General features: G+C 35.3%; 1 long non-coding RNA gene across 1 annotated transcript; it reads right to left on the bottom strand.

Annotated features, from left to right (window-relative positions):
- Nucleotides 1-22,162: 22,162 nt before the first annotated feature.
- Nucleotides 22,163-48,424, bottom strand: LOC132500891 (uncharacterized). Its single transcript, XR_009534090.1, has 3 exons — nt 48,335-48,424; nt 26,707-26,773; nt 22,163-22,892 (listed from the first exon to the last, which is right to left on the bottom strand). It is a non-coding gene; the product is annotated as an uncharacterized LOC132500891 (long non-coding RNA).
- Between the last annotated feature and the right edge of the window lie 23,665 nt (nt 48,425-72,089).

Raw genomic sequence — 72,089 nt, forward strand, 5'->3', positions numbered from 1 at the left:
CAGAAATGCTTTGTGGTAAAGAGTGTGTGTCACTTGAGTCGAAGCCCATTGATATCAAATTCTGCTTCCATTACTTACTAAATATCCAGACCACCATTTATTCATCTTTGAAAATGATGATAATAATACAATTAGCAGTGTTTTAATAGAAGGAGGGGAAATCAAATGATCTACTCTATACAAGTGCTCAGCTCAGTCCAGGGCTAACAGTAATAATCATGAGAGCTAACTCTGACAAAGTGTGTGTGTTCCAGAACTATTCAAAGTACTTTACATGTATTAGCTCATTTAAATGTTAATTTTACAAAAGTCATCCTCATTTTAATTTTCACAGCTGGATATCACAGCTCCTTCTAAATTTATACAACATTCATTTTCTGAAATGTAGATGCCTATATACATGGATCCTACTAAAGGTCTCATTTTATACAGATTACTTCAATAAGGATTTACAAGTTCATTTAAGGGTAGGTCTCAACTTATCATTTTTTATACTTCACTGGACTTCCTACAGCGATGTACATATAGTAGAGCTCAGTTTATATTGTTACTTTTTATCTTATTAACTGTCTTTAAGCAAAACACAATGAATAACAATCATGATCATATTAATAGCCTAGCCCTAGACTAACAGCCTAATTATGGCCAATGAGACAGTTTAGTTATCCCACAAAGAATGCTCCGTAGTTTAAGAGAAAATTTTTAGCAACTGCCACACTTCCAGGCTCTTGTATTGGAATCTTCTCTGCCCTTTGAAAGGATATCTATGACTTCTCTTTTATTGGATCTTAATTCTGGTTTCAGTTGATCTGTACAGGAATAAACATCTTTCTAGGAAATACAGTCTATACCATGGTAAATGTGCTTTGGGGTAGGTTGGCGCAAAAAAGAAGTAATAGACTTCTTCCTCTTTTACTAGCCATATCTAATTGTTCACAAAATACAGTTGATTTAATCTTTTTTCTTTTCCCCTGCTACAATAAAAACCTAAGATGCTCTTACTTTTCTTATTGAATAAGTAAATAATTATTTATGAGTACCTACTATGTGCAGAAATTATCTAGTCTGTGAGAGTAAATAAGATTCCTCTTGTAAACTGAAGAATTCATGCTCTACCTAAATTAGGTATTCAAACTCAGTGAGAAACAAAAACAATATTGGGCTGGTTGAAAGAGTCAAAAACTTCCCCCCTCAAAAAAAAAAGAAAAACAAAACCCAGAAACAAACATGTCCTCATGCCAAATTCAGCCCACAGGACACTAGCTTTTGCAACACCCTACATAAGCCATGTTGATTATTATAAGTAATTTGTATTTATTCTAAATTCCATAGCTTTTTTATTCCTAAGAATATGTGTGTATGTTGGGTGGGGGTGATACCAGCTCCAAATATATTTTCAAATAGCCCCTTACTTTCATAAGAGAATTGACATTTTCTCAATTAGATTCTGCAAAGAAAACTATAAACGTGATTCCAAGCCTGGCCTCCAACCAGACTTCTAACCATGCTAGTTAATGACTCCAGGGATAAACCTACTTGTTTACTACTTCACTAGCCTCCCGTCATAAGACTATCTTATTATTATTCATTTTTTCCCAAGAATTGTTCACTGAGTATTTTCTCTTTCCCAAATCCTAAAACAGAAACAGGATATCCCACAGTGAACAGGATGCAAATGTCCTTAACCCCCATGAAATTTGAAGTCTATAAAAGATAACATGTAATAACCAAATAATTACACACACACACACATATATAATTATTTCCAAATATGATAGAGCTTGAAATTCTGATAAATGTCACAAAAAAGTGACAAATGAACATTTCACTAACTTGATTAAATTTTGCAATTGCACTCCCAGTGCTCAGATCATACAGTCGGAAATCCTGTTGCTTTCTACTTTGCAGCCCTCATATTTTACTACTACCTCTCTTACTTTATGCGTTTTTTTTTTTTTTTTTCCTTTTGCGGTACGCGGGCCTCTCACTGTTGTGGCCTCCCCCGTCGCGGAGCACAGGCTCCGGACGCGCAGGCTCCGGACGCGCAGGCTCAGCGGCCATGGCTCACGGGCCCAGCCGCTCCGCGGCATATGGGATCCTCCCAGACCGGGGCACGAACCCGTATCCCCTGCATCGGCAGGCGGACTCTCAACCACTTGCGCCACCAGGGAGGCCCACTTTATGCGTTTTAATCACAGTAAAATTTTTCTTTTGGTAAACAAGTTGTCACTGCATCCCCACTCCCACAACCCTCAAACATGCACAAAGACACAAAGACACATAGACACACACAGAGATTTTTGTAGCTGAAATCTGTTAACCCTTCAGGCCTCTTCTTAAATGTTACTTTCCTTTTGTAGTCTTTTCTTGGCTTCCCAGAGTAGGTTAAACACTGCATTTTAAACTCATCTGCAACTCTGCACTTCTTCATAGCACTTACAAGAATAGTAAACAATTGAACAATTTGTGTAATTATGTTTTAAGGAATACTTGAAACCACACTGAATGCTTTGTGATTAAATGAACTGCAATTCCAGTATCTAGCATGGTGCCCCCCAATGGCTAGAGTCTTAAATGAATAAAATAATATATAATAACACTGCCTAAGAGGGATGCTGATGAATCACTGTGCCCCAAAAGTTCTCTCTACCAGAAACTCACTAATAATATATAGGCATGGTCAGGTAGTTAGTACCATAAATAGAATTCAAAAGGAGATTCTGAACTAGGCAGAGCCCATGAAGCAATAAATACCAAAAGTATTAAAGGGTAGGGGAACACAGAGAGTTTGAGTAAGCATAAATCAAAAATATATGCAAAGGAGAAATGATCTGCTTCTTGATCTGTTTCTTGGTGCTGATTTTGTGAGGTTTCATAGAGCTCCATTCTTGTAAAGTGTGAATTTTTCTACACATGCATATTTAACTAGAATGTATTTATGGATATGCAAAAAAACCCACATAGCTGATTTTTTGACAGGATCAGTAGAGGCAGTCAGATTCAGAGAATTTTGTTTCGTCACTATGCAGCAAGAACAATCAACTATTGATTGTTTGCTATTGATTCCTGGATCCTAAAACATCTACTGATCCTAAGCTATGCCTTATTCTGGGAATCTAGACTTATGGCCCATCTTGGACTTCTGTGAGATTCTTGCTTTAATTATGTTCATGCATCATGTTATGATCTCCCACTTGTATAAATTAATTTGTTCTGGAATACACACACATGAAAATAGATAATAACCTTATAATAAATTATCCTTTCCTTATAATTTGATGATGTGGATAACTTCTTCTCATAAGCAAGCTCTTCTATCAAATACTGGTAACATTTATTACCATACATATTCACTAACTTACAAAAATCGTGAGTAATACATGTGGAAAGCTGACCATATCAAATCTCTTATTTCTAATCCAAAGTATTATTTGCAGAAAAATTTTAATCACTTTGCTAAAAAAGGTTAGGTAGAGAAGTTTTCAGAGCTCCCTTTCATTGATTTTCATTACACTTTTATTTAGAATTTTGAACTTGGTGCTGAAAGTCTCTTTTTGCATTTTAATGAGAAATTGGTGACATTTAATGGTAAAGAAAAATATAATTCTTAAGTAAGGTTAATTTTAGGCAACTGTGTTAGTAATAGAGTTTTAAAATTCATTTTCTTAAAATAATAGCAAACATCTTTAGAACCTGCTAGTTGAACAACAATGAAGAGCTTTGTTTCACATTTTCCTTAGTCATGGAAATATTTAGATTGAACAGTCTGCTTTACACAATATTACATTTTTTTAGTTCATGTTTTATATGCTTCAGGAATAGTAAATATCTGAATTTTAAAAACAGACATTTCCTGAATGTCTTTAGCTCAATTTATTGATTTGAAAATACAAATTCTATAGGAATAATGAGATAAAGATTAAACTTAAATTGGATGTGCTAATCAGCCTCTGTCCTGAAGTTCAGTATTCATAAAATGACACAACCACACATTTATAGGACTTTAAAAATATATCTCATCTTATTGGTGAGCAGTTATTTGAGGGTATTTCCTTGGATCACTTCCTGATGAGGCAGGAAAAAGACAAAAGTTGATTTTCTATCATGTCAGGGAAATTTACGCTACAGATATCTAGATCAAAATATTTCTCTTTTCTCATTAACTTTTCAAAGGTGCCTTATATCTCATATATTCTTGGCTTAATATCTTTTGTTATAGATTTATTTGTCATGAAAGTTCTAAAGATTGATGATTGTACAAAAATATAAATTAACTGTTTTCTTCTTGTGTTTCATTTGATTTTAACAATGTTTTTCAAAGACAGGAATAAAAAAGATATCGTAAGCAAGTTAGGGTTGAAACAGAATGATAGTCTTGAAAAATAAAGCATAGAGGACTAAGTTTTCTTCATAAATAATACATAGGCAGGGGCTTATTGCACACTTTGTGGGATTTGCATGAACTTGTTCTATCCATAAGAGAAAGCTATTTCCTCAGTACAGTAAAAATAGTAAGGTTAGACTAAAGGACAAAAGGAGACATGCCAGAATAATTCCCTCACTTTCAGAAAGGACTTTATCCTATGGGAATTTCCCATTATAAGTAATAATCTTTCTCCAATTCACAATCTCCACTAGGTAAAGTTAAACCATTCAACAAGCAAAGCAGTGAAAGAATAAGTTTTTGTTGAAACAAAAGAGAAAATATTTCCAAAAGTAATTAAATGAATTACATTGTCTACCATTTAAACAAAATTCTGAGTTTACAGAGGCTAGAGCTGGGCCAAAGACTGAAAGACCCTAGAAGCAGGGCACAATTCTTGCTGCATTATCACACTGGATCTAGACACAGATAACTAGCTTCCACTCTAAGGGAGCTGTAATTCATTACATGATTTGGTAGTAAAAGTATGTAACTCTAGGATTATATTATAAATGTAGCTCCCATTTCCAACCAGAAAGTGACTCCATTTTCCCCCAAATTTTAAGCAAATAATTGTACAAAACTGTGTGGGTGAATATGAATATACTCTGTCCATAGACCCTTTCATGAATGACTGGCTCTCCAGCAATGAGGAGTAAGGTCATGTCCTTCCCTGGGAAGCCGACAACTCAACTCATGACTGAGCAAGGTGAGAGTACTAGGGCTTGACCATTCTAGAGTGACAACACAGAACACTTTTATGGACAATAGTGACTACAGAGCTTCACACTGGATCGATCAAGGCTTTGTTTGCCAAGTACTGCTGTCCAAATTAATTGATGCCCAATCCTGCTTCATCCCTCCTCTTTTCACAGGTGTTAATTCTAATGAAAATCTATTACCCCAAATATATCTCAGTGTCAGATTCCAAAAAAACAAAGAAACTGCCTAGGCTGACTGCCAAAAAAATAAAGCAAACACATATTCTGGTGTTCAGTACTGTCAAAATAGGGAGTTTGCCTTTAAGTATATGATATATTCATAAGTACTGTACAACTATTATAGCATTGTAATATATTAAAGCATAAAAACCATATGTCTACATATTAGCAATAAAATGTAAAAATTAAAGATAAAACAATTCCATTTACAATAATATAGAAAAGAATAACACTTTGGAATAAACTAAACAACAGAAGTACAAATACTGTAGAGTAAATATTACACAACATTGCTGAAAACAATTAAAGAAGATCTAATTAAATGAAATGATATTCCTATTCATTTCAAGATTCAATATTAAGTTGGAAGTTCTCCACAAACTGCTCTCTAGATTCAAGGCAATCTCTATCAAAATACCAGAGGACAAGAGCAAACAAACAATGATGAACACAATAAATGAAATTAAAAATTCTCTAGAAGGAATCAATAGCAGAATAACTGAGAAGAAGAATGGATAACTGACCTGGAAGATAAGATAGTGGAATTAACTACTGCAGAGCAGAATAATGAAAAAAGAATGAAAAGAATTGAGGACAGTCTCAGAGACCTCTGGGACATCATTAAATGCACCAACATTCGAATTATAGGGGTCCCAGAAGAAGAAGAGAAAAAGAAAGGGACTGAGAAAATATTAAAGAGATTATAGTTGAAAACTTCCCTAAGATGGGAAAGGAAATAGTCAATCGAGGCCAGGAAGTGCAGAGAGTCCCATACATGGTAAATCCAATGAGAAACACACCAAGACACATATTAATCAAACTATCAAAAATTAAATACAAAGAAAAAATATTAAAAGCAGCAAGGGAAAAGAAACAAATAGCATGCAAGTGAACCCCCATAAGGTTAACAGCTGATCTTTCAGCAGAAACTCTACAAGCCAGAGGCAGTGGCAGGACATATTTAAAGTGATGAAAGGGAAAAACCTACAACCAAGATTACTCTACCCAGCAATTACCTCATTCAGATTTGACAGAGAAATTAAAATCTTTACACAGAAGCAAAAGCTAAGAGAATCCAGCACCACCAAACCAGCCCTACAACAAACGCTAAAGGAACTTATCTAGGCAGGAAACACAAGAGAAGGAAAAGACCTACAATAGCAAACCTAAAACAGTTAAGAAAATGGTAATAGGAACATACATATCGATAACTACCTTAAATGTAAATGGATTAAATGCTCCAACCAAAAAACACAGACAGGCTGAATGGATGCAAAAACAAGACCAATATATATACTGTCTACAAAAGACCCACTTCAGACCAAGGGACACATACAGACTGAAATTGAGGGGATGGAAAAAGATATTCCATGCAAATGGAAACCAAAAGAAAGCTGGAGTAGCAATTCTCATATCAGACAAAATAGACTTTAAAATAAAGACTATTACAAGAGACAAAAAATGACACTACATAATGATCAAGAGATCAATCCAAGAAGAAGATATAACAATTGCAAATATTTATGCACCCAACATAGAAGCACCTCAATACATAAGGCAAATGCTAAGAGCCATAAAAGGGGAAATCAACAGTAACACAATAATAGTAGAGGACTTTAACACGCCACTTTCACCAATGGACAGATCATCCAAAATGAAAATAAATAAGGAAACACAAGCTTTAAATGATACAATAAACAGGATGGACTTAATTGATATTTATAGGACATTCCATCCAAAAGCAACAGAATACACTTTCTTCTAAAGTGCTCAAGGAACCATCTGCAGGACAGATCATATCTTGGGTCACAAAACAAGTCTTGGTAAATTTAAGAAAATTGAAATCGTATCAAGTATCTTTTCCAACCACAACATTATGAGACTAGATATCAATTACAGGAAAAAATCTGTAAAAAGAAAAAAAAAACATGGAGGTTAAACAATATGCTACCAAATAACCAAGAGATCACTGAAGATATCAAAGAGGAAATCTAAAGACACCTAGAAACAAATGACAATGAAAACACAATGACCCAAACCCAATGGGATGCAACAAAAACAGTTGTAAGAGGGAAGTTTATAGCAATACAATCCTACCTTAGGAAACAAGAAACATCTCAAATAAAAAAACCTAAACTTACACCTAAAGCAACTAGAGAAAGAAGAACAAAACCCCCCAAAGTTAGCGGAGGGAAAGTAATCATAAAGTTCAGACCAGAAATAAAAGAAAAAGAAATGAAGGAAATGATAGCAAAGATTAATAAAACTAAAATCTGGTTCTTTCAGAACATAAACAAAATGCATAAACCAAAAAAATTTGATAAACCACTAGAAAAACCCATCAAGAAAAAAAGGGAGAAGACTCAAATCAACAGAATTAGAAATGAAAAATGAGAAGTAACAACTGACACTGCAGAAATACAAAGGATCATGAGAGATTACTAGAAGCAACCATATGCCAATAAAATGGATAACCTGGACGAAATGGAAAATTCTTAGAAAAACACAACATCCTGAGACTGAACCAGGAAGAAATAGAAAATATGAACAGACCAATCACAAGTGCTGAAATTGAAACTATGATAAAAAATCTTCCGGGCTTCCCTGGTGGCGCAGTGGTTGAGAGTCCGCCTGCCGATGCAGGGGACACGGGTTCGTGCCCCGATCCCGGAAGATCCCACATGCCGCGGAGCGGCTGGGCCCGCGAGCCATGGCCGCGGAGCCTGTGTGTCCGGAGCCTGTGCTCCGCAACGGGAGAGGCCACAGCAGTGAGAGGCCCGCGTACAGCAAAAAAAAAAAAAAAAAAAAAAAAAAATCTTCCAAAAAACAAAAGCCAAGGACCAGTTGGCTTCACAGGCAAATTATATCAAACATTTGGAGAAGAGCTAACACATATCCTTCTCAAACCCTTCCAAAATATAGCAGAGGGAGGAACACTCCCAAACTCATTCTATGAGGCCACCATCACCTTGATACCAAAACCAGAAAAGGATCTCACAAAGAAAGAAAATTACAGGCCATTATCACTGATGAACATAGATGCAAAAATCCTCAACAAAATACTAGCAAACAGAATCCAACAGCACATTAAAAGGATCATACACCATGATCAAGTGGGGTTTATTCCAGGAATGCAAGGATTCTTCAATATACGCAAATCAATCAACGTGATACACCATATTAACAAATTGAAGGAGAAAAACCATATGATCATCTCAATAGATGCAGAGAAAGCATTTGACAAAATTCAACACCAATTTATGATAAAAACCCTGCAGAAAGTAGGCATAGAGGGAACTTTCCTCAACATAATAAAGGCCATATATGACAAACCCACAGCCAACATCGTCCTCAATGGTGAAAAACTGAAACCATTTCCACTAAGATCAGGAATAAGACAAGGTTGCCCACTCTCACCACTCTTATTCAACATAGTTTTGGAAGTTTTAGCCACAGCAATCAGAGAAGAAAAGGAAATAAAAGGAATCCAAATCCGAAAAGAAGAACTAAAGCTGTCACTGTTTGTAGATGACATGATACTATCCATAGAGAATCCTAAAGGTGCTATCAGAAAACTACTAGAGCTAATCAATGAATTTGGTAAAGTAGCAGGATACAAAATTAATGCACAGAAATCTCTGGCATTCCTATATACTAATGATGAAAAATCTGAAAGTGAAATCAAGAAAACACTCCCATTTACCATTGCAACAAAACAAATAAAATATCTAGGAATAAACCTGCCTAAGGCGACAAAAGACCTGTATGCAGAAAATTATAAGACAGTGATGAAAGAAATTAAAGATGATACAAATAGATGGAGAAATATACCATGTTCTTGGATTGGAAGAATTAACATTGTGAAAATTACTCTACTACCCAAAGCAATCTACAGATTCAATGCAATCCCTATCAAACTACCACTGGCATTTTTCACAGAACTAGAGCAAAAAATTTCACAATTTGTATGGAAACACAAAAGACCCTGAATAGCCAAAGCAATCTTGAGAATGAAAAATGGAGCTGGAGGAATCAGGCTCCCAGACTTCAGACTATACTACAAAGCTACAGTCATCAAGACAGTATGGTACTGGCACAAAAACAGAAAGATAGATCAATGGAACAGGATAGAAAGCCCAAAGATAAACCCACACACATATGGTCAACTTATCTTTGATAAAGGAGGCAGAAATGCACAGTTGAGAACGGACAGCCTCTTCAATAAGTGGTGCTGGGAAAACTGGACAGGGACATGTAAAAGTATGAGATTAGATCACTCCCTAACACCATACACAAAAATAAGCTAAAAATGGATTAAAGACCTAAATGTAAGGCCAGAAACTTTCAAACTCTTAGAGGAAAACATAGGCGGAACACTCTATGACATAAATCACAGCAAGATCCTTTTTGACCCACCTCCTAGGGAAATGGACATAAAGACAAAAATAAACACATGGAACCTAATGAAACTTAAAAGCTTTTGCACAGCAAAGGAAACCATAAACAAGATCAAAAGACAACCCTCAGAATGGGAGAAAATATTTGCAAATGAAGCAACTGACAAAGGATTAATTTCCAAAATTTATAAGCAGCTCATGCAGCTCAATAACAAAAAAAACAAACAACGCAATCCAAAAATGGGCAGAAGACATAAATAGACATTTCTCCACAGAAGATATACAGACTGCCAACAAACACATGAAAGAATGCTCAACATCTTTACTCATTAGAGAAATGCAAATCAAAACTACAATGAGATATCATCTCACATTAGTCAGAATGTCCATCATCAAAAAATCTAGAAACAATAAATGCTGGACAGGGTGTGGAAAAAAGGGAACACTCTTGCACTGCTGGTGGCAATGTGAATTGGTACAGCCACTATGGAGAACGGTATGGAGGTTCCTTAAAAAACTACAAATAGAACTACCATATGACCCAGCAATTCCACTACTGGGCATATACCCTGAGAAAACCATAATTCAAAAAGAGTCATGTACCAAAATGTTCATAGCACCCCTATTTACAATAGCCCAGAGGTGGAAACAACCTAAATGTCCATCATCAGATGAATGGATAAAGAAGATGTGGCTCATATATACAATGGAATATTACTCAGCCATAAAAAGAAATGAAATTGAGCTATTTGTAATGAGGTGGATAGACCTAGAGTCTGTCATACAGAGTGAAGTAAGTCAGAAAGAGAAAGACAAATACTGTATGCTAACACATACATATGGAATTTAAGAAGAAAAAAAAAGTGATGAAGAACCTAGGGGTAAGACAGGAATAAAGACACAGACCTACTAGAGAATGGACTTGAGGATATGGGGAGGGGGAAGGGTAAGCTGTGACAAAGCGAAAGAGAGGCATGGACATATATACACTACCAAACGTAAGGTAGATAGCTCGTGGGAAGCAGCCGCATAGCACAGGGAGATCAGCTCAGTGCTTCGTGACTGCCTGGAGGGGTGGGATAGGGAGGGTGGGAGGGAGACGCAAGAGGGAGGGGATATGGGAACATATGTATATGTATAACTGATTCATTTTGTTATAAAGCAGGAACTAACACACCATTGTTAAGCAATTATACTCCAATAAAAATGTAAAAGAAAAAAGAAATCACAACATGCATACATTACCAACGTGACTGTAAAATGGTGCAATTGTTTTGGAAAATTATTGATTCATCAAAACATTAGAGTCTACTCCTAGGTATATACTCAAGATAAAGGAAAACACGTCCACACAAAACTTTTACACAAATGTTCATAGCAATGTTATTCATTATAGGAAAAAGTGGAAGCACTTAAATATCCATTCAAGATAAATGGATAAACACAATGTTATATATTCACAAATCGGGTATTATTTGACAATAAAAAGAGTAGAATACCAATACATGTACAACATGGATGAACTTTGAAAACATTATGCTAAATGAAAGAAGTCAGTCATGAGAGGTGACATATTATATGATTCAATTTACATAAAATGTCCAGAATAGGAAAATCTACGTATAGAAAGTAGATTAATGGTCACCTAAAACTGTGAGTATTTTGGATGGCGGGGAGTTGGGTGGTGGTAATAAAGAATGACTGCTGATGAGTATGGGTTTCTTTTTGAGGTGATGAAAGTGTTCTAGAATTATAATGTGGTAATGGTTGCCCTTTCTGAATATATTTTTTAAAAACGTTGAAGTGTAAACTTTAAATGGGTAAATTGCATGGTATTATGAATATCAACAAAACTATTTTAAAACTCCTATTAGGAAGATATAATTTTAATTAACTCCTTTGTGCCCACATGCAAAGTATGTTACCTAGTTTTCTCTTTGAAAAGTTTTCAATAGAAAATTGTTTGCTTAATAATTTAGCATATTTCCACCTTTGTTTTATAGTTTTAGTTCAAAACCTTTAAATCTGTCATTTGGAGTATTTTGACTAAATATTGTTTTGCTCTTTTGTTTAATTTTCTATTTTAAATTTTAATCGCTGAAGGATAATTATTTTTATTATGAAGAGTATAATTTAAATGTTCCTGTTAAAAATACATGCTTCCTTCCCACGCTTATGAAAAAGAAGATACTTTATTATACTGCTGGGATTGTATTGCTCAACCACTTAAAATTTATCATTATCACAATCACTGTTTTGTATTTATAAAGTCCATTAGAGTCTATTAATGATTTTCAATTATTATTTAATAATTAAAACCAATGAATCATGAATGTAAGTGATAATCCTAAATCTTTATTATGTACATTCTGGGACACAGTACTCATGGACAAACTGTTCTGCAATTAATCTTGTTTAGGAGAAGTAATTCATACACACTTAAGCTATACATAGAAACTGGGTGTGATTGTGATCAGGGTTATTGATAACCCCTTCATAAACTAAAGTCATGCCAACATGAGAATCCTAATAAATTTTAGTGGAGCTTGGAAAAAGAATAAGAAAAAAACATGTTAATTTCTCCAATTATAGTTGTATGTTTATGTATTTCTCTTATCTCATTAAATTTTGTGTCATGTATTTTGCATCTCATGTTTGGTGAATACACAATTAGAATCTTTATGTCTTCATGGTGAATTGATCATTTTATCAGTGTATACTGTCCCTTTTTGTCTCTAGTAATTTTATTTGTTCTGAAATCTACTTCTTTGGATAATAATATACTCACTCTTGCATTTGTTTCCTTAATATTTGTATGGTATACTTTTTTTCCATCCTTTGGCTTTGAATCTACCTTTGTTATTGAATTTGAAGTGAGTCTCTTATACATGGCATACAATTTGGTCATATTTTTCCTCCATTCTGCCAATCTCTCTTTGATTGGGTATTCAGACAATTTATATTTAGGGCAATTGTTGATAATATTAGGTCTTAAATCCATCATTTTATTATTTGTCTTCTGTTGGTTTCCTCTGCTTCTTTTTCTTCTGTTCCTCTTGTCTTGCCTTCCCAAGTTACTTAACACTTTTTGTGTTTTTGAATATATCTTTATATATTTTGCTTACTGGTTGCTCTGGGTATTGTAATAGAAATAGTTGATTTATTACCAGTCTACTGGTATCAACATTTTGAGTAAAGTGTGAAAGCTCTGCTTCCATTTAGGTCCCTTTACTGTCTCCACCTTTAAATATCATGTCGTGAGTATCATCTTGTGTTATAATTTTGTTCCAATCATTAAATATGATTTATAAAACTCATGAGGAAAAAGCTACTAATTGTATGTACATTTATTTCTGCTCTTTCTGTGCTTTTCCCCTTCCTGATAATCCAAAATTCTTTTATTATTGCCTTTCTATTTCAATAACTTCCCTTATCCAACCTTTAAGGGAAGGTCTGCTAGTGACAAAGCCATTTAATTGTCCTTTGCCTGAGAATGTTTTTAGTTACTTTTTTATTCCTGAAGGGTAGTTTTGAAATTTCAACACCTGAAAATTTTGTACTTCTTTCTTCTGGCCTCTATGGCTTTACATAAGAAAAGTACTGTCATTAGAATTAGTATTCCCTTATAGGTAATACACCACTTCTCTCTCTACATTGATTTTTTTCTTTGTCCTTTATTTACTTATTTTTATTATTACTTTTTTTTTTTTTGTGGTAGGCAGGCCTCTCACTGTTGTGGCCTCTCCCGTTGTGGAGCAACGGACTCCGGACGCGCAGGCTCAGCGGCTATGGCTCACGGGCCCAGCCGCTCTGTGGCATGTGGGATCTTCCCAGACTGGGGCACAAACCCATATCCCCTGCATCGGCAGGCAGACTCTCAACCACTGTGCCACCAGGGAAGCCCTGTCCTTTCTTTTTAAAAAACCTATTTATTTATTTATTTTTATTTGGTTGTGCTGGGTCTTAGTTGAGGCAGGCAGGCTCCCTAGGCATGGCATGCAAACTCTTAGTTGCGGCATGCATGTGGATCTAGTTCCCTGACCTGGGATCAAATCCGGGCCCCCTTAATTGGGAGCATGGAGTCTTAACCACTTTACCACCAGGGAAGTCCCTGTCCTTTATTTTTTAAATATAATTAACATGTTTCTTGGCGCTCTTTGGGTGTTTACTGTTTGGGACATCTTTAGCTTTTTTAATCTGTACGTTTGTGTCTTTCGTCAAACTTGTGAATGTTCAATCATTATTTTTGTGACTACTCCTCCAGACCCATTCTTTCTCCAGTCCTGCTGGGTCTTCTTCAATGATATAAACGCTTGAACTTTTGTTATTTTCCCATAGGTCCCTGCGTCTCTGTTTTTTTTTTTTTCAGTCTACATTTCTTTGTTGTTCAGACTGAATGAATTCTATTGACTTGTCCACAAGTTCACTTGATTCTATCCCCTGTCATCTTTACTCCACCATTAAGCCCATCTAGTAATTTGTTTTTCATGTTATCTTAGTTCTATAATTTTTAGTTCTATAACTTTATTTAGTTATAACTTTTATATCTTTACCAATACTTTCCTATTTTTTATTGGTTTCAAGAAAATTGATTGTTGAAAAACTTATGAAAACTGCTTTAAAATTCTTGTCAGATAAATCAAAGAGCTGATTCCTTACAGTGTTCATGTCTGTCAACTGTCCCTTCTTAATCAAGTTGTGATTATCTTGGTTCTTGGTATAATGAAGGATTTTTTATCCTGTACTGGATATTTGTCTATTATATTAGGAGACTCTTGGCCCTACTTAAATCTTTTATTATAGTAGGCAGTCATCCTGTTTTGGTTTAACATGCACATACCTATTTGTTTGCTGTGTTTTCAAGGACAATTTAAAGTTAAGGACTTTTGCATGTTATTTTTGGTTGGCCTGGTTTATCTGGTGCTGCTGGGGCTCTAACTAGTATTTACTAATGCTACGTTAGAGGACATAAAGGTTTAATCAGCACCAGGCATCTGCTGTCCTTCAGTGGAGGAGGAGAATCTCAGAATTACATGGATAAAGAGAATTCAAGGGCTGAACAACTGTGTTGGCCAAATCTGTTCTGGCTCTGTTGGACAGAAACTGCCTGCTGGGATGGGCACATTTTGTGGCAGCCTCCCTCACCAGTGCCTACCTGGAGGCTATTTCAAAATTTTGTTTAATTGCCTAGAATTCCAGTTAATCATACAAAATTATTGTTTTTATAACATATTAATGTAATTATACATGAATACTCTCTTTTCTGTCTAGATTTTAATTTTTTAATTAATTAATTTATTTATTTATTTTTGGCTGAGTTGGGTCTTCATTGCTGTGCGCGAGCTTTTTCTAGTTGCAGTGAGCGGGGGCTACTCTTTGTTGCAGTGCATGGGCTTCTCATTGCAGTGGCTTCTCCTGTTGCAGAGCACAGGCTCTAGGTGCACGGGCATCAGTAGGTGTGGTATGCAGGCTCAGTAGTTGTGTCTCACTGGCTTAGTTGCTCCACGGCATGTGGGATCTTCCCAGACCAGAGATCAAACCCACATCCTCTGCATTGGCAGGCGGATTCTTAACCACTGCACCACCAGGGAAGTCCCTTTCCATCTAGATTGTTAATTAGAGTCTTAGATTTCAGAAGCTCCAATACTGCTATTCTACTATTTGTTTAAAATTTAAAATATTTAACTTGTTCTCAAGAAGAAAGTCTTTCAAGTCTTTTAAAATACCTAGAGCTCACTAATAGCCTAGTAGTTATATAGTTATTAAAGATGAAGTTCTTTTTTTTTTTCTATGAGCCTGACTTGTGATTGGGCATACTGGCTGGCAGCATATGCTTCATATGGAAAGACAAGGTAGAGATGATAGCATGGGAAGACCACATATTCTTTCATTCTTCAAGCATGATAGATAATGTAATCTGCAGGGTAAGAATCCCTTGGTTTGGAGTCAGGAAGACCTAGGCTTAAATGTTGTCCCCCCCGCCATCTTCTAATTGTATAAACTTTACTAATTTGCATAATTTCTCCAGACCTCCTTATTGCTGAACAGTGAACAATAATATATATCTCTAGGTAAGTATGTCTTAAATGATAAAATGCAGGATGTTTCCTTTCATCAATTCTCAGTACCATTAGGGATTGTTCAGGTTGTAACTTGCCCCATGGTCAAATCAAATGTGCCTATATCACTGTTTGAGAAGAATAATGAACTGAGAAGTTCTTTTTTTTAACTTCCTACAAATGGACAGACATCAAATTTCCAAGAGTCTTCAACTATTTCTGACTCAAGAAATATAGCAAGAAAATGACTAAAATTGTAGAAACAGCTGCTGAAGGAATCCCTAGTTCCTCTAAGAGCCCATTTCAACAGCACCAATTTCAGAGGATACTAACATTGCTCAGAGAAGTAGTAATAGTAACACAGATGAATAGGAAAAGAAAGCAAGTACTGAAGTAGTCCCATTAATGTAATCACTCATCTTAATAACTTACTTTATAAAATAAGATTTATAGCTTTACAAGTCTACTTCTGCCTAAATATTATTCACTTATAGGAAATTAATATTCTTGAATAATTATCCTCAAAATGACTATTATTTTTAGCAAGGTATCTTGCATTAAGTGGAAAGAAATTAAGTTGAATTAATGGTTGAAATGTTTTTTGTTGTTTGTTTTTTGGTTTTTACTACATATTTTATGCCCTTCTCTATGGTCCTGGGTTTTAGTCAAACCATGTGCTAACTCAGAACTCAAGAACTCTGGCCCCACTCCAGACCTACAAATTAATTTTCTCTAATTATTCAAAATAGTTAACCATATGTTGATGTTTCTCTATATGTTGTTTAATTATTACTGGAATTCCTGGACATCCAGCATCTTATTTTTATGTTTTTTGTTCCATATATATAGTCCAAGTTCTGTCTGATCAACATATACAGGATCAAGCCCTGTTAAATTCTGAAATAATATGCATCATGCCCACCTTTTTAACTGTTGTACTTATGCAACTGTTTTACTTATGCAACTGTTTTACTGTAAGGTAAAAGTCTCATATTGCATTTCCATTGTTCTAAGAATATTCAAGCAATCTCAATAGTAAGTTCTCAAAATATGTTTACTATTGTATCTATAACATGATTTATTATATTACTACTATATTTTCTTTTTTTAATCCATAGTTTAAAATACATTTATAAGGCATTAGTTATAACATGAGAAAATATTTTTGTTATCAAAGTTAGGAGGGAGTATTTAAAATAACATATGACAATGTCAATAGCTAACCTTTACTGAACATTTGCTACATATCAAGCACTGTTTCAAGTGGTGTATATGTAGAAGTGTCTCAACTATGGGGGAAAATGTAGTTAGAAAAATGGGACTAGAAATTCACCAACAATATTAAAAAGTTAATATCTCCAGGTGATACAGTTATAAATAATCTTAGTTTTTTCTTTCTTTTCAGAACTTTCAAATTCTAAGTTTTATTTATATATTTTATTTACATTTATGATCATGTACTATTATACTAATGAGGAAAATCTTTGTATTTTTTAAGTTGACTATCTTTTCAAGAAAATTCAGGTCACACTGAACAACAGCGGAACAGATTTTTATCTAATCTCCCCTTGATATAGGATACAGAAAAGTCAAAACAAACAAGTTTGCAGTTTCTTACATATATTTTGGTAATCCTGTAGCAGTTAATCCACAAGTACTACATTTTCATTGTGCAATTTTCTTTGGAATTAATTTCCAACTTCGCTTCTACACTCAATCACAATTTTTAGACTTGTTGAATATTCCTGCTTTTTTCTATTTTTTGAAATAGTTTTCATTCACTTCTTTATTTACTTGTTTGTTACCTTAAACAAAACTAAATTTTCTACTTTCATATCTGGACTAGACTTTAAGACTCCATATAGTACTACCCCTACCTTCAGACAGATAAAATCAAAGTTTTTCCATATATTGAAGACGTCTAGTTTTTGAGCCACCCCCCAAACTATGCAATTTCCTTGTTTTTAAGTACACAAATACTTAGAGACTATAAAGACTATGGAGAAATATAGAAACAAAGACTTTCAAACTAACAAAACGGAAGTGTTCACTGCCAGAACACCTGGATTAACACAAAGAAATAGAGTGTTTTGGAATGAATTAAGTGAAGGTGAAATAAAATTATTTTTATTTCTTCTTAAAGCTATATATATATATATATATAAAGCTATATATATATATATATATATATATATATATTTTTTTTTGCGGTACGCGGGCCTCTCACCGCTGTGGCCTCTCCCACTGCGGAGCACAGGCTCCAGACGCTCAGGCTCAGCGGCCATGATTCATGGGCCCAGCCACTCCGTGGCATGGCATGTGGGGTCCTCCCGGACCGGGGCACGAACCCGTGTCCCCTGCATCAGCAGGCGGACTCTCAACGGCTGTGCCACCAGGGAAGCCCCTTAAAGCTATATTTTTAATAGCTTTTAAAAGATAACTAAGGAAAAAAATAGCAATTCATTTTGTGCTCATAGTATATATAAAGGTAAAATGCATGACAAAAAATAGAACAAGGATATGTAAAAGGAATTGTACAGTATTGCAAGAACCTTAAATTACAAAGGAAGCAGTATGATATTCTTTCAGGTATACTGATGAATAAGTTACAGATTAATAGAAGCCCAGCAAGAGGAACAGAATAAAGATTTTTAATTCCATCTTCTCAGCTTAAAATGAATTGAGAGGAATCATTCTACAGATATGACTCAGAAAGGAGAGCATAGTGTTAAAGTACAGAACATTATAAGTTACTGTAAACATCAAATATAGGAAAGTCTTAAGTTGTATATCAAAAGAACATACAATTTCTCAAAGAACTCACCCTTCCATAATTATGAATTAAGTCAAAATAACAGTAATACTATGAATTTCAAGCTACTGAAATTATTTTCTCCATCTTCTAACGCCTTTCTATTCAAAGTTTAGTCTGTAATCCAGTAGCACCTGCCTCACCTAGTTTGCTAGAAATGTAAAATCTCAGGCCCCAGTCCAGACGTACAATTTAACCAACCTCTAGTTGGTTTGTATGCAATTACATTTTAGAATCATTGTTCTACTGCATTTCTAGATATATTTACATAGTATTTCTTATGCACTGATGAATGAGTCTGTTCTGTTGGCACCACAGTTGTTTCCCAATTAATCATACCACCTAACATAATACCTGCCTACTAAATGCAGGTGTGCTGAATGACTGTGTAAAGAAATGAATGAATGATCTACTTGGAAACTAACACCTACAATAGCAGTAAATTTTCTGCATCTCCAAACACAATGTCATGTTCAACACTGGAAACAAATGAAATTTTTCATTTTAATTCTGATAATTAAAACTTGTTTTTCCTTCCCTTAAAAAATACAATATTAAATTTAAAAATGAATAGCCTATGTACTTAAGTGTCTGAAAAGTATTTTTATACAAGGTTTTAAAAATTTTACTATGAAATTTTAGGCTTAAATACTGGATAGATTTTTCTGTCATCATTCATTTTACAACATTTAAAATATGTATTTGCTAATTAATAGTTAATGCTCCCACCTGGTTCCACAAGAGATTTGAATATCTGGCAATAAAAAAATCCCTTATACTTAGTATAAACAAGTGTTCCATAAATATATAAAGAGTTTTCATGTTATTGTGGCCATTACGTAGAGTTGTTTGATATTCTCTTTTTAAGATTTACATTAAGAATCCAGAATTTAGAGACACACAATAGTAATAACAATTAATAATAACAATTCATATAACTGTCTTTTACATCAATCATAAAATCAGTCAGGTTGGTTTGATCTTCCTAACTAATGGCTACACAGAAGAAAAATGGTAACATCTGTGTCCTCAAAGAACTGTCTAGACTGAGTCACATATTCAACAGATTTTGAAGTGTTTGTTGTAAGTGTAAAAGTTGTTTTGGGAGGAAAATTGGAGTGGTACCCAACATAACAAGGGGAGGTAAAACATACACATAGATGAGATTTTAAATGTATGCTTTAATATTTTTTAGAGTTAATTTCTCTTGGCTCTTTAGTTCTGAACATACAAAAACAACTCACTATCCTGAATCTAATAACACTCAACAAATAAGATAAGTTTATTTGAACTGTGGAAACCATGTTTATGAATTCTAGTTATGCTCCCTATTCACAATGTGAAAATTAATAACTTGCTTCAACTCTTTGAGACTCAATGTCTTGCTCTAAAAGGAATAATCACCATCAAGAATGTTATAAATATCAAATAAGGAAGTATATATAAAAAAATTGTCAGAAAATTCTCTTAAATAATTAGTAAATAATTTCTGATTATATCTGTAAATATTTTTATTTCAGTTATTTCATGTAGTAGCTTTGGAAAAGAAGAAAATGTACTATAGTACATGTCTGTACAGTACAGTACAAATATGACTGTAATAAAATGTTTCAAACATGGCATTTAAAAAAATTATTTAAAAAACCACAATAAATCAACATCAATTTAATTATAGAACCAAATTGTTAGCACATCAGAATATTAAAATTTAAAGCAAAATAACTATTCATGCAACTGCAAAGGAATAATATTAACAATTTAAAGAAACAGTTTTAATTTTCAATACTATTGAAGATGAGAAACTGATTTTTAAAATAATTTACAATAAAGTTATAACAAAAAACATAATACCCAGCAAAACACATTATATCAGTATAAAGGGATTTAATAAAAAAACAGAAGTTCTTTCTATTATTCTATTTTATTTATAAATTTTGTTATATATATATCAAAAAATATAAGGTATTAGCAATTACAGAGGTATAATTTCTTCATATAATTTTCTAGTTTACTCTTATTTTCTAAATATGTCTCCAATTCCTAATGTTTTCTTAAAAGCATTAAAAGCCAAATCAAAATATATAGACAAAATGTTTTAATACACAGAGAACAAAAAGTAAACATGTTGTAAAACGTGATTTGGGGGACTATACTATATATGCAATTATATTTATATATGGGTTTTAAAGTGTATATTAAATATAATAAGGAAAATAATCATGAAAGGCATAGTAATTTTTTTCCCTAGAAGCTTAGACAATGGAAGGAATCTACAATATTACCTAATGGCTTCAGAATAACAAAATATATTTCAGGTTATGAAAAGAAAATGGATTTTACAAGAAATAAAAGAAGTGCTACCCAACCTTACTCTAAAGTAATATACAGTTATATGTGTATTTTTTATTTGTATTGTAAATATAACCATTACTGTTCTTCTTTCCTTTTTTCAATGCTTATAATGTGCCATTCTCTAAACTGAGTGCTGGAAATACATCAGCTAGCAAGGTTAACATGACCCCTCCTTTCTAGAGGTGACAGAGCACACTAGCAAAAAGCAGATAGTTTGGATTCAGGTTTCTGAGTCCAAATCAGGCTTGGCCTCTCACTGGCCTTTTGACTTGGGAAGATGATTTAACTTCTCTTTGCCTCAATTTCTCCAGCACTAATACTGGAAGGCACATGATTCCCTCAGAAGGCTGTTGTGGGATTAAACTGCTCAAAATGGAAGCTCATGAAGAGCATCTGGCACACAGTGAGTTTTCTTTACCTGTGAGCTATTTTCAGTTGAGACACTGAATAGCACAATGGTCAAAACCATGGGCTCTGAAGCTGAACTTCCTGGGTTAATTAAAAGTCCACCCTCACCTATTGGTGGCAGAGTGAATTGGAGCTCGTTTTTTAATCTTGGTGAGCCTCAGGTTTTCCTCTGAAAAATGGACAAGATTAGTACCTGCCTTAGAAGAGTACTGAGAGTTTTGCCTTAGTTTCTGTATATAAAGCACTTTTAAAAAATGCCAACCACATGGTAGGCATTCAAAAAAGTTATCATCATAATCATCACCACCATGGAGATAGACAATACTAAATAAATTTATTAAAATATAAGCAATAAAATATCACTTAGAAAAATAGGCAATTCAAAGAATTAAATATGTTGCCATGATGAGGAATGATGGGATGAGTGGATATGAACTAAGGCTCACAGAAGCCTATCTCTGAAGGTGACACTGCAGTGAGGTCAGAGTGTCAAGAAAAATCCACAGTAAGATAAGGGAAAAGAGGTCAAGGGGGAATTTATCACACACAGGGAGAATTACTACCATGTATGAATGCACTTGGAGTGCTGGTTTGGGCAACAGGACATAGATTCAGAATCTGGTGAGTCAATGGGAGAATAAAGTGATGGAAGGTATGAACTCATTCCAGGACACAAGCTATTCTTTCGTCACAAAGCTCTCACCCATGAACACTGATACTTCTTTTCACATGTCCTAAAGATTTTGATCTAAACTATCATTTCACTCTGAAACACTGGTAGTCTGATTTTTTTAATGTTAAATTTTTATTTTGAAATTCTAGTATGTAGTTATTAATATACCAGCAATTTATTTTAGTGTAGATTTAGCTGATTTGAAATAGTATTGGCATTAAGTAAGGCTACTGAGGGATAGTTTCTCTTTAAAGAGGAGGCTTTAGTAAATGAGAAACAGTGTCAACAAAGCTAAAAACTAAATATCTTTTGTAGATCCAGGTCCAGAGAGCATCGCACACATAGGTCTTGCTCCATGTCATGGGAACAGAAAAGGAAAACTCCACCCAAATCCCGGGAGAAATGCCACTGCCACAGGTCCCGCTCCAGCAGCCGTAGTCACAGCTGCAGCCACCAGAGAAGTGGGCACAGTTCAGCAACATGTGTCCTTATTCTTAGGCATCATCTCAATCGTCTCTCTTCATATTCCATTCAAAGATTCAAGACGAATTGTTGCTCCACCTGGGCCCTTGCTGGCTATATTCCAGCTACTTCAGGACTGTCTGTAACAACTGCTGTAGAGAAGGACCAGACCTTTTGCCAACTCCCTTGTAGGGTCCTCCACTTGATCCGGCTCTTCCCTATGTAAGGCAGCGGCCAGCAGAGTGGCCTGTTGTTTCATTCTCTTGTTCCCTTTTCTCCTGAGCTTGGTCCCGGCTTGTCAGGCGTGTCTACATGAAGCACATCTGCCTCCTCCCGAGCTTTATCCAGCACCATTCTATGTTCTTCTGAAGTGAGAAGGGTAGTTCATAAATTTTGAACATCCACAAGACGTCTTCCAAACCCAAAACCGTCTGCTACAAAATGAAACGTCAGTGGCACCTGGCAGGGGAAATTTGGAGATGGTCCTGGAACAAATGGACCAGGTAGCTGCTTGGACCCATCCACAGGCTCTCAATACTGGCAAGGGGCCAAGAAGCCCCAAGCAAAAGGTCCATCTGGACTTCCCCTCCTGCCTGGCTGGCCAACTTTTTACCGAACCAGGGTTTTCTGGCCCGACGCACAGCCAGACAAATGCTGAGACGCCAAAGTTTGGGGCAAAGAGCGGGTTTATTCCAGCTGAGAGAGGAGAGAAGAGAGCAGAGAGAGGAGAGGGAGGAGAGGGAGGAGAAAGGAGGACAGATCTCAAATCTGCCTCCGGTAGTGTAATTAAGACAAAGGAACCAAATTTAAGGCAGAAAAACATCTGCTTCTGACAGTGAAAGCAGAGAACAGAACTTTAGTATCTTGAAGCAGCTAGAATTTGCAAGCAGGGCATTAAGAGAGGAGGGAGTTGCACAGAGTGGGGTATACCAGCAGTCAGTGTGGTCATTCACTGTAGTCTGAGCCTGTGAGATAGACATAAATACTGGAATTCACTTAGGACTGACAGCTAGGAATTCAGCCCTAACTGGAATAGAGAGAACTCCGAAAAACCTTGGTTATTCAACTGAGATGCAGAAAAGCCATACAAAGGAAGAAAGATGATGACTTAATAGCCACACCCCAATGTTAAAGACAAAAATAGAGTGACACATGCCGTGGAGCAGCTAGGCCCGTGGGCCATGGTCGCTGAGCCTGCGCGTCTGGAGCCTGTGCTCTGCAACGGGAGAGGTCACAACAGTGAGAGGCCCGCGTACCGCAAAAAAAAAAAAAAAAAAAAAAAAAAAATAGAGTGACATTGTCTAAGAAAGAATAACACTAATCCTGGCAGGATAAAATGGATGTACTAGTAATATAACTGCCTGCCAAAACAAAGCTCAGCTCCTTTTAAAAGAAGAAAACATAATTTGGACTCCGTATAAACTATGGTCCATATTGTCCTGCACAAGCAAATAAACAGGAAAACTGACCCTTAAAAAGAAATGTCATAGAATCAGGTACCAAGATCACTTGGATATTAAAATTTGCAAGAATGGGGTTTAAAACAGCTATTTAGATAGATAGGTAGGTAGATAAGTAGGTAAATATTGAATAGATAGATGATTGATTTAAAGAAAAAAATGGATACAACTTGTAAATAGGATATCTTGGGATAAATATAAACTATTAAAAACTACAAAAAGTACTAAATGAAAATTCTATAACTAAAAAGAATAATATTTAAAATAAAAGAAAAATTCTGTATAGGTAAAACAGCAGATTAAAGAAGTAAAAAAAAAAAGCCTAAAATCTTTAAGATAGATGAATACAAAGTACTCACTATGGAACACAAAGAGAAACATATATACAACAGTATGCATTTGCATTTGTGTGTTTAATTGGGTTTGCATACATTTTATAGGTAAATTTACAATAATAACTTGTACTACCCAGTTTTTCCCCAAAGACAATTTAGGGACTATAGTAACACAAACACACAAACCAACTTCTATATACACAGAGGATAATACTTATAAAGGGAAATAAGAAGGGGAAACATTATTTGATCATTTGTCCTCATTGTGTGTTTCTATTAAGATGGAGGGCTCAACTGATAATGGCAGTATTCAGTCAGTAGCCCTCTGGGGCTCCTAAGCAAGTATGTTTTTCTCCTGGAATGCTGAGGTAAAATTTAAATGAAATCCTTACCTATGTGATATTTTACTTGGATGTCATCTGAAGTAAAACTGATAACCAGAATTCAAGTCTAAAACTCTTAGCTTTCACCCTATCAACAGGCACCATATCTTTCTTGGGGTAGAGGATTCTTTTTTTTTAATCTATAGCCTGAGCCTCCAGTCTAAACAAAGCATTTTCACTTGTATTACAGAATACGTTTTCCTCTTAGCAAGACTTCTGTCAATATTAATATGTAGCCTATTTTACCAATGTAGCTTATTTTACTTATTTATCTAAAATAACTAGCTTTTTTTTTTCAACAAAGCTAGTTATTTTAGGTGAACAGACGTTATATGTCATATGTTATCTTACATATATATATTTACTGAAATGTATTAAAAATACATATAAATACTAATTTAATATCCATAACCATACTACTAATAATAATATTTATACAGAATTTTTGAATAAATAGCTTATAAAGTAGAAAAGAGAGAATTAGCATTTCTCTGCCACGAAGTGGTAAACTGTCCTGTTTTCTGACTTCCAAGTATCTTTTGAATATTTTTGTATCCTTTAGAGGATCACTTGTCTTACATGCCCTGATTTACCAAGGTGGAAACTAGAAAATTCACTCTCTCATCATTTCTGCTAAGGAACTAATAGGTGACATGAGTTTCACCAACATGATATATCTGTGTGAGTTGTCAATACAGAAAATGAACATAAGAAAAATTTTGATTTGGAGAATTTATCTTATGCCTATTTCAGTCATTGTAAGTGTTCATCAAATCAAGGGCTGTAGAGACAAAGCTTCTGGCACCTAGGTGCCAGGAGTCATCAGTTCCCACACTGCAGTAGTTTATGAGCTGTTAAACTGATGTTTAGTGGCAGATGTGAGAATTCAACTGTGATCTCCCTGTATAAGGTGTTTGTTCCTTGTAGCATTGGCTTTCTGCTTCCCAGATTTTTGCCCCCAGTATTGCTAAGTAAATGTTTCCTTACACTATCTCCTTACACTATCATTTGTCTCTACATTATCAAGTGTCCTCTGAACAATTCAACAACTATACTGTCTACCTACAACTAGTAAAATTGGGCCACAAGAAAAAAATAAGCTTTGTATCAGTTATCTTGCATGCCTTAGTCTGAAGATAATGGAATGCAGCTAATATTAAAGGATAAGACTCTGGAAGATGATGATAAGCATTGTTAAGACTGTCAGTTCAGTGAATCAGCTATATCAGGGCATGTATCTGCATGATTCTTTTTTCCATTTCTCATTTTTATTATTATGTGGCCTCAATATTGATCCTGTATCTTTGCTGCAATATCTGCATTCCAACAGGATTAAGGGAGAGGAAAAAGGGGTGTGGACATCTTAGGAAAATTAAAATACAATCCAGGAAAGTACATCAGAATTTATGTCAGCCAAAATCCTGGTACTTGGGCATCTCTTGCTTGAGAGAAAGGAAAAAATGACTTGGAAACATTGGATTAGGCCTAACAACAGTGGTGTCTGACACATGTTTCTACAAATTATATCCTCTAGAAATTTATTTTTATTCAGGTGAACAACAAAGCATAGATTCATTCAAGACAGATTCCTACACATCATATAATTTGTTTTATACCCATTGTTCTCTATCTTCATTGGTAACTCGGTTTTTCTGCATGTCAGATTTTAGAATAGATTTTAACACCTTTTAGTTCTCTATGCAGATGTCTTTACAGTGCAACAATTATAAAGATTTAATTTATCCTCAAGTCCAACCTTCCATAACTCCTTGATTTAAAAAAATCTTTTATTTTCTCATACTTCCCTCATTTTATGCATTTCTGACTTATACTTAAATTCAATGCAAACGATATTACATAGAGAGTAATTTTATTGTGATAGATAAGTGACATTTTTTCTTTTAGATTATCTTACTACATCACAAGTATCTGTATTTAACTGAAATACATCACATGGACAGAAAGCAGTAAGAGCCTCTGCTAACTGAGGCTGCTGCTTACCTTAGGCTTCTAAAAATGCATCAAGCATCCACTGCATAGAAGTCTGATTTTCTCCTGTTGTAATTCACTGTCAAAGGGAAATGAACAATTGATGAAGCAAACTATTCCTTTATTTTTTCCAGGTCAAATATCAGTGATTTACTATTCACAACACTGATGTCTCCCTCTTTCAAAGATTATTTGTTTAATTTTCTTTTTACTACACCAGTAATATGTTTTCTGAAAAGAAATTGACTTTTCATATTTAGAATGTGTTTCCTATATCTAGTGGTTGAAAGGAAGCATCTGTCATATTATGTCAGCTTTTCCTCTCTGATCCCCTAGGGGGAAGTTCTGAATCATTAGTTTATAATCAGTTTTTGTTTTTAATTAAGTATCAGCCATATGACTCAGAGAGAAATAGGATTTTGCTCTTGGTCTCCCAAATAAATAGATTTATGGAAATAATATTTCGCAGAATATATGATAGGCTAATGGAATAAATTTTATAAGAAAAGCATTATTTGAGTTTTCATACATAAATTACTTCTGGGAAATCAGGAAAAAGTTTGAACTGTATAATATCAAAATCAAAATATTATTCCTTGAGTAACTGCTATATATTCAGACTTCAGTAAGTATAATACATAAAATGACTTTAATTACTCATAAAAAATCTTTTACTAATTTACTCAATAAATGATTCTATCAGTTCATTACCAGATCTTTGAGACTGTGAGAGTATGCTGGTATGTGACTGTGTGTGTGTGTATGTTTGTGTGTGTGTGTGTGTACATGTCCGTGTGCATGTATGCAAATAGACCTGTAATAATTTACATACAATACTTGTTCCCAAGTAACCAAAAATATATTTAAGAGAATTTATTTTTAAAATACTTTTGAATGAGTGTACCAACATATTTATTGATCTTGGGATGGATTAATTTATTGGCATATATGATAAAGAAAAATATTAGGCAAGTATGAAATTATGAAACAACTCTATTCAGATTCAGTAACTAAAATTTTATTAAACATATATGTTATATAAATACAAGACATATAAACTTAATAATATATTATATATATATCAAGAGAGAGAAAGAAATATAAGGGAAACTGATTTTCAAGTGAAGACACCAAGAAAATCAGTGAAACAAATCTAAGAATTGTCTAATGGAAAAATTGAAAATCATAGAAGAAACTTGTAAATTAGAAGCAGTAGAATTTTTCAAATATCTTTTTCTGTATAGAGATCAAACTGAAAAATGTCTGATTTTTTTTAAAGTAAAATAAAAAACACAAGTCTTCTAGTATACGCTGTTAGGAATTACATATGTTACATGATTCCAAACAAAGAGGAGATCGAATATTTACTAATTCTATAATATTAAATTAAAAACTCAAATAACTCTATTTTTCTCAGAAAATTAAATTAACAAAGCCAATTCAATATGAGGCATAAAATGAAAGACCAAAGCCCTTGAAGGAAATTAATTCTTTTTTCCACAAACTGTCTTCTGGTGGTCTTTGGATCTTTTATGTTTATGGTAAAATACTTCCAAAACATTATGTTTGCTTACAAAATATGATTTAATATAGTAAGACTAAGGTTATTCTGTACACTATGGTAACATAATTACTAAAACCTTCACCCTTTCCCCATTTCTTTTTTTTTTTTTTTTTGCCGTACGCGGGCCTCTCACTGTTGTGGCCTCTCCCGTTGCGGAGCACAGGCTCCGGATGCGCAGGCTCAGCGGCCATGGCTCACGGGCCCAGCCGCTCCGCGGCATATGGGATCCTCCCAGACCAGGGCACGAACCCGTATCCCCTGCATCGGCAGGCGGACTCTCAACCACTGCGCCACCAGGGAGGCCCTCCCATTTCTTACTAATACAACAAAATATTACATAGAACATTTATACTTTACGTTTTAAATATTAAAAAGATAATCCTTTTCCAAATCTTTATACATTTGTGCTATGTTCTGGGAGAACTCCTATGCTCCATTTTCTACTTCAATAGCTTACTTTTTTTTTTTTTGGTGGTACACGGGCCTCTCACTGTTGTGGCCTCTCCCGTTGCAGAGCACAGGCTCTGGACGCGCAGGCTCAGCGGCCATGGCTCACGGGCCCAGCCGCTCCGCGGCATGTGGGATCTTCCCGAACCGGGGCACGAACCTGCGTCCCCTGCATCGGCAAGCGGACTCTCAACCACTGCGCCACCAGGGAAGCCCAATAGCTTACTTTTCATTTGTTTCCATTCTATCTAAAATTTATCATAACAAATGTTGTTTCCATTTCTGTGCCAGGTAAGATACTTTCAGCTTTGAGAAATAGTAACTGGTTTAATTATGCATCCAAATTCCCATTTCTTCTTCACACTGTTTTACTTTTGTGTTTGCTTGTTTATCTTTGTTTTATGTTGCTCTTCTCTTTGGCATTTGCATAATTTTAAGCCTGTTTTTACTCATGGTTTGAAAATGACAGCCAGTAGAGTTCAGGGCTAAATGCTTTAATTTCAAGTCCAGAAGGAATGAGAGGGGAAAATAAATCCACAAGACAAAAAAAGAAGTAAACAAAACAGTCACCCAAATACCCCAGGATATGAATTTTAAAGCTTCCCACTAAAGCATACTGCAAAGAATTAAGCCACCTTACTAGAAAATAGAATGAAATAATTAGCATGGATGAACGAAAGACTCATCCTAGATAAAGGAATGGGTTGTCTTCCTCTTAGCCACATGGCAAAACAGCTGCACAAATATGTTTCTCTGTTAGTAGATAAAACAGCAAGAATGGGTGATGGTTAGACAACCAACAAGCTCCTAGTCAGCTCTTTTTTAAAAAGTGATCCTGCTTGTTTCTAGAATATCACCTTATTTCTCTGATTATATTAAGTATGCTCATTTTAATATATTAGCATCCCATTTCTTAAGATTTGTCATGTACTGTTGTCGACATTGCTTTTTTGTTAATTTATTTTCCCTTGGAGGACTATTGATTTGCTTCATATTGGTCTCCACTTGTATAATCACCTGGCACACACCCATTGCTGCGAGTGTTTCTAAGAAAGAAAAGCCTAATACCTATGCACAAGGGGTTGTCAGGTTGCAGAACCTCTATACAACATCAGAATACAAAGGATTTATAAAATTGCTTTTATAGATCCTCAGAAAAACAACAAATTCCATTTCTAAGAACAAAGGCAAGAACAAAAGTATTTCTAGATAAAGAAGAGATATGGCTAAACTTGAGGAAATACCCATTAAAAGGTATACTAATAGAAAGCAGAATTTAAAAAAGAAAGAGAAAAAGGAGGTAGAAAAGTAGGTATAGGGTCAAAACAGTTTACAATTATTGGAGGAAGGAGGAAATTTCAAAGGAGAAGGAGAATCAATAATGCCAAATGCCATGCAGATTGATGAAGAATAAAATCTCAAACAGATCACTCATCTTGGTCTTTGGAAATCACTGGTGTTCATTTAAAGCATTGTTTTGTTCAATCATGGCCGACATTCTGTTTGCAAAGAATTTAAAGATAATTACAAAAAGTAAGAAGCAATGTTTACCACCTACACATAGGAAAACCTGGCAATAAAACAAAGAAAATCCAAATGATAACCTGATGAGGTGACAGAATTACAAATATTGTATTTAGAACAAGACAGAAGGTCTACTGAAATGTGGTAGTCAAAAAGGAAATAATGGAGGAGAAAAATGTCTAAAATATATGGTTTAAAATAGAGATGTATACTTAAAGCCTCAGGGAAGGCTTTGGACAGATATTCCCCATGGAGAATGTACATAATACATAAAATCACTATATAATTTATCATAGATACCAGGAGACTTTGGAGAGTGAAGTGGGACTATTAAGACAATAATATAAGCATGACCCCAGATTGTCCAGGTAACCCAGGCCATACTGTCCTCTACTAATACATCACAATATTCTCCAGCATAGCTCACATTTAATCTGACAGTGAACAGCTAACTGGTAAACAGACTTTTCTATTTTTCCTTAGTACTACTCTTCCAGGTCTCCTTTAGAATTCTGTTGGCTTGAGGTCTAGCAATGATGGGCTGTGAGAAGTGATATGACCACTTCCAGAATCGGCCCATAAAAATCTCCTACACACTATCCTCCACGTTCTCTCCCATTTGGTGGCTTGAGTTTTTTTGAGAGTCTAATGTTAATATGGTGGATCCACTAGATTGAATTAGCATGGGTTATGAATAAATGATGAGAGGTAAAATTCACATTTAGAACTGTAGATTAATCATAAAGAATCTTCTACTAGTTTTAGAGACATTATATATTCAGAAATTTGTTAAGCAGCTATTATTATTATAAACAATACAGAGTTTCTCTGAATACAACACTTCAGTTACTACCAGTGGACTGAAATAAACATAGAGCAAAATTTCATTAACTATTTTGGCAATAATGGGTAAGACAGAAAACAGATTAATCTTGAAAAAGGAAACAGGCATCTTGTCTTGAATATAGCAAGAGCAGAGAGCAAAAGGGTACAGAGAAAAGATAACAGAGGCCAAGAACAGGAAACAGAATTAGGTGGGAACATAAAGTAGATTGAGATTAAAGTTATTATGCAAATAATAGAAATTTTAAGGATTTATTCTACAGGTGTAAGTAGGTTTTTTATTTGTTTGCATCTTAAGCATTGCTTAAACTACTAACATCTGAAACATAAAATCCTGTTCCCTCATATTGTTGACAATTTGGGTGTAATCAGGTAGAACACTTTAAACTTAAACGTTACATCAATACTTGTATCATTCTGGAGGTGAACACAGTAACAATGATAAAGTACTGAAAACTCATGGTGGAGGGAGATATACATAAACTATACATAAACTAAACTATTATATTCCATCTTTAATGTAAAAAATGCATGGCAAGCCAATCTGAAAAGGCTACACACTGTATGATTCAAAGTATATGATATTCTGAAAAAGGCAAAACAATGGAGACAGTAAAAAGATGAGAGGTTGCTAGGGAAGGGAGAGATGAACAGGTAGAGCACAGAGGATTTTTATGAAGTGAAATTATTCTGTATGTATAATGGTGGATACATGTCACTATAAATTTATCAAAACCCATAGAACGACCACCACCAAGAGTGGACCCTAATGGAAACTATGGACTTTGTGTGATAATGACATGTCCCTGTAGGTTAATCAATTGCAACAAATGTACATCTCGAGTGGGGGGATGCAGGTAGCAGGGAAGGCTGTGGAAAGGGGCAAAGAGGGTGTACAGGAATGTTGTACTTTCTGCTCAATTTTGTTGTGAACCTAAAACTGCTCTAAAAATAGTCTATTAAAATATTTTTAAATGCAAGACAAATGAAAACATGAATTAAAGTAACTATAAAAGGTCCTAACTGAATAGAATTTTAAGTTGCTTAAAATATTCAATAGTTTACAAGAACCAGTAGGTGTCTCTCATGCTCTATATATTTCTAAAAAATAACCTCAAAAACTGATGCATATGGAAAGAGGAAACAGCATAATGGTTGAAAAGTAAAAATAATGACATCTTTATCTTCAGTTTATTTTTGGACAAGAGGGCAGGTTTGCTTATTATCTTTTAATAGGCACAAATAATATACTGTATATTCAATCAAGTGGCAGCTTAGGCAATTCTTCACTTGTGTAATACATTTGGAGATCTTCCATTTCACATTTGTAACCACATTACTCCTGTTAAAATTAATGGAGCTTCATAAGAATTTGCAGCATTTTGGAAATCATTAGGGATAATCCATGATCCATGCATATATTCTTAAGATGCCTGCCACATTTAATCAAGGTCATCATATTTCACAGATACATAACCTTGTTAATTTCTTTTTTCTACATGTCTCATTTGAATAAATCATCTATCAAATAAACAGACACAACTACATCCATGAAATTCACAAACATTCATTAGGCTGTGAAAAGGGGTCTGTTTTCAAGTGAAGAGGCACTTTTGCTTACCTAATAGGTGATTTGTTTCCAAATTCTATCACTAGGCACCAATCACCACATGCATTTGAAGATGTAGTACAAAGAAGTCATAGGAGTAGATGCCAAGTATTTAGACGAAATGTAAAACTGAATTAAACATTTTTAATGAAGCAAATAGTGAAAAGCATGTATATGTAATTTAAAAGTTAAGGACACGAAATGAGAAAGGAAATCATTCTTTTGTATTTGTCAGAGTGGCATTCTTCTCCAGACTTTTGTAGGTACCAGTGGTAAAGCTTAAATAAGTCTGATGTTTTAAATTGTAATTAGAGCTCAATGGATAAAAGAATCCTGCTAAATCTTGTGATTTGAAGAATCACAGGAAACTTCCTAGCTAATAGAAATGTGCCTTATTTCCCAAGATCTAAACTTAGAAACTATTATTTTTAGAATGTCTGTGCTTTATCTCAATTTATTTTGTGCATCCATCAGCAAGATGTGTCCTAAGGTAACTGCTTCTTTCATCTATGCCATTTCAGCTTACAAAAGGTTTCATAGGAATGCTCTACTTTCAGACTGTGAGGGAAACCTGTATTTTATTTTCCAAATACATATTAAAAAATAGCTATATCTAGGTGAAATTACATATTAAAGCTGTAATCTTATGATAATCATTTTAGATTTGACTACTTATTTTTAACATCATAATTCAGTACCTTCAATCAAATTTCTATCATTATCTCTTTGTGGCTGAAATTAATTTTGTTTTTCTGTAGTAGTTTGAAATTCACAATATTATAACATGAAAGTCTAAACTATAAAATGTTTACATGTTAGGAAAGTTTAGAAAAAATATAGTAGTATAAACCTCAACCTATTATATAATAATTTACTTTGAATTCTATATATACACACACACAAATATACATATATATATATATATAATCACTTATCCTTACTGAACTATGCACCTGATATTTTTGCAGTTCTAATCATAGTAATTATGGAAATGATAATGCTGTTGGAGATATTTCTATTTTACATTATATTCTGTGTGTCAATCAAAATGTTAAAAATGTTTCACTATCTGATATAGCACTTAAAGTAAGTTAAATAACACTTTTTTATTGTGGTAAAAAACATATAACAGCTCTACCCTCAACAAATTTTTGTACAGTACAGTATTGTTAAATGTAAGTACAATGTTGTACAGAGGATCTCTAGAACTTTCTAATCTTGTATAACTGAAACTTTATACCCATTGAACATCAACTCTCCATTTCCCTCTCTCTCCAGTCCCTGGTTACTACCATTCTACCTTCTGCTTCTGTGATTCTGGCTACTTCAGATATCTTGCATAAGTGGAGTCATGCAGTGTTTGTTCTTCTGTGATTGGCTTATTTCCCTTAGAATAATGACCTTTAGGTCATGCTGCAAATGACAGGATTTTCTTCTTTTTCTAAGACTGAATAAAATTCCATTGTATGTATTTAACACATTATCTTTATCTATTCATCCCTTGATGGACATTTAGGTTGCTTCCACAACTTGGTTATTGTGAATGATGCTGCAATGAACACGGGAGAGCAAATATCTCTTCAAGATCCTGATTTCAATTCTTTTAGATTTCAACTTTTTTAGATACTCAATTTTAAACATCCAGAAGTGGGAATGCTGGATCACATGACAGTTCTATTTTTAATTTTCTGAGGAAACTTCATACTATTTACCTTACAGGCTATATACCATTTTACATTCCCACCAACAGTGTACAGAGTTCCAATTTCTCCCCATCCTTGACAACACTTGTTATCTTTTGTTTTGATAACAGCCATCCTGACAGATATGTGGTAACATCTCATTCATATTTCCCTGATGATTAGCGATGTTGAGCATGTTTTCATATACCTGTGGACACTTGTATGTCTTCTTCGGAAAAATGTCTATTCAAAACCTTAGCCCTTTTTAAAATTCATTATTATTTTTTTGTTACATTTTGTTTTTAGCTGTTGAGCTGTAGGAGCACCTTATGTATTTTGGATAATAACACCTTATCAGATATATGGTTTGCAAATATTTTGTCCCATTCTTCAGGCTGCTTTTTTTAGTCTACTACCTAAATTTAGTAGCATATTCCTGTATGTAAATCACTGTGCCCATTTTTCTAGGTCACGGTGTGGTATTTTAATATATAGATTCAGTTCAGTTTTTCTTAAATTATAAGTTATTTCTCTATTATTTTAGTTAGTTATTATTAAGTTATCGTCACATGCAAACAATAGTTCTCTAAAATCTATTAATATATAATTATGTTATATGAAAGCAAAACAAGCAAAGGACAACAAGATGACTTTTTTCAAGAAGGAAAATTACTTCAAAATGAACAGACAGAAGATTTTCTTCTGGATGTGTTATTACATTAATACTTTCATAGATAAAGTACTACTTTGATGCAATCCAATGCAAATATCAAATTGTTATTTCAGAAAATGATAAAAAATGTGTTTCATATTAACCTGAAAGAAAAGAAAGGGACCCTCAGAATGGGAGAAAATATTTGAAAATGAAGCAACTGACAAAGGATTAATTTCCAAAATTTATAAGCAGCCCATGCAGCTCAATAACAAAAAAACAAACAACACAATCCAAAAATGGGCAGAAGACCTAAATAGACATTTCTCCACAGAAGATATACAGACTGCCAACAAACACATGAAAGAATGCTCAACATCATTAATCATTAGAGAAATGCAAATCAAAACTACAATGAGATATCATCTCACACCAGTCAGAATGGCCATCATCAAAAAATCTAGGAACAATAAATGCTGGAGAGGGTGTGGAGAAAAGGGAACACTCTTGCACTGCTGGTGGGAATGTGAACTGGTACAGCCACTATGGAGAACAGTATGGAGGTTCCTTAAAAAACTACAAATAGAACTACCATGTGACCCAGCAATCCCACTACTGGGCATATACCCTGAGAAAACCATAATTCAAAAAGAGTCATGTATCAAAATGTTCATTGCAACTCTATTTATAATAGCCAGGAGATGGAAACAACCTAAGTGTCTGTCATCGGATGAATGGATAAAGAAGATGTGGCACATATATACAATGGAATATTACTCAGCCATAAAAAGAAATGAAATTGAGCTATTTGTAATGAGGTGGATAGACCTAGAGTTTGTCATACAGAGTGAAGTAAGTCAGAAAGAAAAAGACAAATACCGTATGCTAACACATATATATGGAATTTAAGAAAAAAAAATGTCATGAAGAACCTAGGGGTAAGACAGGAATAAAGACACAGACCTACTAGAGAATGGACTTGAGGATATGGGGAGGGGGAATGGTAAGCTGCGACAAAGCGAGAGAGAGGCATGGACATATATACACTACCAAACGTAAAATAGATAGCTAGTGGGAAGCAGCCGCATAGCACAGGGAGATCAGCTGGGTGCTTTGTGACCACCTAGAGGGGTGGGATAGCGAGGGTGGGAGGGAGGGAGACGCAAGAGGGAAGAGATATGGGAACATATGTATATGTATAACGATTCACTTTGTTATAAAGCAGAAACTAACACACCATTGTAAAGCAATTATACTCCAATAAAGATGTAAAAAAAAGGAGAAAATGTAATTAAAAAACAAACCATAACATAAAAAATAAACAATAGAAAGTAGTTAAATTTAAATCACAATAACATTATATCATTTGTAATATTAATCAACATAAAGCATTTACCTTTAAAAAGACAGTTATAATCTTAAATTAGAATAACTACTCATGTGTTATATGTAAAATCTAAATATCATATAAGGAACTTCCCTGGTGGTGCAGTGGTTAAGAATCGCCTGCCAATGCAGGGGACACAGGTTCGAACCCTGGTCCGGGAAGATACCACATGCCGCGGAGCAACTAAGCCTGTGCACCACAACTACTGAGCCTGCGCTCTAGAACCCACAAGCCACAACTACTGATGCCTGCGTGCCTAGAGCCCATGCTCTGCAACAAGAGAAGCCACTGCAATGAGAAGACTGTGCACTGTAACAAAGAGTAGCCCCCGCTCGCCACAACTAGAGAAAGCCCGCACGCAAGGAAGACCCAACGCAGCCAAAAAAAAAAAAAAAATTTATATATATTAAAAAAATTGTAGGGCTTCCCTGGTGGTGCAGTGGTTCAGAGTCCGCCTGCCAATGCAGGGGACATGGATTCGTGCCCCGGTCCAGGAAGATCCCACATGCCGCAGAGCGGCTGGGCTCACGAGCCATGGCCTCTGAGCCTGCGCATCCGGAAAAAAAAATGTATAAAAAAAATATAAATAAAATAAATATCATATAAAGAAAGTGACTGTGGATAATTGTTTTAGATATCTCGCTGGTCCATTTTTTAATTTAAAAATGTTTTAATATTTCAATTTTTAGTGTTTCTTTTTTTCTATATTCACACTGATGTTACCAATATGATAAAATATTAACATGATGTTATCATCTAATTAGATTCAAGGAGAAAAAAAGGCTCAATTTCAATTATGCTAAAAAAGTAAATAATTATCCTTGATAGACACCCTCCAATGTTTAGCTTTACACATCTTTATTATGTCCAAATAAAAATTAAAGATCAACACCATATTAAAAAGGTCCATTAACTATAAACTAGAAGTCTACTTGTAAAATTCAGTTGGGACACGACTGGAGAGGACGACATGGGAATGGAAGTGAGGAGGTGCTCCAAGGATCTTTATCTATAAAATTCCATTATTATATATTCATATCCTGACTGTTATGATAACATAAAACTATCTCTTCTTTATTGGGTGATAGATATTTTATATTAGTATTTGTAATTTTTATTTAAAATGTAAATTATTCTATTTTTTTCAAAATTGTGGTGGGCTGAATAATTGCCCTCCCCCCACAAATGTATCCATGTCCTAAACCCCAGAACCTGTGAATATCTTACCTTACTAGACAAAAGGAATGTTCCAGATGTGATTAAGTTAAGGAACTTGAGATGGGGGGGATTATCCTGAATTATCCAGATAAATTAAACGTAATTAAAAGCATCCTTACAAGAGACAGGAGGGTCAGAATTTGAGCTGATGTGACAATAGAAGCAGTGTGAAAGAAGATATGATAATGGAAACAGAAGTCAGAGTGATGCAGAGCTCTGAGCCAAGAAATGTAGGCAGCCTCTAAAGGCTGGAAAAGGCAAGGAAACAGGCTGGATTCTCCCTTAAAGCCTCCAGAAGGAAGGCTGCCTTGCTGACCCATTTTAGACTCCTGACTTGTTAAACCACATGATAATACAATTCTGTTTATTTAAATCCAAAATGTGTGGTAATTTGTTACAGAACCAATAGATAACTAATAGAAAAATATATGTAGATATTTATACAATTATAAACATAAACACACTAAAAGTAAATTGTTTGCACACACATATACACTCATACACACACAAACAATAACTAGCTAACTTGAGTCAGATAGGCTTACTTCATTTTGTGTGTGTGTGAGAGAGAGAGAGAATGTGTTTGTGTGTGTGTATACTTTATAATTAGGAAGATCGACTGCAACTTCCAGGTTTCCCCCTATCTACCACCCTAACGTCTCATCTCCTAGTATTATTATGCTTTCAAGAAGAAGGAAGAGGAAGAGGAGGAGGAGGTGGGAAAATGAGGAGGGTGACAGGGAGGGTAAGAAGGGAGAGAAAGAAGCGATGCAAAATCCTTTAATCCATTGTTCAATATTTAAAGATCCGTTTAATTGAAGATGTTTAAATAACTGTATAGCAATCATAATCTATCAATAACTACTTATCAGTGTCTTCCCCAACTTCAAAGATAAGTATAAAATGAGAAAAGCATAGGGCATTCTATTTGAAATTGAGGTTAACAATCTCATAGCAGAAAAGAAAGAAGAGACTGTACATGGACAATAAACTTGAAAGACTTCATAAATTTCCCTTGGCTTGACTGTGTTTGCTTCAATTGGCCCATAACAAATAGATGTTCCTGATTAAAAATATTTTTTTCATGTAGCAGCACAGCAGTCTGCTTCATCAGAATTATGAAGATTTTTTTTATTCAGCTGACTCAGTATGAAAGGACATTTTCTACAGAGAACACACTAATTGAAGCATTACTACACAGTTCCTATTTAAAACCTTTCTATGTCTTACAATATTGGATACGTCCATACTTATTTAGCAGTTTCTCAATAAGTCCCTTCCAACTTTTAAGTAAAAAATGACCCACCATATAACACTAAAAATGTGTGGGGGTTTACTTTTATTATTTTCCCTTAATTTGTATATTTGTTTTATTCACTACTGCTTTTGATAGCTCATCAAAAGATAATAGCAGTTTCCCTTGACTTTGATTGAAACACTTCATAAAAACACTAAGGTAGGGCCTCCCTGGTGGCGCAGTGGTTGAGAGTCCGCCTGCCGATGCAGGGGATACGGGTTCGTGCCCCGGTCTGGGAGGATCCCATATGCCGTGGAGCGGCTGGGCCCGTGAGCCATGGCCGCTGGGCCTGCGCATCCGTAGCCTGTGCTCCGCAACGGGAGAGGCCACAACAGTGAGAGGCCCGCATACCGCAAAAAGAAAAAAAAAAGAAAAAAAAAACACTAAGGTAAATGTTTTTGAGTTAGGGAATGAATAATCATGAATGCTTTAGTCTATAAAGAAAGAATTAAGCCCATCCAATATCTACAGGATCAAGGGAGATTTATGGGATTTCAACAATTCACATAAGCTTGCATAAGTTTAGATGAACAAGCAGGGTATTTAAGAAACTTGGAAACAAATCATTTATAGATAATTAGAAATCCCACCTTTATTCATCATGTGCAAGAGAAAATTCTGAATGGCCAAAAACATACATTTGAGGATGGAAGAAAATTAAGTCTCTATAGCCACAATTAACAGAAAATACGAATCAGCTGGAGGTAGAGTTTCAAAGAACCTGACTATTCAAAGAGCATACATTTAAACTTGTGGATCATGAGTTACAGAGGTGTGGAATAATTCAATCATATATACTGGATGATCTTCCCAGAAATGTTATGGACTGGACTAGATTAGAAAGTTTCTTGTGACATTGTGTTCACTATTAACTGTAAGAACAAATAAAAGTTAAAAGTAGGAGGCTTAATTATTTTTTGAAAATTAGAGAAAATATTCCCTTCCCCTACTTTTCCTTAGAGGATTTATAAAAGAAAACAAAATTATAAGTAATTCCTCCTTTCTTTGAGATTCATATAAGTTATTTGAAAACAAAATAGGCTTTTTGTTAGCTTTGTGAACCAGGGATGTCTTTTTCAAGGACCTAGGAGCCATCATTTTGAAATGTGAACATTAAGAAAGACAGCATCCTTATTTCCCAGTTTGGGGGACAGTTAAGAGCCTAAAGCCTAACTTCAACAGACACCTTGCTCCAAGTTGCAAAATTACCTCCTATCATAAGGATATGAGAAGTTTGTTTTTCATCCAGATAGAGTCAATAAGCTAACACGGATGGTTACACCAATTACTAAGTAAAGTTTGTATGAACTATATATGACAGAGAGTACTGGCAGGTCCTCTTACTTGAGAACTATTATTTATCATGAAAACATGTATTTAATGGCTTGTATAAGTTTGGCTATACAAGGGAGTAAATTCCTTCCTGTCTGTAATCTCTTAGTGGATTGCCTGTGATATGCATCACCTTCTGGTTTAGTCTTACTTAATAATAAAAGTATTTTCTTTCTCTACTACCTTTGTGAAATAGTTGAGAGAAGATTTTATTTTTAATTATAATTCCCCAACAAAACTAAATGAAAAGCTTCAACCTCAGCCTTTATTTTTCTACCCTCCTCACAGCTTAAGTTCAGCATATCAAAGAAACCTTGAATCTGAGCTGGGATTACTAATTTATTTGACCAATAAATTGGAGCAGGAATGACGTTCTGGGACTTAAGTAGCAAAGCCATAAACACTATTCTAGGAACTCTGGCATCATAAGAAGTCCAAGCCACATGAAAATATCATGGTCAGTAGCACTAGCTTAGCATCTAATTGACATCCAATATCAACTGCCACCCGTGTGTAGAGCCCCCTCAGGCTTCTAACTCAGGCTGGTATAGCTTTAGATCACTGTAGCCTTTGCTTCTCACTGAAATCACATGTGAATCTTCCTTTTGAGTCCACTCAACCACAGGATTGTGGGACATGTCTTTAAATGTTTTTGCTTTATGTTTGTTTTAGTGTCTAAAATTTGGGATGGTCTACTACAGATCAATAGGTAGCAAGAGTATTGCCAAAATTACAATATAACTTTCTTTTAATATTTAAAGAACACATTATACCAATTCTTTACAAACTCTTTCAGAAGACAGAAGGAGAGGAAATACTTCCTAGCTCATTCTATGAGACCAGTATTGCCCTAACATGAAAAACAAAGACATTACAAGAAAATGAAACTACAGACCAATATCTCTGATGAACACAGATGCAAAAATAGATCTTCAACAAAACACTACAAATCAAACCCAACAATGTATAAAAAGAAGTATATACTATGACCAAGTGGAATTTATTCCAAACATGCAATGCTGGTTCAGCATTAGAACACTGACTAATGCAATTCATCACATCAACATTCTAAAACAGAAAAATCACATACATGCAGTAATAGATGCAGAACAAGTATTTGACAAAATCCAACACCCATTTGTAATAAAAACTCTTAGTAAACTAGGAAAGCAGAGGAACTTCCTCAACTTGATAAAGAAGATGTAAAAAAAACCCTACACAGTTAACATCATACTTAAAGGTGAGTGAACAAAGCTTTATCCTTAAGACTGGGAAAAAGACAAAGATGTCTCCATTCATCACTCCTTTTCAACACTGTATTTGAACTCCTAGCTGATGCAATAAGCAAAGAAGATGAAATATATACTGATTGGGAAAAAAGAAACAAAGCTGTCTTTGTTCACAAATGAAATGATTCTCCATGTAGAAAATCTGAAAGAATCAACCAAAAAACCACAACTAATAAGAGATTATGTAGCAAGGTTGCAGGATGAAAAGTTAATATACAAAGGTCAATCTTGTTTCTACATACCGGCAACAAACAAGTGGAATTTAAACTTAAAACCATAGTAACATATACACTAGCACCCGCAAAACTGAAATGGTTAGGTATAAATCTAAGAAAGTATACACAAGAGCTATAGAGCTATATAAGGAAAAGTATACACAAGAGCTATATAAGGAAAACTATAAAATGCTGATGAAAGAAACTAGCTGATTCACTTTGTTATACAGCAGAAACTAACACAACACTGTAAAGCAACTATACTCCAATAAAGATGTTAAAAAAAAGAACTAAATAAACAGAGAGATATTCCATTCATGGATAGGAAGGCTCAATATTGTCAAGATATCAGTACTTCCCAACTTGACTTATATATTCAATGTAATCCCAATCAAAATCCAAGCAAGTTATTTTGTTAATTTTGACAAACTGGTTCTAAAGTTTATATGGAGAGCAAAGGACCCAGAATAGCCAATACAAACATTGAAGGAGAAGAACAAAGTTAGAGGACTGACACTGCCCAACTTCAAGACTTAAAGAGTTACCATAAAGCTAGAGTAATCACCACACTATGGTATCTGCAAAATAATAGACTAATAGATCAATGGAACTGAATAGATCCCAGAAATATACATGCATAAATACCATATCTTGATCTTTGACAAATGAGCAAAGGCAATACAATGGAGCAAAGACAGTCTTTTCAACAAATGGTACTAGAAAAACCGTAAAAACACAAAAAGCTAGACAAAGACCTTACATCCTTCGCAAACATTAACTCAAAATGGATTGCAGACCTAAATGTAGTATGCAAAACAATAAAATAACATAGGAGAAATCTAGATGACCTTGAGTTTGTCAATGGCTTTTTAGATATAACACCAAAGGCTCAATCCATGAAAGAAAGAACTGATAAACTGGACCTAATTAAATTTAAAATTTTCTTTTCTGTGAAAGGCACTGTCATGAGAATTAAAAAAGAAGTCACAGACTCGGAGAAAATATTTACAAAAGACACATCCAATAAAGGACTGTTATTCAAAATACAGAAAGAACTAACTCTTAAAACTCAACAACAAGAAAGCAAAGAATCTAATTTAAAAATGAGTCAAAGACCTTAACAGACACCTCATCAAAGAGAATATACAGATGGAAAGCATATATGTGAAAAGATGTTCCACATCATCTGTCATCAGGGAAATGCAAAATCAAAAAAAAAAAAAAACCCACTGAGATACTATGACACACCTCTTAGAATGGCCAATATCAGGAACACTGACAACACCAAATGCTGATGAGGATATGTAACAATAGGGGCTCTTATCCATTGTTGATGAGAATGCAAAATGGTAAGCCACTTTGGAAGACAGTTTGGCAGTTTCCTACAAAACTAAACATACTCTTACCATATGATCTAGCAATAACACTCATTAGTATCTACCCAAAGGAGTCGAAAACATGAGTCCACACAAAAATCTCCACACTTGTGTTTATAGCAGCTTTATTCACAATTGCCAATGTTTGGAAGCAACAAAGATGTTCTTCAGTTGAAAAACAAACTGTGGTATATTGAGAAGTGGAACATTCAGAGTTAGAAAGAAATGAGTTATCAAGCCATGAAAAGACATGGAAGAACTTTAAATACATATTACTAAGTGAAAGAAGCCTATATGAGAAAGCTACACATTGTATGATTCCAACTATATGAAATTCTGGAAAAGGCAAAGCTATGGAGACAGTAAGAAGATCCATGCATGTTGTGGGGGGGGAGGAATAAATGCATAACAGAGTATCTTTAGGGTAGTGAAAATACACTGTATGATACTATAATTATAGGTATATGGTATGATGCCTTTGTCAAAACCCACAGAATGTACAACAGCAAGAGTGAACTGTAATGTAAACTATGAATTTGTTGATAATGATGTTTCAATGTAGGTTTATCAACTGTAACAAATATATCACTCTGGTGGGGGATGTTATTAATTGCGGAGGCTATGCATGTGTGGAGCAAGGGGCAATGTGAAATATCTCTAACTTTCTCTCAATTTTGCTGTGAACCTGAAACTGCTCTAAAAAATAGTCACAAAATATATATAGTATAACCATAAAAATCAGGAAATAAATATTGATAATCATCCTACCATCTAATCTACAAACACCATTCAAATTTTACCCTCTATCCAATAAAGAACTTTATAGCACAATGATATGTCCAGGATACCTTTCATAATCTTAATATCTTGAAGACTACAAGCTTGCCATTTTGTTGATTATGTTAGTTTACATTTTTCTGATGTTTTCTCCCTCTCCCTCTGCTTAGATTCTAGTTATGAATTTTTGACAGAAATATCACAGAAGTATTTTATTTTCATTACATCTCATTATATCTTATCAGAACTGTGGGGTTTTTTTCATTATATTTTATCAGGTGCTACAAGGTTTTGATATCTTCCAGTATTGGTGATGTTCATTTTGGTCACATGGTTAAGGTGGTATCTGCCAGGTTTTTCCAGAGTTAAGTTACTAATTCAAAGTCTATAATTATTGAGTGTGTTGTGAGGTGATGCTTTGAAACTAGTTAAAGTCCTATTTCCTATTATGCTTTCATTCAACAATTTTAGCAACCATTGATGATTTTTCTCTTGTCAAGTGTAACTATTTTGGTTGCTAAATGGTGGTCCAGTAATTCCAACAGTCCTTAAACATTTTACTAGGAGACATTTTACAATAAGGAAGAACATTTCTTCTCCCTTATTCATTCATTCATTCAAAGGAGTATATAAACTCATGAATCTTACTTTTCTCAGTAGATTATAATCTGCCACTATTACATATGCTGATATTCAATTATCCCATATTTGGTAACTACATATAAGCTTTCTTATATATCATTTTAATATGTCTATACAACTCCTCAAGCACTTCTTATTTTCTGGACACATATGCACACACACATCCACATATCTTTGTCTATTTATATTTTAGTTCTTTCTTTTTTAAATTTTTATAGCCAAAACATAAGTTCTTCAAAGCCAAAAATGTTGCCTCAATACTTTGTTTATCCAAGATAACTTCACTTAGTGGTTTGCCTGCTTTGTCACTTATCACATGATAGCTGATTTATTGGCTTTGCTGAAGGGTCTTTCCTGAGGCAGAGGAGAACAAAGCTCTAGTTCTACATCCAGCCTATTTTTGGCCTTACTTTCGATGCCGAATCCCACTACTGCTAGCGCAGAGAAGCCAGTGAACAGGGAAAGGTGTAGGTGGTTGCATTAAAAATACATAATACTGTTCACCTGATTACGTTTTCTTTTTTTTTTTCATTCTTAAGGAGCTCATAATTTATTGAAGCTAAACAAATAAATGCAATTAAAATTATCTTATTGTAAATCAACTATACTCCAATAAAAATTAATTTAAAAAAATAAAATAAAATAACCTTTATTCTCTACTATCTCCAGGGGTACTAAGATAAAAACTGTTTTTATCTATAAGTAGATATTTTGTTATATCTATGGGTGATAAAATCCTAGAGCCTCTGTTAGGCACATAGATACAAACCCTGCTAAATATTTAATATTATCAGGCTTGTGTGGTTTGAGCTTGGTTTGCAGGCCAGCAACCTGATATCTCTTCCTGTCTGCTTGGGTGTGAGCCCTACGACACCACTGGTCTATGCTCATCATAGGCAGCTTCCTCTCATGCCGTACATACAGTCATACCCTGCTTTTTTCCAGACTGAGGTCTACTCATACTTTGATCATTTCATTTCTGCTGTTTTAATTGATGTAGTTTGTTTTCTTATTTTCTACCCTAAGGGCTAAAAATGGCACTCTTCTCCAAAATAATCATGTCCACACTAACACTCTGTGGCATCATGAAGAGTGATCTCCTGCAGCATTTTGTTGGCCATGTATTTGTAGATGATGCCCATGCTGGACTGCATGATTTTGACCAGGGCAGATACAATCATTTTCTTCCTGTTGAGTAATAAGCCCTGTGTTCTAGGTACACTTTGATGAACATCATATGTGCCAAAGCAATCTCTTTAAATTAGGGAACTCATCAGTTCATTATGTGGAAGAATAGGAGTGGTGGTGATCTTCTAGGGAGAGCTTTCTGGAAGAGATGACATTTAAGCTGAGTCTCACCTAAAATGAGTGGGTGCTTGCCACATGCATGTGTTGGTGTCAAGAAGGACAGCCAGATTGGGCAGAAAGAGCAGGGTATGAGACTTGAAGAACAGTCAGAGGGCAAGATGTGCTGGAAGCAGCATCAGGATACAATCAGGAGAAAGAGAAGGAAATGTTTTGACCATAAAATTCTGATGCTAAAGCTATGTTTGAACTCAGTCTCTTGGAATACATTGGTGGTTTTCAAAATTAGGGTCTCAGATAGGCTACCATGAAATAGAAAAGTAAGGGCAGTGTAATAGGTTTTACATAAATTTAGTTAATTTAAATAATTGAGTATTGAGAAGAGATGGTTCTGTTTGGTGTTCAGTGATCTTTTAGAAAAATATTGTTAGATTGTGGGGTTTTGTTTGTTTTAAAGGGTTGGCAGCCGTATGTGAGATGATGCAGATAGAGGGTGGGAAGTCATGGAAGGAGTGTAAGCTGAAGTGATGGGTGATCTGAACTCTACATTTTCAGTCCGTACTTCTTACCTGTTGTTTTTATTACCTATTGATTTATTTGTCAGTCCCACAGACATTTTGTCATCAGTGAATTTTAAATTTATCATTATCTCCCTTCCATTCCATACTGTCTTGATATATGTTCACATAGCCAGAGATAGAGGTCTCGATTCATCCTCGATTCCAGCATCTTGACTTCTACATGGAGAGTTGCCTAGTTCCAGGTCAGCCCTGCTTCTCCCTTCGTCCTTGCCTTCCTCCCCGGAGGTCCCTGTCACGCCTCTCTGCTGCTTCACTTGCTTTCTCCCTCTGCTGGGATGTTTTCCCATCCTATCATCATGTGCTAAACACATCCTTCCAAGATTTCTTTTGAATTCATCTTTTCTTCTGAGCATTCTCTGAGTCACTGGGGCAGATTACCTGTTCCTTCTCCATGCTGTTTTATACCCTGTGCATACTTCTATTAAAATGTGAGTCACAAGGGAAACGACTGCCTCTGTTTCATTCAAGATTCTAGTGTCTAAAATCATGTCTGGCCTACAGTGGGTACTCAATAAATAAGCTTTTTCTCCCACCAGACTATGAACCCTTTGGGAACAAATGCTTTATTTACTTTAAAAATACCTAGCATTTCATTTACACGTGTAATTTAAAAAATAAAACAAATGACATTTATAACAAAACGGAAACAAACTCACAGATACAGAGAACAAACTAGTAGATACCAGTGGGGAGAGAGAGGTGATGGGAGGGTCAAAATAGGGGAAGGGGACTAAGAGGCATAAACTACTAGGTATAAAATAAATAAGATACAAGGATAGCACAGGAAATACAGCCAAATACTTTATAATAACTTTATATGGAGAATAATCGTATAAAAATATCAAATCACTGTACACCTGAAACTAGTGTTACACTGTAAGTCAACTATAATTCAAAAAATTTTTTTTAATTTAAAAAGGCGAGGGACACAAAGTTTACTATAAAATGCCAGTTCAGCTTTTTTCACAGAGAGAAAAGTGTGACAGTGTATATAATTGAGGTCTATAAATTATAAATTAATAATATGCAGCACCTGAATTTGTAACCAAATTCCAGATCAGAACAAGAGCCTCTCCCTGTATTCCCCATCTCAGAGAATGTCTCCATTCAAAAGCTATTCAAGGGCTTCCCTGGTGGCGCAGTGGTTGAGAGTCTGTCTGCCAATGCAGCGGACACGGGTTCGTGCCCCGGTACGGGAAGATCCCACATGCCGCGGAGCAGCTGGGTCCGTGAGCCATGGCCGCTGAGCCTGCGCGTCCAGAGCCTGTGCTCCGCAACGGGAGAGGCCACGACAGTGAGAGGCCCGTGTACCGCAAAAAAATAAACAAAAAAAATTTAGGGGCCTTTTACCTCAGGAAAGTTTCTAGAGGTCCAGTGGTGTGGGCATGTCAAGCTCTCCTTTTTTTTTTTTTTTTTTTTTTTGCTGTACGCGGGCCTCTCACTGTTGTGGCCTCTCCCCTTGCGGAGCAACAGGCTCCGGACGCGCAGGCTCAGCGGCCATGGCTCACGGGCCTAGCGGCTCCGCGGAATTTGGGCTCTTCCCGGACCGGCGCACGAACCCGTGTCCCTTGCATTGGCAGGCGGACTCTCAACCACTGCACCACCAGGGAAGCCCTCTCCCTTTTATAGCCATGAATAAGTTCCTGTATCTGGCCCTTCCTACAAAAAAACAAAACAAAAACACACCCCCCACACACACACACACAACGGACTAGTGGGCCTCACAATTTTGAGGCAGTATAATCCTCATTCGCGTGTGCTACTCCCGCGCATTTACTAACCCGAAAAGCAGCTAGTTTCCAGAGGAGCCTGGAACAAAAGAAAGCTTTGCAACAGGTACAGGCTGCCGTGTGAACAGAGGTTTCCTTAAATGCCTGAAGCAAAAGTAAGAAAACACTACCTTTCCAGTCCTTGCAGATTGGCTTTATTATGTCACTCTTCTGACGCTCAGCAAGGTTGCTTACCGCTCCAGCCCGCAACTCGCTTCCCGCCTTTAAGCGGGAAGACCAGACCAGAGGAAAGCTTCCGGTCTTCTCAGGTCTTCTCTGAGCATGCGCGTTGTCCTGGGCATGCGCGTGGCTTTTAAATCCCCAGTCTGTGTCGGAGCTTTCCCATACCCCGCTTCCCCGGAAAAAGCTCTCTCCTCAGCTTTTCCTCTCAGACTCCCTATAGTTTTCTGTTTTCCTCAGCTGGGAATCATTTGTCCCAGGTGGCAGAGAGGTTTTTCATTTGGCTTTCAATGTTTTGAGGCTGCCAGCTACATAGCAACTTTTCCTCTCTCAGAGTTCCAATTTCGTTATAACAGAGCAGTACTTCAGGCAGCTTCTAGAAAAACTGACAGATGCAATTTTATGAGAAGGTCTGCTCTGCTCCGTGTGGAGCCGGGCCGCACACTGGGAACCTGGGCTGCCTTCTTCAATTCCGCCGGTGAGTCGGGGAGTCTGGTGGCTCAGGACAAGTAAAAATGTTGCAAAGCCCTCTTACTCCTTTTCAGGTGGCTTTTATTTGATTTAGCGTTAACTTGGTTCGTGTAAACTTCTCACTGTTTTCCAGAGTTCCCACAAGTTGATTCTGACACTTTTTGCTCATTTTTTCACTGTTTTTGTGGAGAGATGAGCCCTGGAAACTACCTACTGTGCCATTGTTGCTAATGTCATTCCTCTTTATACTAACTTTTGAAGTCAGGCAGTGAAAATTCTCCATTTTTTTTTAAGGCTTTTTTTTTTTTTTTTTTTTGCTGTACGCGGGCCTCTCACTGCTGTGGCCTCTCCCGTTGCGGAGCACAGGCTCCGGACACACAGGCTCCGCGGCCATGGCTCGCGGGCCCAGCCGCTCCGCGGCATGTGGGATCTTCCGGGATCGGGGCACGAACCCGTGTCCCCTGCATCGGCAGGCGGACTCTCAACCACTGCGCCACCAGGGAAGCCCTAAGGCTGTTTTTGATTCTCGATGTCTTATGCTTTTCCTTATGTATTTTAGGAGTTACCTTGTAACTTTTGAAATATTCTGCTTAGACTTTGATAGAGACTGCACTAAATCTGTAGAACAGAAATTGCCATCTTAATAATCATAAGCTTTTGAATGCATGGACATAATATTCTTCTGTACTTAAGATTTATTTTAAATTTCCCTCAGGAAGATTTTGTGGATTTGTGTCTCCCTTTTTCCACTTCTGTTGTCAACTATACTTCTAACTATTCTTTTTGATACTATGTGTATATACTTAGTTTCTTAATTTCATTTTTTGGATTATTTATTGCTAGTGTTTGGAAATACATTTGCCTTTTGTATATTGATCTTTTTTCTGAGTCCTTCCTGGACTCATTAGTTTTCATAGTTTTTTTTCTGTATAATTCTTAAGGTTTTCTTTATACATGTTCATACTGCCTGCGAGTAAAGCAGTTTGAAACCCGGATATCTTTTATTTTTTCATCTTGCCTGATTGGCTGATTGCACTGGCGAGAACCTTATGCACCATACTGAACAGAAGTGGTAAGAGGGGACATTTTTCCATAGTCCCGATTTTAGGGAGAAAAAGTCATTCTTTCACTATCTTAGTTTGTTGAGAGTTTTTTTGAGATACTTTCACGGTAAAATATGTTTACCTTGAGCCATTTCCTTATTAATATAATACAGATGACATGTTTTCATGTGTCTGATGATCATTTAAAAAAAAACAATGAACACACTTTTGTTCTATCACCAGCCAAAATAACATATTTGCATTTAGGGAACATGGATATTAAAAATTTACTTATTAATCTACAAATTTGCAACATAAGTATCACTTTAATTGCCAAGAAATATCAGTAATTATTCCTTTATTCTAAAGCTCATATGAGTTACTTGAACTATCAGATGTTATTTACTTAATAAGTCTGAATAGTAAACCATCTACTGTGATTTTTCAGCAAGCCTCTTTTCATATTCTCTTGCATTTAGGTCCACTAAATGTTATTATCTTTATATATTAATATGTTGGTCTTTGACTCCATAGTGTCAAATATGCAGATAAAAATTATTATAAAGAAATAAGCTGTAATGTTAGGTGAGGTTACCTCTGAATGGATAGACAATCATATATCAAAGGACTAGGAAGGAATACACTAAAAGGTTAACAGCAGTTATATATCAATGCTGGATTATGATTAATTTTAGTATTTTACATGCATATTTTCAATTTTATTTTTTAAATATTTTAATATTTAAATAGGTTAAATAATTCATCTTGATTTTAGCAAAGAATAACACCTCAATTCTTGTCCCCAGGCTATCATTCCCCTATGGATAATTTTTTCACAGATTTTACACATTTTTTAAAGTTATCTTCCTTTTATGCATCTAAATTGCTTAGGAATGTCAAGTGATAGGAGCAGGTAAAAAGGGATAAATATGAAGTGCACCGTAAGAGAGAAATACGGCTTTATAATGGCATCTAGGAGACTTTGGGGACGTGTGTAAACAAGGGAGGTTTAAGAAACATCAAACATTTAACTTAACCTTATTTGTCATTTGCATTGCAATGTTAATGATTTTCCCATAGATCTTGAGTATTTTTGCTATCTAAATATACATATATTGTTTAATTAGTTTATAAGAGACAGCATGTGAAAATTGAATGTTCCATATTTGAATTGATGCTGGGCAGTGAAATGAGACATGGCAACAGTGAGTAAGAGAATTTGGTAGCAATAGGATTGGAACCAGAGGGAAGCATGAAATCATAAGCCATGGGTATTTGTCAGCATATTGCAAAATATATTGACCTTCCACAAGACTAAGGAGGTATTTAAATCACCTGTTATTTTAGTGATTCATGCAGCCACCTGGATTAAAGTTTGGTTTCTTCACATATAAAGCTATTTGAACTGTGGTGTAGTAAGAGTCCAAACCAGCCAACTCTTTTTCATATTGTGCTTGTGATTTATTCCTACAATTGTCAAAGTTTGGAATATTTTGAGTCTCTCTGAATTTTATTCACCATCTGTTTGTCTCCTTTGAGTGCAAAAGTCACCATTTGCTCTACTGTTGCTCAGAAGCCAATTTAACTTGCTTGTATGAAACTCCAAGGTTTACTGTGCATCTGCACTATTGCACATTGGAGTTCAGAAAAACATGTCTCTGAAGCTTAATTTATATATTCAACCAAACGCAATTATTTGGAAAGTACAGAATGATCACTATACTAAAATTTATCTACTCTAAAGAGATTTAATATATTCAGTGATCAATTCCATGCAAGGAGTGTAAATTTCACAGAGACTAACACTAACAGATTGCAGGGATTCTAATGAGTGAGTTTCTGTGTCTTCTAGGACCTGTACAAATATGCAGCCATGGTAAATTAGAAGAGCTGAAAAAAAGAAAAGTATGCACACTCTTCACAAGGTAATTACCCAAGTGGAGATTATATTAAAATAGATAGTTTGCTCAATTCCTAAAATAAATTCACATGTTTTTACCTTAAAAATGGCAACATATCTGGAATATTGCCTGAGTATAAAATCATTGTACAGGTGTTTTCACTACAGTGAGGGGATGTTAAGAGAGAGTATTAAACTCAATAATTCAGCAAATTTCAAAAGGTGTTACAGTAACCTGGAGTTGGCAGTTATCATGCATAATTTTCACATACAATTGCATAAAACTTTCTAATTCTAGGCATCAACTCACATTCTGAGAACTTATAATTTACTTTCTATTGACACCAGCACCTTGGTAATAATATATGATATGTCAATATTATCTGAGTAATGTTTGTATGTGAGATATCAACATAGCTAAAAATATATTAGAAGGAAGTCTGAATTCCTTCCCCTAAAAGACAAAGAAAAAAATATGGTCTTTCAACAGTTTGTCTACTCTTTCCAAACTTTCACAAAATAATGCAAATGTAATCCTACAAAGAGAAATCAAGTGCTGTTTTCAATATCAGTAAAAGAGATGAAATAATTGAGCATTAAATGTTGCTGCTAAAATTTATCTCTAAGTTGAGCAGTTAACCAAATTATGATTTGTTATAAAAGATAACTGTGATGGCTATCTATATGAGCCATATTGCCCCATTTACACAATGATAAAAGTTTAGTAGTACTGGACATTCAGTGTCTAATTTGTGTAACTGTCAGGGTGAGGGGCCAGGGTCTTAGACTACACATATTAAGATGTTGCTAATTCTGGGACACCAACTCCTCCAAAAATTTCAATTCTAATGCTTTTATCATTTGTGGTATTGAATGCTCTTACTTGTTTTCCAGTTTTTTGGGTTTCAAGTTCTGAAGGCAAATTTATTATATCATTCATACAGCCCACAGTCCTCCCTTAGAACAAGGATAGAATATATTACCAAATTGTTATAAACTCCAGTATTGTCACAGATTTCTAGATGGCAATTAAATGTTCCAGTTAGACTAATAAAAGTGATCTCCTAAAATGGTGCAAACTGACAAAAGTATTCTGATTTAGACATTGCCTCACTTTATTTCTAGTATCTATTTCTTTTATTTTTTTCCCCCCAGTGGGAAAAGATGGGTAAACCAGCATCTTTTTTATTCTCCAAAATGGAAAGAAAAATAGTGAAATAGATTATAAGCCTGCTTTTCAGCAACTTAATTTGGCTTTAAAGACACACACACACACACACTGCCTCCCCCGATATGTGTTAGCTGGTTTCCAAAGATAGTGTGAAACCTATTCACCATCCCCTTCACTATCTACCATCAAAAGTGGTAGTGCTCCTCCCCTTGAACCTGAGCTAGTCCTGTGACTGCTTTGTCAATAGAATGTGGACTTTAAAGTGGGGTTTCAGGGCTTCTGACCCAGCCATTAAGAAGACCTGGCAGCCTAAGGTCTCCATCACAGCGTCCTGAGCTGCCAAGAAGTCCAAGTTGTCCTGCTAGAAAGAGAGCCACGTGATGAGGTCTTGGAGGATTAGACACAACATAGAGAGGCCACAAAGAGAAGCAGCAGACAGCCCAGCTACTATCTGATTACACCTACGTAAGATTACACCTACATCTACGTAAGAGACCTCAAGCTATATCTGTAAAGCAACCTGCTAGCTCTTTCTGGCCAACCCACAGAATCACAAGATAAAATAAAATCATTGTTCTATAAACCACCAAATTTTGGAGTTCTCTGTTATTTGACAATATTGAAGTGAAATAGACTTATATAGAAATGGTATATTGCTGTCACACCAAAAAAAAAAAAACCAAAAAACAAAAAACCTGGGCTTCCCTTGTGGCGCAGTGGTTGAGAGTCCGTCTGCTGATGCAGGGGACACGGGTTCGTGCCCCGGTTCGGGAAGATCCCACATGCCGCGGAGCGGCTGGGCCCGTGAGCTATGGCCGCTGAGCCTGCGCTCCGCAAGGGGAGAGGCCACAACAGTGAGAGGCCGGCGTACCAGAAAAAAAAAACCTTAAAATGTGTCATTCATTTTGAGACAGTGTGGTGGGTAGAAGCTAGAAGCACCTTGAGAAGACTTAGGATTGAAGGAAAGAAGGAAATTATTTGAGCTGGAAAGAAAGAGACCTAAGTTATAATAAACAAAACAAAATAATAAAACAGTCAACGAAGGCATCACAAAAGATTGAAAGGAAACCTATAAAACTTGTTGGTCTGGCTAATGAGATATCTAGGCAGAATGTTGAGAATGTAAACTGTTTTATGGTTTTGTTTGGTTAAAAACAAAATAAAATCTGTCAATGATGAAGTATAGAAGAAGCCAGATGAGCTAAAAAGGGACTCCTCAATTTGGCAGGATAATTTAGAGGAAACATAAAGAATCAGGAATGTTCTAACTCCAAAAATAAAACTTTGTCTTATTTTCAGTTTTTCTAGAAGGAAAAGGAAATAAAGTAGGCAGTAGCCTCAAATCTGAGCCATTGCCAGTAAAACCTAACCTCAGAGTAAATTTTAGATCAAGGATTAGAGTAAACACCTTTGTTAAACCTAAGAAAAATCTAATTTGTTATCTCTAGACATTTTCACCTAGATGAAAAAGCCTCTTGGTCCAAAATAGGATTTCTAAGAATCTTAAGGACACTTTACCTCAGCAGCCTCACAGGAGGCCCAAGGTGGCTAGGATTTCGCCTTTGAAAGAAATGAGTGGTATTTTTTTTTTAATCTAAAGGATTTTATTATAATTTGACACACAAAAATCCATAAATATTATTAAAGGAATTATATCACAGTGTTCTGAAAGGAACAGATGAAATTCATAATGGCAAGAGTCACCCTGGGACCTCAGAATCTATAAGCAGGATGCAGGCTGAAAAAGTTACTGAGCTGCAAACATGAGTCATTTCTTATACAAAAGTGAGGTTAAGTCAGAGGACAAAGTGAATGCTGGAGATTGGAGCCAACATCTGTGGGGAACCACTTTAATGGAGCTGGAAGCTCTAATCAAGGAACTAGATATATATATCCAGTTGCATATTAAAATTGCTTTGAGGGCCTCCCTGGTGGCGCAGTGGTTGAGAGTCCGCCTGCCGATGCAGGGGACACGGGTTCGTGCCCCGGTCTGGGAAGATCCCACATGCCGCAGAGCGGCTGGGCCCATGAGCCATGGCCACTGAGCCTGCGTGTCCGGAGCCTGTGCTCCGCAACGGGAGAGGCCACAACAGTGAGAGGCCCGCATACCACACACACACACAAAAAATTGCTTTGAGCTGCTTATTCCTCTCTTCCTACTACTTTCCACTTATTTGTGTGAGAGCCAACTACAGATTCTTTGTCCCTGCTTGCTGTTATATGTTGGGTGAATGGAGTACAGAAAACTCCCTATTTCAAAGGTTCCTAGTTCAAAAGTGTCAGTATCCAAGGAGGTGAAACAGAAATCACACCAGAGGAGCCTCATCCACACTGTTCCTAATTTAGACAAGGGAATTCTAGAATTCAAGCTGATACTGTAAAGGGACAATACTTTGGGGCATCTAGTAAGGAATGGGTATACATGGCACATGGAAGGAAATAAATTGTTATGGCCAGGAGGTGGATGGTCTCAAAACATCTGCCCCTCACAGTATGCAAATGGTACTCCATAAATCAGGAGGTGGGTCTTTCCAGTTGAATTCAGGCTAGAATTGTGACTAATTTGATAAATAGAATGCAGAGGAAGTGGCATTCTGGAAGTTCTGAGCCCAGGCATTAAGAAGAGCATTAAATCAGAATGGGAGAAAATATTTGCAAATGATGTGACTGACAAGAGATTAGTCTCCAAAATTTACAAGCAGCTTATATGGCTTAATATCATCAAAACAAACAACCCAACCGAAACATAGGCAGAAGACCTAAATAGACATTTCTCCAAAGAAGATATACAGATGGCCAAGAGGCACATGAAATGTTCAGCATCATTAATTATTAGAGAAATGCAAATCAAAACTACAATGAGATATCACCTCACACCAGTCAAAATGGCTCTCATCAAAAAAAAAAAATGCCCAAACAATAAATGCTGGAGGGGGTATGGAGAGAAGAGAACCCTCCTACACTGTTGGTAGGAATGTAAATTGGTATAGCCACTGTGGAGAACAGTATGGAGGTTCCTTAAAAAACTAAAAATAGAGCTACCAGATGATCCAGCAATCCCATTCCTGGACATATATCCAGAGAAAAACATGGTTCGAAAGATACCTGCACCCCAGTGTTCACTGCAGCACTGTTTACAGTAGCCAAGACATGGAAGCAACTTAAATGTCCATCGACAGAGGAATGGATAAAAATGTGGTACATGTATACAGTGGAATATTGCTCAGCCATGATAAAGAATGAAGTAATGCCATTTGCAGCAACATGGTTGGACCTAGAGATTGTCATACTGAGAGAACTAAGTCAGACAGAGAAAGAGAAATACTGTATGATGTCGCTTATATGCAGAAACTGAAAAAAAAAGATACAAATGAACTTATTTACAAAACAGAAACAGACTCAGAGACTTAGAAGACGAACATATGATTACCAGGGGCAAAGGGTGGGGGGCAGGGATAGGGAGCTTGGGATTGACATGTACACACTGCTATATTTAAAATAAACCAACAAGGAAAAAAAGAGTACATGGAAGATCTCCAACCACCCCCCACCGAAAAAAAGAAGAGCATTAGGGCAGCTTCCTTTTTTATGCTTTTGGGGCTGTAAGACATCATGCAGGAAATCCAGGCTACCCTGTAAACAGAGAAGTCCGTGTGGAGAGGTCCTGGATGATGAGGTAACAACTGGAGAGAAAAGCCACATGGAGACATACAAGGTTATAGTTAACCAACATCAGCTGAATCCCAGCTACCATCTGACTGCAACCACCTGAGAGACCTGAAGCAAGACTAGTAAAGAAATCAATCAGCTGAGCCCCATCCAAATTGTGATATATAAAAAAATGGTGGTTGGTTTAAGCCAGGTATTGACCCATTTTTGCAAAGGGTCATATATTAAATGTTTTAGGATTTGTGATCCACATATGGTCCCTGTTCTTAAAAAATGTGAAAATCATGCCTAACTAACAGGTTGTACAAAACCAGGCCGCAGACTGTGGGTATTTTGTCAACATTTATTTTAAGCTGTTACATCTTAGGTTGGTTTGTTATGGTGCAGAATGTAACCAAAACAATTTATAACCATATTTAAATCATAAAAGGGAAATTTGACAGCACATTTAAGAATGTACATACATACTAGATAGAAAGATATACTTTCATTACATTTTTAAAACAAACAAACTTGTATCTGGAAGGTAATAGTCTTCGATTTGATTTCTCAAACAATAACACTAAACATAAAAGCATGTTAAAAAGTAAATAGCCACTAATTCTGGGAATAAAAAGTAGCATGACAATTTTAGTTTAAATATATTCTAGTTGATCAAATGGATTGAGTCTCTGAATTCCAACTTGCCACCTATAAATTATAGAATAATTAGTTCTTGAACAAATACATGTGTTTAACATTGCCTAGCTGAAATCCATCATTTTAGCTCACAAGAACTTTCAAACCCACACACATAGCAATATTTGTACTTAAAACACTGTGACTCCTCATTTGTCTTGTTATAAAATGAATTATTTAGGTACCTACTGTACGATATAGCAGTTATTTAATACTTACATGGGGAAAAATGATAAAATGTTTACAGCATGTACTTTGATGGAGAAAGTGATCATCTCAAAGATGCACTCACTTAAGAGTTAGGGGTAAGTGGGAAACAATTTTTAACATGTGTTTATATCCACATGGTCATTTTCACAGAGTAACTACTTAGAATATTTTCCAATTGACTAAAATTAAGATGAGATGTAATTAGGTGTCAAGTGAATGCTATGATTGGGAGTTTAGAAGAGGCATATTTATTGCTAAACTTTTTAAAAATTGATTTGTTACTGATCTTTTGTATGTGTTATCTTTGGTATCGATCTAAATGTTAAGAAAAATTGAAATCTGTCATTTGTTGTATCATTAGTTATCCAAATTTTTGATTGCATGACAAAAAAACTGGAGAGATAATCAGAGAAAAATATATAGTAGCAATAAAAATGAAAATTTGAATGCTTGATTCTAAGAGGGAAAGTACACAAAATTTAGAATATATTTATCATAAGTGAAATTCAGAATTGAGATTAGTAGTTTTATTGTTTATATCGATGTGTATTAATCAATGGACAAATAAACAAAACTCATTTCACAAGTCTTCATTTGGGATTTTTGCTTCAATGTCTATTTCTTAAGTATGCATTCACAAAACCATTTGATTTCCTTCTTATAAGTAAACAATCATATAATATACCAGATGTTTTTGTTCAATATTATTGCTTAATAATTTGCATTGTTATATCCTGATAACATCGATTTTACATTGGTCCCTACCTGATAAACATGCCAAATTGTAGATGATCCTTTTCCTACATTCCCTTGCCCATACAAAAGTGCAGCACTCCAAATTCCTATATAGATTTTTAAAGTCCTTCTAAAGAGAATAAACAGGCAAACCTTGAGGTTTTCATGAAAATGCATAAAATGCTTCAAATCACCTACTCTAACCACTGTAAAATTTATGCTCCCAGTTATATTTTTAAATAGACAATATGAGGGAAATGCCCTTTCCTGTTTCTCACAGGGAAAGAGAAGGGCAAATATTGGACACTTATTATTCTAACTTACAAAAAGAAAAAAAATGCACGCATTGTTTGGTCTACATTTAAAATGCTTATCAGCCACAAAGTTTTCCACACTCCATTCCTCTACCATAATCCACATCTTGATCAAAGTGTCAGCTTCAGTTATTTTTAGTTTGTACATTCTAACTAGTAAAATTTGAGAGTTAAAACCAAGACAGCAAATTAGTCTCAGTTCCGAAAAAAAAAAGTAAGCATCACTGATTCCATTACCTAACCTTTAGACTCCAAGATTTTCCACATCACCTTTGACAGACTTCAATGTGGCATTCCTCAGATACTCATCTGGTGCTGATAAACATTTTCTCATGGAAGACCCAACATCACACACCTATCTTTTTTCATCGGGTCATTGTTTATTAATGCCAGCCCACATGAACCAGAGCATGTTGTGAAAATTAAGTTTTATAATTTAGAATTCAGTACTTCCTCTGGGCAGACTTCCTTTTCCCATCTGTACAGGACGCTTGATTATTTTTCCATAGTTCTTTCTTTTTTCTTGTTCTTCCTCCCGTTCAGGAGCTCCATGTATATGCCCTTGGTAGAATTGCTTAGTCATTGTATTTGTTGTGTAGAAAGAAGTATAGCAACATTTCTGAAAAAAGAAAAAAAGCCCACTAAAAAAACTGACATTGATTTCACTAATTGAATTTTTATGGTGGTAAAACAATAGGACATTTTCAAATAGTATTTTTAAAACTATTAAGTGTTTTTTAAACTATTATTCATTTACCAAGCAAAAGTGCATTAAGAAAAATTTCATTATGATTCATTTTGTATCTTTTATGTTACCAATAAAAAACAGTATAAATAGTACTTAATACATATTTGCGAGTTAATAAAATCATGTTTTTATTTATACTTTAACATATGTCATTTCATTTATATTTATGTAAGAATAAGCTTTCAACATCTAAATTTTCCTTGCATGTTCTAGCCTTTTGTTAGCTCTTTGAATTCTAAAACCATTGTTATGGTTTGAACAAATAAGAGCTTTTCAAAAACAATTTAAAAATAAAACATGAATAACCAAAGTTGTTTCTCCACTTGTCAGGGGATGTAGTACATGAAAAGTAAAACAGTAAACAAAATTATAATTATTATTGTTAACATCATCAACACCTGTAATTATAATTTATTTTTTTCTAAAACAGATATACAACTACTTTTAACCAATATGAAACAAGAGTTAACATATTTAATATATTTCTAGCTTGCAAGTGTAAAAGAAAAAAAATAAAAGAATATAAGCAAAATGCTTAAAGGACATCAACAGAAAACTAAAAACAAAATACACATGGATAATAAAATATGAACACAAATAAAATATGAACAAAGAAATAAACATTAAGTGTAAGATAGCGTTTTTCACCCATCAGATTGGCATTTTTTAATGATAATATTTAACTTGAAGGTAAGGCAGTATTCAAGACATTCAAAGCTTATCAGAGTTGTGTAAGTTAATAAGACATTTATGAAAATACTTAAATACCCCATGTACATTAGTACACCCATAGTAAGTAAGCCCTGGGACTCTATCTTCTGAGAGAAAGATTTGAAAATATTAGCCAATATTGTATACACATGCCAAAACATTTATACAAACACCAAACATTTAGGAATAACAAGTTTCTAACCATAGCAACATACTTAATAAATTAAACCACCTCTGCCACCCTCAAAGATAGTTGCACCTCTCCCAAATGTTTGCTAGAATATGCAACTACAACCACTTTTGAATTAAAGACTCATTGGGTTGCTTTGAACTGGCAGTACCTAGGAAGATGCATGCACACCAGAAGCAAAGGAATCTGGAAACGTTTATTGCCTAGTTTTTACCTTAGGAAACCCAGGCTCATAATGTGGAAAATTACTATGTTATAGAGTGCATGCCCTACAATGTTGGACACAATATGTGTTCACTGTAAAAATGTCTGCTTTCTATGCTATTTATATAAATATGTGTACTTTTTAATAAGCATGAAAAAGACAATTCTTCCCTCCTTTGATGGTCAGAATTCTTCTCCTTTTACAATGAACTCAAGCAAATAGGTTTTTATTGACTTGATATGCAAGTTAAACGTTGCAGAACATCTTTTTTATCTAATTTGATTTATTATTTTGTGGTGAAACTTAATCACATATGTTTTAGCGACAACAGCATAATTTTAAGCATAGTCACAGCAGTATATACATAACTTGTTTTTAAATCCTGACTACACCATTAATTAGCTATATGATATGAGTAGTGATTTTACCTACTATTTATTTTTTTCTTCATCTATAAAATGGTACTAATAACTGTGGTTAAGTAAATGTTGTGAGGACTGATCTACTTGATATGTATAAAGAATTTAGAACAGTGCCTGGCAGAGAGTAGGCACCTTATAAAAGTTATTAAAGTAACTTTTTTCCAGATGTGGAACTTTTTTTTTTTTTTTTTGCTGTACACGGGCCTCTCACTGTTGTGGCCTCTCCCGTTGCGGAGCACAGGCTCCGGACGCTCAGGCTCAGCGGCCATGGCTCACGGGCCCAGCCGCTCCGCGGCATGTGGGATCCTCCCGGACCGGGGCACGAACCCGTCTCCCCTGCATCGGCAGGCGGACTCTCAACCACTGTGCCACCAGGGAAGCCCCAGATGTGGAACTTTTATTCAGACAGGCATACAGAGGACTATGATTTGACTATCTTTATTGTCCTCCGTGTGTCTTTTCCAATTGCCTACCCACATACACATGTTTCTCAATACTATTTTGCAGAAGTGAAAGTTACTTCCTACCTCTGTTTATCAACTATTAATTTCTAACTATGCCCACCCCCCCACACACACTTTGTACTCACTGGAGGAAACTCACAGCATTCCTAGTTTTAGGATGTTACAAAGAGGCATGAAACTTTATTTCAAGCATTATATGTATTTAAACAAGAGTATAAATTGGTTTTATATGAGATATACACATTAAAATCATAGCAGGAAGAAGTTATTTCAGCTCTTTCACCTGAGGGTATTAGGGAAGACTCACTAAAAGGAAAAAGAAGAAGGAAACACAGTATACCATTGCTATTATAGGGCTTGTGCATCCTCCCCTCTCCCCTGATTGAGGACTGATTGTTATTAAAGAGTCATAAGGGTAAAATTTGGAGATTCATTCCTTCCACATTTTTGCATGCTCAGATACTCCTTATACTTGCAGATTTGGTAATCTTCTATGCATGTTGATGTACTAAAATCCTGCCTTGATAGAATATTCTGATATAAATGATATTATGTGGTTCCTGGGAATGTTTTCTTTCTATGTCTCGATGGTCTTAGGAGTACCTGATTCCAAGAAAATTATGCTAAATCCTGCTCAGATCTGTCTGTGGAAGACAGTCTTCTTTAATATCATAAGCTCCTCTGTTGAAATGCTTTGTAAAGTAAAATGTCTCTGTCTTATGGCCTTTTACTATTACAAACTTTCTAATATAATTTCTCATTGATATCTTCTCATAAACTAAATTTAAGACTCAAAGTTTTAAACCCATTATAGTTACAATTTATCCATCAATTCATACCTATTAACACTCACTGCCATATCCATTCATAGCACCTCACACTGACAGTTAGTATTTTACCCTACAATAAAAAATGCTATTAATACATTATAACAGTTTCATTATAATAGTTTCATTGGTAACATAATATTAGCTTTATTGTCTTCATCTGAAGATAATATATAAAGTGACCTGAATGGGATTATGTTTAATATATTATCAGTGACCTGTACAATAGATTTAAGACAAATAGTAGGTGTGTAGTTAAATACCAAACATTTCCTTTAATAAAATGTGCTGTTTCTTCAAAAGTAGCTATTAGCCTATCCCATCATTATCCTGTTTAATGAATTATTTAAAATTTTCTGAAAATTATTTTCTTTATGGCTTAGAATTAATGTTATTTTTAAAATACCAGTTTAGCATATAGAAAACACTAGCAAAACATATAATCTCACTTTGCACAAATTATTGTATTGGTTTCAGTATTTATGTTTGAATCTGTCCTGGTCCAGCCAGGAAATAGAAACTGCACAACAGTAGAAATTAACACTACATTTAAAAAAACTATACCCCAATTAAAATAAAAACACAATTGTTTTAACAGACAACATTTATTATAAAGTTTAGTTCTTGAAAAACTAAAAAGGCTTTATCAGTTTTATACTACTATGTAACCAACCACTCCTTTACCTAATGACTTAACACAATCATGATTATTTTTTCTAATGATTCTGTGGGTTGGCAGGGATCATCCAGGCTGTCCTTCTATTCCAAATGGTTCAACTAGGATAAATCATGCAACTTCATGCAACTGGGAGCTCAGCTGGAGCTAGAAAATCCTAACAGCTCATCCACGTGTTTGGCATCTCAGTTAGGGTAGCTGAAATATCAGGGTCTGCTTCTGCTTCTCTGAAAACAGCAAAGTTGGACTTCTTACATGGTGGTGCAAAACTCTAAGAGAGCAAATATAAAGTTGCCTCGCTTCATTTCTGTCCCATGCTATTGGTCAAAGCATGTTGCAATGCCAACTCAGATTCAGGAGGAAGGGAAGTAACTCCACTTAATGGGAGGAATTGCAAAAATATACAAGGATGGGAGAATAGTGGACAATTGTCCTTGAAAACAAGGCATTAAAAAAACATGAAGTACATGGAGGTAGCAACTTCAAAAGATAGCTCTCCACCTAGGGTTGGTGGAACAAAGAGAAAAGAGGGGGATAAAACTTAAAAGATAGGAAGAAAAGCCACATGAGTCTGGACTCCTGATGAGAAGGTACTACTCAGCTGGTACTGTTTTCTCGAAGCCAACAGAGGGCCCCATGGATGGGTCCAGACATTTAATATTAGCATATTAACCCTCTATTCAATCTCATTCAGTCTTTCATGAATGCTGGCATCTCTGAAGGTATATGATGAGGATGGTTTTGAAAGTGTTGACTTTTTTAGGAAAGGAATCATACTCTTACTAGAACAAACTGTTCACTGGTTGTCACTGTTGTGAATGGCCTACTACTATGTCACTGTAGTGAATCAAATAGGAAGCAAATAGAAAAAGAAAGAAAAATCAACAGGTAGAAAACAGAAAGGAGAGTCTATTCTCCCTCTAGCCTTTTCTCTCCCTCTTGTACCCCCTACAGGTGAGCATGACAAAAAGGCAGCAGTCAGAGCAGAAATATGGTTTGAATACTCTCTGCCCCTGCATTACAAAGCCCAGTGTGGTCTTGGGGGTTTAAATCTGAGTACCAGTTCTGGATGTAAAAATCCCTGTACGTTAGTGGATAATTATAGGGGAAACATGTCATAAATTAATTTACTATGAAATTGTAAAGCTAATAAAAGACATGCTTCCTGATGTTGACTTTCATGTCTCCAATGTTTAGTGACCCTTACCTAAATAACATATTATACAAAAGTTATATGATTTTTCCTGTATTAAAACATTTATTAAGTTCTATGAGTCTTACAAGTCTTAAGAAAACTTCAAAATTAAGTTTAGTGATCACATTGTTTTAATAAGTTCATAGACCCCAAGGATGGCTATTTATAAAGATAACATGTATTGGGGTATTTAAGGTCTAATATGTCTTTTTGTTTTTTTTCTTATCAGTATCATTACTTTTATTTACACCACATATATATAGTGTGCCAATATAAAGAGTTCAATTCTACCATAGAATTATAAGAAATATTTTACTTGTACATATTTTATTTAAAAGCATATTTAATTTTTTTAAAGATAAGTACAAGTTTTATTTATTTATTTATTTATTTATTTATTGGCTGTGTTGGGTCTTTGTTGCTGCGTGTGGGCTTTCTCTGGTTGCAGCAAGCAGGAGCTACTCTTTGTTGCGGTGCACGGGCTTCTCATTGCGGTGGAGCATGGGCTCTAGGCACGTGGGCTACAGTAGTTGTGGCACACAGGCCCTAGAGTGCACAGGCTTCAGTAATTGTGGCTTGTGGGCTCAGTAGTTGTGGCTCACAGGCTCTAGAGCGCAGGCTCAGTAGTTGTGGCGCACTGGCTTAGTTGCTCTGCAGCATGTGGGATCTTCCCCGACCAGGGATCGCACCCATGTCCCCTGCATTGGCACGCAGATTCTTAACCACTGTGCCACCAGGGAAGTCCTAAAAGCATATTTATAGATATGCTCAAATACTTAAAACAAAAAGATATATTTATAGAATTTTTGCAATAAATAATTCTTAGTTGTGAATAGCAGACCCACCTTCTCATTTGTCTTTAGAAAATAAATGAAGCCTCACATTTATTTCAAGACAATTATCATGGTCAAGCCTCTGTTCTCTTTTTTACTCTTTAGTTCCTCTTGATATGTTTTATTATTATTTATTATTATTATTATTATTATTTTGGCTGCATTGGGTCTTCGTTGCTCTGCGCGGGCTTTCTCTAGTTGCAGTGAGTTAGGGCTACTCTTCGTTGTGGTGCACTGGCTTCTCATTACAGTGGCTTCTCTTGTTGTGGAGCATGGGCTCTAGGTGTGCAGGCTTCAGTAGTTGTGACACGTGGTCTCCGTAGTTGTGGCTCGTGGGCTCTAGAGCACAGGCTCAGGAATTGTGGCACACAGGTTTAGTTGTTCTGTGGCCTGTGGGATCTTCCCGGACCGGGGCTCAAACCCATGTCCCCTGCATTGGCAGGTGGATTCTTAACCACTGCGCCATCAGGGAAGCCCCAGTTCCTCTTAATATTAACAAAAGGGGAGTTTCACAAACAGGTGAATAGGTTTTTAAAAATTGCTTTTATGTAACAACGTGTAAGTGGATAACTAGAATTTCAATATTTTTAAGAAATTAAATTTTACACCTATTTGAAATTGGGATAAGAAGGAATTTGGGATGTGAATGACTTTTAAACATAAACCTTGTAGCTGAGAAATGGGAATGGTAAAATAAAAGTTTAGACTGCAGACCTAAGGCTCCCATCATGTAGTATCCATCATGCAGACCTAACTACTTGTAGAACAGGTGTGCTTTTTCTGATAGCATTCTGACTAAATGGACTGCTGGCTTGCATGGCTATAATTACATGATGTCAGTATTTCATGCACTAGGCAGAGATTTTCACTTCATATATCATTCACAAAGAGCAGCAGCGATTCCACAGTCATCAGTTCACACTTCAATTGTTTTAAACTTTAGGAGCTGTTTTTAAGTTAAAAAGAATCAAAGATCATATAGTCAGTCATTATGACCTGCATCCATATAATTTTAAACCAGAAGATGTGCCACTCATTTGGGCCAAGGCACAGCAAGTATTCTTGTAAGAACCATGGATAGAGGAAAGAAACTACTGTCAAAATGCCTCAGTCTTTTATGAGGAAACATTTTTTTGTTTTATTGTTCTATGTGAAGTACTGCACAATAAATGATGGTTTCAAAAATGTTATTTCTGATCCTCTGAATACATAAGGGAGAAAGAGGTAAAATGTATTTTGCATCAAAATGCTTTCACATTGACACATTTACGAAGGAAATCACAGCATAGACTCTTCTGGTGAATTCTTCTGGTGCCTTGTAACAAGCATTTAGAATTCTACACTCAGTAATTTAGAAAATCCCTCTATTAGCTTTCTTTGATTTTGTGTAGCCATGGAGAAATTGTAAAGTAGGCTAAGTTCATATTCTATATTCAAATATTCTCATTGCCCTTATGGGGCCCCCTATCTCCATATGACATTTAATTTGCAATACTATTTTCTGGTTCTGATTCTTTGTCCTCACCATCTGAAAATCCTAAAAACTGAGGTGTAGAAACATTCCCTAGAAGTTCTCTTTCTTGTGTTGTTGCTCATAAAATTCAGTATGCTTTTGTGCAAAATTAATAATACATGGCCATCCACTTATGTTTGAAATAATTTTTATATTTGTGGGGGGTAGTGAACAAATTTATGCTAAGGGTTTGAAATGTTCTAAATCTTAGTATGTAAACCCTTTAAGATTTTTAAAAATTTCCTCAATGTTATGTGTATGGTTATCTTAATTTATGATATGAAGTAAAGGATAGAAACTATAAGCATCATAAGGTAGAATAGGATTAAAGAGAACATACTCTGAGCCAGAATGCTTGTTTAGAATCCTGGCTCTGTCACTTGTAAGCATTGTGCCTGAAGGGATTCAACCTCCCTGTCTTTCCACTTCTCATCTCAATGGGAGAGACAGTAATAATATTCACCCCATAGAGTTTTATAAGGTTTAATGGATTAGTGTTTTTTAAGTATGTTGGTATATTACAGTAATTTTGAGTAACTGGTACATATTAAGTACTACATGTAAACCTCCCAAGGACAGGGAATTGGTCAATCTTGTTTATTACTGAACTCCTATTACTTAAAAGAGTGCCTGGTGCATAGTTGGCATTTGTACCAATTTTTATTATTTGAATTTCAGTTAATTCCTTACTGTTCTCCTGAGAACTCTATTTTTTGGGGGTTTATTTTTTGTTTTTGTATTTGTTTTTGTTTTGCTCAGTGGCTACTAGTTTAGCCATTGAGGCACTGTTGGAAAATGAAAGAGAGAAGGGGAGAATCCAGGGTATTCCTCTTTCTCTAGCTCCCTCTCAAGTTGAGTTTTCTGCAGTGGGTGCATCTCCCCTGTTTGCCTTGTTGTCCAGATCCTTCCTGGGAGTCCCTGTATAGTTACAGGTGGTTTGGCTTCTGAGTTCTAGTAATACTATTTCATTTCTGTGTCTGTCCTATCCTGGATGTTAACTATCCTCCCAATTGTTGTTCATGTCACTTCACCATCTCTTCTTTATCTTTTCAGGTCCTGTACTATCTACACAGTTCCCTGTATAAAATTATGACTGAACCAAATACCTAGAATGTTTCTCATTTCCTTGTAAGACACTTATTTTTACATTGTTCAATAAATAAATGTTGTCCAAATGAATTAATAAAGAAAGCAGCAGTTACATTAGTACACTATACATTCTGATTACTGAGGCTGTGACATGTTTAACCAATAAGGAGAAAGTTGTAGCTCATTGTGGGAGTCTTCAAAGGAAAGGTGTCTTAGAGGTGAGGCTTTCTTCATAATATTATAATTTAGAGAGTAATGAGGCAGAGAGAAATCAGACTCTGTTTCTAGAGACTGAAATTTAACAAAAGAAAGAAGATTGATTCCTCATTCCAGACTAGAACAGTTATGATACAAATTTCTGCATGTGTGTACAGTACTTTAAGACTTGTCCAGGTACATCAGCTTTCACCCAAAAAAAGAGAAGGAGGGAGAGGGGAAGGAGGAGAAGGAGAACACTGAACTTTATAGACATAAAGCCATGTTTCAAGAAGAGTGACTACTATCATACCCATCATAGTGTATCAATTCAAGTGGAGGATGAATAGAGTGTGAGGCTAATGCAAGACATTAGGGATGTAGTAAAATTTCTTTCTACCTTATTTTTGTCCAGTGCCTTAATAGATTAGACTCCCTACTTCCTAGAATGTGCTTTTTTTGAATGAGCCCTTTTGTGTGAATTAGAGTTTGGTAATTAGCTATACTTCCTTACTCCAGAGGGTTTTGTTTTGTTTTGTTTTGTTTTGTTTCTCCTCTATCTTATTCAGGTACCATCTTATAAAGATACAATTCCATTTTAACAGAGAATAATAAGTTAAAAGTAAATCAGTAATTTATAACAGTGGAATTTCAGATATAGGAACATTCTCATGAGAAAAATAGTTTAGGGATCTGGAGCTTTCCTGGCACTCCAGAAGTCGTATAAAGTAAGAAATTTTCTACACATTTTTTTCATAGAAGGCATATTTTGTTTGTTGCCAAATTGTTAACTTTCAACCTTCTGTAATATCTTCAGTGCATAAACATTATTCTTGCTATATAGTAGCATCTTATTTAATAAAATCCTTTCATGTCAACAGAATTGAACTAATTGAAATAAGTATTTTCCTTTCTGAGTACAACATTAACTACACCTGTTCTGAAACTAGTATTGCGTTAATGCTCAATCTTTGATTGACTCAGGCTATCACTGTTTCCTGAGCTGCATGACATAGAGTTAACAAGCTTCAGTGCACCTCCTGTAACTGAAAAATAGGACAGGGTTTGCTGTCAGCCAAACTCCTAATACTCCTAAGGACTCAAGGATTGTCCCTACGCTGATTCTATTTCAGGATATCAGTGTGCACAAATGAATCATTTAATGTGATTCTTTCGAGAGCTCACTGAAATTATCTTGAATGTGGCAGTAGTAGTACAAAAAAAAAAGTAAGAGGCCATTTGCTACAGATAAAGGGTACTGAAACAGAAATCAGAAGAACTGAGTATCATCTCATTATTACCACATACTTTGCTGTGAGACCTAACACAATTGAGAGGGTTGGGCTGGATGATTTTTGAAATGCCCTTCAACTCCAACGACCAGCCATCTAAATGAGCTTTTCTACTATTTAGGCAGACCTAACATGTCTTTTGGTTATAAATTAGACCTTGGTAAAATAATAATTTATTAATTATACTGACAGAAGAAGAAGGAAAGTAGATTGTATTGATTTTTGAACTTTAATAAATATCAATAGAAAAATCTTTAGTTTTTGAAAAACTGAAAAGCAACTAAACATTTCTGCCTAAATGAAATTATCCATTCATCATAAAATGTTTATTTGTTGTTTATATTTAAATCTCAAAGACAATCACTATTTCTCCAAAAAAGATCTTCCCTCCATCTCCTAGAAGTTAAACCAATCAGTATAACTATTTTAGGATCCATATGTAGAAATAAAGATGTAAGCTTGAATTTTATCAAATACTTGCTTTGACTTACAGATGTAATTAATGCAAAAACAATTAGCCCATAACTTGTTTCCATAAACTTTCTTTAAAGATACAGTTTGTATTTTTAGTAATTGTTGTCATATATTTAGCAATTTATATATTTAGTAATTTAGTATGTTATTGAATATTTAGTAATCGTTTTTTGCATTAAATGATATCTAAAACCGGAAGTTACTGAATGTTATACATTCAATAGTTTGTGAGCTTTCAGATGATTCTCTTCATCACTCTACTCAAATATAAGTAACAAAATAGTCCCATACAGATGTTTTGCCTTCATTTTTCACCTTTCTTTACTCATTCTACTCAAGAAAAGGTAGGCTTATTTGCCTTTTGTAAAAAGTCAGAAAATGAACTGGGCATCTTCAGTTCAGTTATACTTGTCTCTGTTGGAAGATAGCTTCCCCATATCCTTCAGAGAACAGGCTCTCCTCCACTATGTGGGGGTCCCTGCCACTACAGGATTGCCTCTGTGTGTCTAGGGTCTTCCCAATCTGGGGTTCAGTTTGCAAGCCCATTTTGATCTGCAAAGCAACATTGCCAATTAAGCTATTAGCAACAAGAGTAATATTTGAATCACCATCTTTTATTCCTTTATTTCTCAACTCTGTCAGAGAATAGAGGGACAATTTTGGGAGTTGCCACAAAATCTCCAACAATTGGGCATTGGTCAGAAATGGAGAAAAACAAAGTAAGGAATAGAATTTCAGACCAAAATAACATGTCAGTGTCCTGTGGTGAGGTACAGTATAGAAACATTGGTTAATATGTGGACAGGGCATTTTGAACTTGCTAGTTTGTAGAGACTTCAGTGTGGCTGAGCAGGTTGTTGCAGTAATTAGATGATTTTAAACTGTTCTGACCTAAAGAAGGAGCCACACAGTATTTTGACTCCTACTTATAGTAAGGCTATCCACTGAGTCACCTTAAATACAATTAGTAAATTTTAGGCCTTAGCAGAAGTGAGGGCTGTGTGTCCAGTCTTGGCAAATTTGTGGGTAATTTCAGTAGACTGCTGCAGTGTCCAAGAAGTATATACTACCCAAACAAATTTCAGCAAGGAACCAGCCTGGAGGGCCTGTAGCAGAGGCACACAACTTTAGAATGAAAGGCTGCTATTTGTCTCTACACAGACATGCATTTTTCTAGTAGGCATGGTTTTGTTTTTGAAATAATGTAATCTTTCTAGACCTTTTGAACTAATGAGTTTTGCTTGCCTTAGAGAGCAACTACTGAGAAATTATCAGTATGAGATTTAGATAAGTAACTTTAGATCCATTTCTTTAAATTTGAATAGGCATAAATAGACAAGGAAATCTGTAGAAGAACTAACCTTAAGTGCATGTAGCTTGATCATGCAATCAAGAGTAGGGGAGAAATTATTATTTAATTTCAAGCTGCTAACATTTATGTACATGGGCTTACAAGTTTGCCTACAAAAATATAAAACTCTAAAGAGAAGAAAGGCAGCACCTGAAGGAGAACAAGACAGAGGTACTGGTTCTCTGTAGGTTGAGTGGAACTAAGATTCAAATTTAAAATATTAGCTTTAGTTATGTTCTCCTAAATGTTGTTTACTAGCTGAAGACATATGAATACCACCTGAAAGTCTTCCCTAGGAGGCAGGGTTCTTGGACCTAAGAGATTTAAGCATATTTTTAGCCCAGATATAGGAAACACATAAAGCTAAACAAAAGTCTGTCTATAGTTGAATAACACTCATTGCTGTTCAGCGAGTTCAACTCAAGTTCACACATTGTTAATTCTGAACAAAAGTCATTAACCTATTTAATATCATGCATTTGATGAATGATGAATTTGAAAACAAAAATCTTCATAGACACTTGCTCCCTCAAATATCACTGAATCTTTGCTACAGTCTTGGACATCACCAAGAGATTGATTCTGAAAACATAATTTTGCCTAGGCGTAATTCCTCTCAAAGTGGGAATAAGCTTGTTTTTAAATAGTTGTGAGTTCTGTAATATTTTTCCCTATTAAATAACAGTATGAGATACCTCAAGACTTGGCCTTAAGCTAATACAACTTTTGGGTCGCTAAAAGAACCACAATAGTCCCAACAAAAGATATCTCATATTCAAGCAGCTGACAGAACTCAAACACTGCCTGAGGTTAAAGAACCACTTTGGCTAAGGCAAAGTGATATATGATATTGGGACAGATTTTAATTCCTTTGGATCTTTAACATATATATTAAGGCAGGATATTTTTATTTCAGACTTGAAATTTAACTAGTGAGAGGATTTAATCTTTGAACTTTAATACCTTCTTGTAAAGTTCATATTGCTAAGGGGCTCATATTCAAATTTATGGCATGTCTGTGGTGTTGACATTTTATTATTGAATGTCTTTATGGATTTTATTATTAAATTTCTAAGTCATTTAAATTAATTGGATAATTTCTGATAGGCTATGTTGTAATCTGGATAAACCTAATTTGGGATGAGAAATGGAATAGAGAATAGATTTTCAGCCTTGGAGCAGTGTAGATTTGACATGAAATTTAATTAGTGTATTATTCAGATCATTTCAGAGCCCCAGACAGCAAAATGTTAACCATTTTCAAGGAAGGAGGGGTTGTTTTCCGAGGGGCAGTATCAGGAAGGTGGGAGCAGGCTTGTGCTTTCAGACT

This window comes from Mesoplodon densirostris, chromosome 13 (assembly GCF_025265405.1).
Source record: "Mesoplodon densirostris isolate mMesDen1 chromosome 13, mMesDen1 primary haplotype, whole genome shotgun sequence".
NCBI lineage: Eukaryota > Metazoa > Chordata > Mammalia > Artiodactyla > Ziphiidae > Mesoplodon > Mesoplodon densirostris.